We start from the raw sequence: 72089 nt of genomic DNA on the forward strand, positions 1-72089 counted from the left end.
TTAAATGCTCCAAGCTGTGGCTCCCATTCTTGCATATTAAACAAATACATCTCTGAGTTTTTGTGTTATCTGGTTAGCATTGGATCCACAGCAGAGAAATTGAAATTGGACTCCTAGCTTGAGGAGAGAAGAAAGTTTGCAAGCTAAAGTTGTGCCAGTCATCCAATGCTGTTAAACACTGTGGATCTCTGAAGAAGTGCTCTTGGCACCAATGCAAATAAATGTAAACTGAGTAAAGACTATATGAAAATATCATGATGAAATTTAAATGCCAGTAAATAATGTTTTTGATCAAAAGGAATTTATTTTAGAAGATACCATTTTAAATTACTTACTACTGTACCATTTGCAACTAGACAAAGAAAATTCATGGACATTTTTCTTCATGGGCCAGGATATGTTTTTAAGTATAAATACTACTGATATTTTAGTGCTACTGAGAATTTGCTATGACCATGTAATCATCAAAATAATACAGAAAGGAATATATAACAAGTGCATGATAGTGTAGAGTGTTATCTTTAGCAAGTTGAGAATGAGCCACAAAACCCAGAAGTTATAGAAATAATCTACATGACTACAATAAATCCTTCCAACTGTACTGGAAAGTTGCTTATTGTTGACAAACCACACATTGTGGAAGATTTTTTTTTTTTAAATCAGACTCAGGACTGGGACCTTTCCACCCACAAAGCAGTGCGCTTTCAGCTTTTGAGGATGGGCAAGCATTGGTTAAATTAAAACAGTGCTTCTAAGAGAAAATGAACACACAAATACTTCTATTCAAGCAGTTCATAGGAGTGGCTTTAAAATAAAAATAATGCTAGGAAATAACAAGGTTCTGCTTGACCTCCTACTAACCAACAGAGAAGACCTTGTTGGAGATGTGAGGGTTGGGGTCAGCCTTGGTTGCAGTGACCATGGGATTATGGAGTTCAGTACCAGATCGGGAGGAAGCAGGGCAGCAAGTAAGATTACACACCCAGGGACTCCAGGAGAGCTAATGTTAGCCTCTCTAGGGACCTTCTTGGAAAAAATCTTTCTGGACAACCAGCTGTCCATGAGCCAGCAGTGTGTCCTGGTGGCCAAGCAGGCCCATGGTTCCTGGGATGCATTAGGAAGAGCACTGACAGCAGGTCCAGGGAGGTGATCCTGCCCCTCTGCTCAGCCTTGGTGAGACCTCACCTGGAACACTGCGTCCAGTTCTGGGCTCCTCAGGACAAGAGGCATGGAGCTCCTGGAGTGAGTCCAGTGAAGTGTAAGAAAGACAATTAAGGGACTTCTTATATAAATTAAGGGCATCTCTCTTATAAGGACATGCTTAGAGAGCTGGGCCCATTCAGCCTTGAGAAGAGAAGACTGAGAGGGGATTTCATCCATACCTGTGAGTACCTGAAGGGAGGTGTCAAGAGGATGGAGCCAGGCTCTTCTCAGCGCTGACGAGCAAAAGGACAAGAGGCAACAGGCAGAAAATGAGGCACTGGAAGTTTTACCTGATCATGAGGAAGATCATTTTTCTTTACTGTGCATGTAACTGTGCACTGGATCAGGCTGCTGAGAGAGGTGGAGTCCCTTCCAACCTTACTCATTCTGTGATTCTGTGAAATGCTGGGTCAAACCCCTCACAGTACTTACTACCCTTGAGCTCAATTTGCTCTGATTTCAAACCAGACCTTCTGCTCTAGGGACTTTCCCATTGCTAAAGCAAGCCAATTCTCTAATTTTTTTCACCAGCAAAATCTTCAGGCCTTGTGTGGCCAGCTTTTGTTATGTAGCCTGCCCCCCACAAGACCAGAACTTACATTGCTCACTGCAGTAGAGGCAGGAGTGGCTGCCTGGCTGAAATTCTTAAGAGAGCTCTGGTGCCTTTAAGAGTTTTATGTATCACAGCTTCCCTTCCCCATTACATGAATAATACTCTCATTGCCATTCTTTCTGTATTTTATCTGCATATGATAACTTCTTCAAGCTGAAAGTTCCCCCAGTAATCACAATATTTCATCCATGTTCACCTGGTAAATGTCTCATTTGCACTAATGTAGAAATGAGGCAACATGTTGCCTAGTGACCAGGAGCATTCCCCTCCACCCTTTTCTCTCACAAAGTGAGGCTTTTTCTATAGCAAATAAGTGAGTGTTTTAATGTTATGGAATTAAGTTTTATTAGATGTCAGCTTCCTAATAACATTGGCAAGATCTATAAAATAGAAATCTGCACATCTGCTTGCCAAACGACTTTCTAAGACCCCTAATATTTCCATTTATGCAATACAATCCTATTTTATATGTCATTTTACAGCTCTAGGCAAAACACTTTCCAGGCAAAACACATTCCAATGCATACATTTGGCTTATAGGAATATATACAGGAGACAGACCAGTGTCTATCCAAAGGATTTGCTCTCTTTCCCTACTCTAGTCCCAAACAGTCATGGTCTGTATTTCACCTCTGTCTTAACAGCCCTTCCATGACACAGTTAATAATAAGTTCAGGAGCTACTGAGAGAAATTCTTTCATTTGTGATCTGCAGGTGGTGATAATGGTCCCTTTGGCTTTAAACACTTTGTGTCAGATTAACACAGAGAGAATGCAGGATGATGCACAGAGCAGGATATCAGCTGCAGTGCTGCCAACACCCAGCTCACAGACCTTGGGCCCAGTTCCAAGAAAATACACAGCAGGCTTAAAAAATAAGGATTTTTAAATAGAAAAAAGTAATTGTAATGGGATACTTGCTTGTTTTAGCTGCCTCCATGTTCTTTTTCATGCTTCCCCCTTCACAAGTTTCTTCCATCAGCAGACAGAAAGAGGGCAGCAGCTAAAAACATGCCATGGCATATTTTCAAATAAAAGCTGCCAGTCTCACAAAAAATTCCAGTTTCTGGAGTCTTTGAGAAAAATAAACAAAGTACTGCAAAAATCCAGTCAATTCACCTGTGGATAACTTGGAAGCAAATTCCTTTTCCATCTAGATACAACTTTTCTGTGGCATCACACGATACTGCACCATCTCAGAGGGAGACACCATTCTTTAGTTAACCTCCACCTTGTCCCCCTTGAAACACTGCACTGACATCTCTGGAGAAACCAGCCAGCAGCATCCAAAAGTTTCATCTCTTTCAGGGACCAAAAGGAGTCATCAAGGCTTCACCCTAGCAATGATAACTCAAGTTCATGAAGTAAAATCTGTGCTTTCTAGAGCAGACACAAATACTGACTTAAACATATCTGCAAGAGATATTTTCAGTCAAAATTAACAGAAGATTAAATGTGCAAAGAATGAAGCAAAAACTGTGAGACAACGCAAGAGAGATAATAGGTCACATCACATATCATGTTTTCTAATGTCAATGTCATTAAAATCCTTGAATGCTGCCACAGACCAACACTCTCTCTCATGGAAAAGAAACATCATCTCTCTTGTAAGGAAGCAGGAGAAGAGCTTGAAAAATGGTGGAAAGAATTCGACCTTTGGGTTTTGGTTACGAAATTATATTTACTCCATCCCTTTCTGAATGGGGATTTGATTTAACGTTTTAAAAGGCTCTAATTCCCCATTCCATAAATTACTTTTATTTTTTTTATATGACTGGCTTCTAATTCAGTTGAGCATATCTAAAAAGTACACAGTTAAGTAGAAACCATATAAAAATATTGTTCAGCTTACAAGAAACCTCACTGCAATTGGCAAGAGAAACAACCACAGTTCAGCTTCAGGACAGCCAAGAGGAAAGACAGAAAAGGCACAATTGAATTAAGTGAGAAATTTCACAAAGAGCAATGAAAAGCTTTGCTGGGCATTATTAGTGTATGGGAAAAAAGAAAGGACTTGCAGACAACCTGGAAGAGTTTAGTTGTACATATCCCAAGTACATAGGAAAAGCCACTGTCTGAGGTGCCTTAGGCTGTGAGAAGGAAAACTTTCCTACTCTTACATTTCATTCTTCCTATGGGAATTTGGAGTTTTTCCACCCATTAATAAATGAGCAAAATTCTTCCAGCTAGAGAGAGGATTGGGGCTGGAACTGTTGAGCTACATTTCTACCTGCTGAGTTGTCTATAGCAGTGACAGCTGGCAAAAAAATTGTATGGGTTACACATTTATGGTCTCAGATTTTGTTAAAAATTCGTGGAAAAAAAGTCCTTATAAAGCCTTGCTTGGGTGTTATTTATAAACACTGAAGGGCCAGATTTATAAAGTGAATTAGGGATTACAGTTCTTTTTGGCTGTAAGGAGCTCCTTACATTATTAAGTATAAGGGGAGGGAGGAGGAGGCATGTACCTAATTATGTATCATCAAGTTTTTGCTTCTTACTGAGAGGCCTTATTCCATCTTTCTCTCCATTTTACCTCCTGTCTCATCTAGGATGGCTGCTTTGAGGAACTCGGCTGCTTTCTATTAAAGAAGACTGAAACCAGGTCCTTGAGCTCTTATACTGAGCAAGAAACATAACTTCATTTCCTACCTGCTCTGTCTGGAGGAAACACTGGGAACTGAAATGTTGCCAGCTCAGTCAGAGAGTCAGTGAATGCAGAGAACCTGGCAGACATTCCATGTGTGGATACACAAAAGAATAATTGTCCACCCTGCACCAGAGCTCCAGGCATGACAGGGATCACACCTTTCTAATTCCAGGCCTGGAGACCACAGACCAAGAGTCATTTGGTGGAGAAACCACCAAAAAGGAGTAGGTTGTTGCTCTTGGGAAACACAAGCAAGTCCAATTCCATCTGTGCTGCTGCCTCTGCACTACATGCATTATCTGGCTAGATTCAGACTCCCACTTCACCTAAGGCAAAGCAGCATTTGCTGCCTCACATGAGTGCTGCTGTAAGAGCATCTGTAAAGTGCTCTGTGCCTGTAGAAAAGCAGAGAACAGACACCCTGAGGACCCCTCTGGGTCTACAGCATGGCTGCTTATGGGGACAAGGAATCTTTCCAGTCATTTCTTCCTCCTGATGCATTTCTAACTCAGTGAAGAAACAGAAATAAAGCACTAAGTTTCTGGCTTTAGAGTGGTGTGTATCTCCACACCAAGTTTCCCTTCAATCCAGCTTCTCTTTCCATTTGTACTCTGAACTGCACAGCACTTAACACTGGGTTTAAAGGAATCTCCACACCTCTTAACCTAATACAGACTGCCCCCCATTGCTACTTTGCCAAGCTACTAGATGCTTTATGTATTTTTAAAAACCTCACCACCTCCTGCCAGATCAAAAGTCAATCTCAGAAAGAAAGAAATTAAGGAATTACCTGAAAACAGGTAAAACAAATGAAATTTCTGTTTCTGGTTGCTCTAAATATTTTTTTTTTTCCTAGGGAATATAAATTGTATTGTTGACAACTAAGCTGCTATAAAGTTCTAGGACTTGGAAGTTAGTCCTTAAATAACATGCATAAAACTCTTGGGAGGGAGGGAAGAGCTGAACACTAAAGACCTATTGAAAAAACAGAGCAGGCTACTGGGAAAACAGTGAAGACAGAAAAAGAAAAAAAGCTCCTGAGGAAGTGATGCATTTGTTTTACTCCCCAGATATGTGGAAAACCTGCAGTGCTGCTAGGTCTATTTTCGTTGCCTCCTTTTTAAAAACAGCCAAGGTAGGTATGGAAAAGAAATACAATATTTTTCTTCAAAGCCAAGGGCCACCACAGCAAATCAAATCTTTTTGAGTCAGCAGGACAGTGTGTTTGATTAAAATACTGTCAGGTTTAAGCAGCATAACCTGGTCCAGTATGATGGGAAAATATAGGCAAGGGCCATGGGAGCCAAGCTGAGGTGGAAGCAAGGGAACTAAAGAGTGGACTGTCTTTCAGAGCAAAGGAATTATTAAGAAGCTTCCCAAAGGCAGAGCTAGACACCCATGACATGCCTTATTTAAACATGAAGGTGAGGAAAGCATCAGTTAGCTATAATATGAGGGATATTTATACACTTGCAAATGGGGATGTGCTCTGATTTACAAGGCAGAACAGCCAAAAGCCTTGCTTCATTACACCTGTGAGACCAAGAAGGGGTGTCTCTTACCTACTTTATATTTTAAAGGCAGAAGCTATCCAAATAACTTAGATGAGCATAGAAGCATCTTTTTCAGACACTTACGCAATATCTTCGGTTTTCCAAGATTTCATAGCAAAACAATTAATACATACATGTATTTCCATGAATTCTTACTCAGTTCTTCACCAAATGATTCTGAAACTTTAAACTTATTTTAACTTGGGGGAAATATTTTTTTTTCAGTGTTTACTCAATGTTGACACTTTGCACTTGCCCATGTTTCTCATTTATGGTATTGATTTGACTTTTCAATATCTCCTTTCCTTTCCTCCTGCTCCCCCAGTTTTTTGGACAACAGTCTGGTTTGCAATGGTAGATGGACGTGGCAACTTTCTTAAAGAAACAACAATGTATTAAGATCAAAGTCTTGCATGCTTTGCATATTCGAACATATTTTAAGCACAAGTCAAAAAATGGAAGCTCAGCTGTAGGACAAGCACAGTCAGTGTGCATTCCAGATATACTTCTTAACATACAGGGAACAAACTCCCTGAAGATCTTCATCATTTGATAATTATGCTAAAAGGCCCCTTATACATGCATATGTGCAAAATACAAGGAGCAGCAAACACCACTTTCTTCCTTATCTGCAACTCCTTCCTTCCTTTCTTATTCTATTTTCAGTGGTAGTCTTTTAAATTCAGACAGCAAGGTCATCTGACTAATCAGATAAGAAAACACATACAATAAAAGATGAGCAAAGAATTTATTTTTGATTTTCCTAGAAAACACAACTAAATAACCCTGAACACACCCCACACATACTTCAAGTAAACCATCAGTTATATTTTGTTTTTATAGTCAATTGAAAATAAATAAGATTAACCTGTAGCTGTTGTTATACACCACTTTTAAATATTTTTGATGTCGAATTCAAGAAAAACACAAGATATTTCAGTATTAAAATGAAATATTTAATGAAGAATAATTGCAATGTATACTTCTCAGTTTTGTTTCTTTCCTTTCTGGACCAGACAAACCCAAAATTCCTTTGACAAAGGAAATTTTCACCCAGAATTTATACTTGGCTATAATAGTTAGAATGAATACACCAACTTATTCAAAAACCTTGTTGAATAGACCAATTTATAGAATATTCCTGTTGATGAACTCCAATATTATTATCTCAAAAATAACTGTTATCTTACAGCAGCACGTCTTCACTGTCCACACATTCTCAGAGGAACATGACTGCTGGTCATGTAACCTCTTTGAAAATTGTATTGAAAGAAGTGATTGGAAGAAAGCATGAAACATGCATATTGAAGGAGTTATCTTCAAAAATGAAGCATGCCCATGAACTACAGAAGCCAACAATCTTACTATTCCACCTCACTTCTTTCATCAGGACCATTATATTACTGTATAATCCAGGGGAGCTGCTGAAAATGGACCACACTGTGCTAAGAGCCAAGCACTCTGTGCAAGTACAGGGAACTCAGAAGTCCCTGTAGTGCCATTATCTAAGCCTGGAAAATGAAACAAGACCAAAAAGGAGTAGGTAATGCCTGACTGTAAATGCCAATCAGTGGCAACGTAGAAGCAAAACTCCAAACTCCTAATTCCCAGTCTAAGATTTAATTAATGTCAACTACCATAGCTTTCAGACTGCTTTTACAATATAACCAACAAGAACTAAGAACATAGGTTATGTTTGCAGAAGTGACCTGAAGCCCCATTGTCCAGCAACCCAAATACTCAAGAGCATTTGAAATGAGCACTGAAATAAAAAATATCCAGGAGCTATGACTACTTGAAACAGGATATTGCTGGCCTTTACTGCTAAAGAGCAAACTTTTTTATAATGTGAACTTCTCATTTAAGCATCTGTTTTGGGATTAAGGGATGAAAATAAAGGAAAAGACCATCCCCAGTGAAACTACAAGTAATTCATGATTAACCAGTGCATCATAACCCAAGAGTGGAATGACAGAAAATATTTTATATTTTAATGTGTACCTTGCTTCCCTGAAGACCGCCAAATTTAGCTAAGTTTAACACAGATTTTCCTCTTAAGAAGAGGAGCTTCATGACTTTTAATTGAATGCCTTTAAAAATGCATTTGGGTGTTTTTTAAAGTTTCTGGCATTTTTAAAGCATGTGCCTTTTTTGGTTTTTCTTCATGTAACATGATAGAAATCCTAATCAAGAAAACATTATAGCAGAGGAATAATTTCATACATCAGCTCCTCTGCCAAACTCTCCCACGTAGTTTTGAACTAAATACTGCTGATGAAATACTTCTGCACAGCCTCACAGATTCAGTTTGGCTCACACCTACAACTGGAGACAAATATTGGTGGGGAGGTGGAAGAGAGAAACTACTAAGCTTCCATTTATCTACCTCAACATAGCATTCAGATCTCCTAAATCACTCAGCTTCACAGGAAAGATAAGATTCATGTTGCTAAGCAGCCCAAGTATTTTCCCATCCTCTCCTGAACATGGACAATTGAAGTGCTTACTAGGAGATCCTAAAGTGATGGAAAGGATATATTTGTAGTCACACACACCAGCTTCTGGAGACAGAAGACAGCGTGACTGCACAGCTAAGGGTGTGCTATTTGCAGCATTCCTTGGTGCTGAGAATATTTGCAATTAGAGAATTAGCAGACAGATGTATTCATATACAAGTAATACAATCCCAAAGACTGAAAATACGCAGAACTGTTAAAGTGCCTGCAAGAAGACCAGGATATAAAGGAGGAAAACTTGCCAGAAAGAAGCCTAAATTTTAGTGTTCTCTACTGGTTTAAGGGAAAAAAAAAAGTCTTAATTATTTACCAGCAAGCATTTACTTTGCCCAATGAAATCAGAGACTTTAACCCTAAAGAGACAGGGGTCAGAAAGGATGAGGTTAGTCTAATGGTTGTTTGGGGTTTTTAAACACAATACAATTGGATGCCCTGAAATCCATTCAGGAATTTGCATGAAAAGAGTAAGGTATTCTTAATTGAAAGTCATGTTATTATAACAAACCCCATAAAATGTACCCTGAGCTCATTCAGTACCTTTCAAATAAAAGTCTATGGCTGGGCTGTCACAGGTAAACAAATAAAAACTAAAAACTCCCTATATCTACACTATACCATAGAAAATTAGTCATTAAATTGCAATGGTGTTTTAGACACGTACAGTACAGAATGAAAACTGCAGGGATCTTAACTGTGTCAATATTTACTCCAAAGGCCACTTAGCAAATTGCACTTGTTTTCAAGAAAGCAAACATTGAATATTTGGAAACAGTATTGTCTTTTATTTTCCTCCTGTAGAAGCAGCATCTGGTCTTGGCAAGGAAGTATAACCACAGTGAGACACAGCCCTCTTGCAGACACTTGTTAGGGAGCAGTGTGAGTTCAGCATGGAATGCTGATATTTTACTCTACCACCAAATAGAAAAATCCCATCAAACCTTCTTTCAAATGGAATTCTGGGGAATAACCAGTGACAAAATCATTCTGTTTTAACAAAACAGTAATTCTAGCTTCCATTTGAGAGTACAAAGAATGTTTAGAAATATTTTTTAAGTAGTGAAGACAGTTATAAAAGGTCTCGGGGGACTCAAAAAGTTCCTTTGGAAATGGCCAGGAGGAGCTTGGCAAACTTCACAAAACAGAACCTTTCTTAATTTTCTCCTAGAAAATACTTTGTGCAAACTGATATCCTCAAAATCTCTTCCATCTAGTGATATTGCTGGCTAGGAAGACACTTTCCCTCACACCCTGAACTTAAACACTAGAACACTAGGGCTGGTAGGATGTCCACTGATGCTATTCTTATAAAGAAGAGCAAAAGGCATGAGCAGTTTAAGAGACTGCCCAAGCTGAAACCTTCCACCCAGTCAGTCGCTGGGGGAGAGGAGAAGAAAGCAGGGGGGAAGGGTAACCAACACCTGGGACTGTCCAGAAGGAGACAGGCAGAACTTTGCCTCTCCAGTTTACCAAATGGCAAGGCTTTCACTATATTTCTTCACAGGGTTTACACACTTCTCACTCTTTTCCTATAAGTACAATTGGGCTTTCTCTTACTATAAAGGAAGATACTGCTCTGCACATACAAGACTGCAGATGGATAGGATGGGTTGCCATGCAAAGATTAATTACATTTTCTCCACTCAGATAAAAGATGTGAAATTCAGCTTCGCAATTAATTCTCTCATTACTGAAGTAAAAAACCTCTGGAAATCCAGCACCAAGAGCACAGGCTGTCTCCCACTAACACTTCTCAGTGTGTCACGCTGCTATGTTCACATTGCCACAGTTGGCTGCAGCACACCCTAAGCACATGCACCTGTGCTCCCCTCACTATCAGAAACCACCATCTTCTGCAGGTAAAAACGTGTGGGGAAGACATCCCTTCTCAGACAGTAAGAATCTGATTTGTAACCAGCTACCACACAAAAAAAAAAAAAATAAAAAAAGACTCAGAGAGATGTAAAACTACACCAGGTCTAACTTTTTTTTTTCAAAATAATTATTTTACTCTAAGCTGCATTCAACTCTCTAGACACTCAGCAATAAATTAAGAAACAACTCCAAACCAGAGTGGATCTTCCTTACCAGTTTCCCAAAAGCTGACTGACACTTCCAGGATCAAGATCAGAAGGACAAAAAGGTCTTTATTACTGGATGTTTCATATATTAACTCTGTTTTATTTGATATGAGAGGTGCAGCTGAAAACGGGGCAGGGTCACCACTAGACAAGAATCTTCACATACAGGGCTCTCCTAATTACAGAGCATTCCCACTCTTTCTCTGCTGCCCGTCCCCACAAGCCATTATAAGTCCCACCAAATGAGTGGTGCTAAACTTGTGTAATAACTCCATCACCTCTTTTCCATACCAGAGAACAGAAAAGTCTCTCCCAAGTAAAAAATGGATGTAAAACCTTTGCTAGGCTACGACATTCCTACATCCTGCTGTTCCTCTGCCTCTCAAGCCGAGCCCACAGAGTTCTGAAGTCCTTTGTGCTTTCATCATTACACAGACCCACTCGTTCCCTTTACCTTATTTTTTTTTTTAAAAATATTTTTTTCCTTTCATCGTTATCTTGTCTTCTCTTTTCATTTTAGAAATGCTCCCTTGTCCAGGCTACTGCATTGTGGATTCTGACTAAAATCAAATATTTATGGCTCTAAATATTCTCTAACATCCAGCACCACAGGCCATATCCTTGGCTGTAGACTTTCCACTAGGCTTGTTACATTAAGGCAGCATAAGCCTCAGATCACAAATTCCCAGTCTCTTTGTAGTCAGAGCTTGGTTGAGATATCTGGAAACTATGCCTGCCACTGGGGTAAGATCTTCCTCCTCTGCTCAGATAGTGTAGGGCTGCAAACAGCTCTTAACTTCCCACTCCCTCCACAGCACTTTCTCCTCTCCAGCAGTGAGTCTGCTCTAAGATTCCAGCTGATGTCCAGGGCACAGGTTCTAATCTGAACTCCCTCATCTAAAGGGGTGTCTTCCTCTTAGGAGCCACGTTTTTACATAGTCATGATGCAAACAGCATTTGCAAACAGCAGACTTTCTGTCACACTTATTAACCTACCTCAAAATCAATATCTTCTATTATCCATCATAGAAACCTGGTAAGTCATCCTGAACAGGACTAGCCTCCCGAAAGGGTGGGCTGCACTTCATGGATATACCACAGAGCATTAAGAGAGTGGTCTTAAGAATTTCAAAGCAAATGTTAAAAAGTTTACACTTGAATATAAAAACACATCTCTCCTGATAACAGACCTATTTTTAATGGTTTAACTAGTGTCAGAACCAGTGATCTCATTCAGGAGTGCAAATCACTGATGTACACACTATGTAAATACTTTTTGAAGGAATTTTGGCAGGGATTTTCCAAGAACACTGCAGAACTTTTGATGCAACAGATCATCTCCCTCCAAGACCAGCACTAACTTTCAACTTTGTCACATCTAGGATCAGTTGAAAACTAGGTATTATTCCTACTATCAGAATTTCAGCAGTGTCATGGTTTGATCACAGCCAACAACTAAATACCACCCACCCACTTACTTGTCTTCCCCCACTCTGGTGGGATGTGGAGGAAAAAAAAGGTAAAACATGTGGGTTGAGACAAGAATTGTTTAGAAATTGCAATGAAGACAATAATAATATTAATAATAGTAATAATAGTAAGGGAGACTTATAATAATAATAAGGGAGCTGAAAGAGAGAGAAATAAAGCTAAATAAATAGAAGTGATGCACAATGCAGATGCTGACCAATCCAGGACATCTGGGACAGCTCGACCTCAAAAAGTGAGCTTTTTTGGGGCCAACTGCTCCCAGTTTATACACTGAGCACAGTGTATAATGGTGTGAAATATCTCTATGGTCAGTTTGGGTCAGCTGTCCTAGATGTGTTCCCTCCCAACTTCTTGTACACCTGCTCACTGGCAGAGCATGGGAAACTGAAAAGCCCTTGGCTTGGGCTAAGCACTATTGAGAAACAACCAAAACATCAGTGTGCCATCAGCTAAATCCCAAACACAGCACTCTACCAGTTACCAGGAAGAAAATCAACTCTATCCCAGCAGAATCCAGGACAAACAGGAAAAAACCATTCTGACTTAATCTTGTAAATAATCAATTATTTTCCATGGGAGAAAATAATTATGAAGCATAAAAATGCTGATGAAAGGCAAACTCCACATATCAGGCATGAACAATTTCTGAAGATTTGCCATTTGGAATAAAAACAGTGGCTTCAATCCCTTGGTTTATAAAAGAAATGGCTCTTTGTCCTTTCTTGTCTCCAAAACCAGGAGTAAATATTTGCTAAATGTCACTGATAATCTCACTAGAAATCCTCACCAGAATTCTCCTTGACTAGATAATAACACACCATCTGAGAATGAGAAGGCAGGATGGCCCACTAGATCCCATCCCATCCCATCCCATCCCATCCCATCCCATCCCATCCCATCCCATCCCATCCCATCCCATCCCATCCCATCCCATCCCATCCCATCCCATCCCATCCCATCCCATCCCATCCCATCCCATCCCATCCCATCCTCTGTAAGCCAGTCCTGTAAAAATTCCAGACTCGTTGCAACATGGCCAATCCTTTTACTTTGGCCTTCATAGCAAAGACCTCTCGTTTGGACTAAGCCAACATTTTAATACAGCATTTCATGAAACAGACTCGCTGGTAAGAGTCAGCATTTCAGGTGAAAACATCATTAATTGTTTACCTGTATTTCAATTTTGTTTTCTTTTAGGTGTGATTTTGAGAAATTCAGGATCTCTAGATCAAAGGAAGTGCACAGTACCTTATAATTTCAACACCTGTTTTTGGTACTGAAAATCTTTTTTCCATACCCTGTCATGGTGCACCTCCTCTTTTTCATCATCTCTTTCTTTAAAACAGAAGGGGAGGAAAAGTGTAGCAGCTCAGTTTCACAGAACCCACTTCTCTAGCATAAATTCAGAACAGCTGACAAGCAGTTGAATGACAAATTTTTGCCAAAGCAGTTTCTTAGAAGGGACAAGATCTTATTGGATTTTTTAGAAGAAAAAACAGCCTGTCCTTACCTTACAGCAGTATGGCTATTGCACATAAATTAGTGCTACTTGTTGATGGTTTGGCACCTGAAGGGGAAAGCTGTTGCTCAAGCAATTCACAGTTAAGTCTCCTATTTCAATACCACTTCACAAGGTTTCTCTTATTTATTGGGTTGCTACCACAAAGTTTATTGCCTAAATCAATTTTTATTAATACTCAAGGAAACAACACAAAATCAAATAGAAATACCTTGTGGAAAACCCCAAACTATTGATGTGAAAAACAATTTAAAATTATTAGCTAAATCACCTTAATAGACAGCCCCCCAAACTGGAAATTCATAGGTTGATAAAATTTATCTATCCACTGATGCAAAGGAGCTATATGTAGTGTACATGGATTTAAAACTTTGGTTTTTATAGGAGAAAATGTTTATTTTCTTTACTTGAAAAAGCTAGAACCAAGACCTTGTGCTATACCCAGCATCCAAGCATCCATTTCCCATTTTTAAAGCTTCTAACTTGAAATCTAAGTAGGAAAACAATTATTGTTGCACTGCGGCCTTACACACAGCAAATTCAGTATGTCTAGCTGCTGATGGTGTGTGTGTGGGGGGGAGCAATGGTTCCTCATTTTTATGGCCAGAGCCCTTTTTGGCTTCAGCTTCTCCTAAATGCAATGTTTCCAAGGAGCCAAAGATCTTGTGGGAAAACTGTTTCTGAGTGACAGGGCTTGCCAGCCCCTCCTATGCTGACTAGAGGAGATGTTCACTCCAAATTTCAAGTCCTCTCCCTCCTCAGTGGCTGCTTCCACCCCCCAGCAGCAGGACAGAGGGACACACCTCTGCTAGGTGCCACAAATCCTGTACCCAGTTTTTTTTTTATGCAGTAGCTTTGGCTGAGGACATCTGCATGTGTGAAGGAAGGGGCTGCTACAAACATGGTCCATCTCTGGTGAGGTTACGTGGGATTCGCAGGCCTGACAAACCAACTTGTAGTTGAAGAATCCTCCAAATTCCTGTGTGTGTAAGAATCCAATGTCTTTTGAAAGGCGGTGGCCATGGGGCAAAGGCTGGATGCACTTTACATTCCTTGCTTCTTTACTGTATTGATGTAGATTTTGTTTCCTGCATAGAACATAACAGGCTTGCTTGTTTGTTTTTTAAAAAAAAAATACACAATGTGCTTCTGTAAGTCAGGCCAAGTGTCAAACATTCAGAGAGCAGCATAAAAAAATGCAGGTCCTATGAGAAGCTTCCGAGCTTTCCATAGAAGCACCAGCAATAATTTATTTGCAACTGCGGTTCATCCCATTTAGCTTGTTTTCCAACAAGTAGTTCGCCTGTTGGTCTGGCATAGGCACTAAATCGAGCACTTTCTCTTATTCTCTTTGTCACTCTGTGTCACAACACACTGGTTGTTCTCATAGTTTGAAAGGTCCAGTTCTGCATTTGTGTTTTAAATAGGACAGAGAGAAGGACCACAGACAAACAGGAGTTTTGAGCCCTGTCTGCTAATCTTGGCTGTGAGAAATGGAGAATAAAGAGGCCCAAAATATTCTGGAACTGGCCACCCCATATGAGCCCTGCAGCCCCTAAAAGATTAACAAAATCAAGAGTACAATTTATAAAGGCTGAAATATTCTGCTATCACTGAAAAATAATGAAGTAAAAGACCCCTGTGCTCTGTGAACTTTCTGTTGATGCATTTCAACTCTTTCCCTGACTTGAGATCAATGGTGCTAAAATGCTGCAGTTTCTGAGACATTCAGATCCTCTTGTCATTGCTGTATTTTTGACATTGCTTTATTTTTGACATTGAGCTGAAATCACAAAACTGCACTTGGCAGCTCTGATGAGCTCCTTCTAGTTTACATGAAATGAAACAAAAGTGAAAAACTGACCTCATTTAAGTGCCTAACCTGAGAGCTGAGCTCCTCTGAACATCTGGTCCTCTATGCCTGGCCAGAACTCTTTCCAGTAAGAACTAAGTAAAATAGGTGACATTGCTTTCACTTAATTTTAAACACCTGAGCCTGTCACTTTACAACCACTGTGATAGAATCAGACAGATCATTCTCCAAAGGCAATTCAATGACTTAAAAGAGGATTTCAGTCAGTAGTTTGGATTATTTAAACATCCAAATGTTAGTGCACATGGACCCCATTTCACACCTTTGGGGTAGATGAAGAATATGGGGCTTCTCTGACAAATGAAAAATGAAGCCATAAGGACTCTCACCTTTGAAATCAAGAGTTTCCCAACGCTCAGTGTGCTGTGCCCGCCATAGGGAAATGGGGAAGACAGAGGACAAAGTCTATCCAGAGGACAACACAGCAGCTCCCACAGAGCACCTATGTGCTTTCCTGTCTAACAAGGACTGGCAGCAGCAAGCTATCAGAGAAATGCTGTCACAATAATGAGACAAGCAAACAGAGACAGAGGTCTTTTCCAGAAAGTAATCAGTTTTTAAAACAACACAACACTTTCTACTTCAGTTTACTTCTACACTTACAAGCTGACGAAGCTATAAATTTGAACAAAACTGTCTTCCATCCAACTTTGATAAATAGACTGCAGACAGTATGACAGCCTCTTTAAATTAAGGACCTGACTTTCATCAAGAGAGATTTCGCAGAAATATCCCCCTCAGCAAACTTAACCTAAACTTTCTTAATCATAAGCACGAAGCCATGCATCCATCCTTCAGGGAGTATTTGTTCTGTCCAAAACATTTTTTTTTTCTCCCTGTAGTAATTCCTGTCAAACTCATTCTCTTGCCGGTGATGATTACATTTCAGGTATTACTTGTTTTTTGGGCCATAGTCCTTAGATTGCCCTCCACAGAGGAGTAGTGTTTCCTGTAGATCCATTAGAGAATGAGTCAATACAACCTCAGCCTACTGAAATGCTTCCTTAGATACACACTTTGAGACAATAAAGGGTTATGAAATTACAATTTATAGCTTTTAACCAGCAGATTCTTGATAGGCTTGCACGTAACTCTTCAGCATGAAAATGGGAAACAATACCACACCCCAAGAATTTAAGACCGAGATAGATGCATAATCCAACCAAATTGATCAGGTGACTCTCAGACATTAGCAAATGTCACACCATTGTTATCCAGACATCAGAGTCTTGGGACCACAAGGTAGTAAACACAGCAGTTCATATGGGGGCATCTTCCACTTCCTCCCAAAGCACCCATTTATGCTCCAACATAAGATCAAATGTTTTGAGAGAGATTAAAGTTGTGAGCGAGTTATACCCACCATAAGATACCTGAGCTGCCAGGCTCTTTCTTATTCTGCTTGAAATGCTGAAAGGTTTTGAATTTTTTAAGCAGAGTTGGGCATCAGACCTCCATCTCCCCACATCCCCAACACCCAGGCTAGGTATTGGGCTGCTGTCTGGTAATCAATAACTTTTGAACCTAAACTTCTCCATCCCCTTAAATCTCTTCTTGGTCTTTTAAAACACAGGCAGAGAAATGTCTAGAAGGCACAGGCAGCTGCTCATTGTCTGTGCCCATGTGGGATGAGGACTGCTCTGGGAGCACACAGAATTTAAGATGCAAAGACTGTTTGGACACTTGGGGTATTCAGTAGGAGACTTATGGCCTGCACATTGATTCAGCCATAGAAGGGCACTTAAACAATACTGATTGTTGAAATACTTAGAGGAATCTCTTCTCAGCCTCTTTGTGCTCTGGTTTGCTAGGAATAATACAGGGAATATAATTTTCCTGCCTCTCACTGTGGCTTGCAAGGACAAAGAAACCTAGGTAGCTCAGTTCTATGTATTAGAATACCAAAGATTGATTTGAAGAGTCGATCACTCCAAACCTATTTTTCACCCAAAGCATCCGCTCTCAAAAGAAAAAATGAGCTACATACATTTTACATCAGCTTGTGCACGAAGAAAGACAGGGTTAGTGGATGGAGACACTTCACACTGAAGCATACAAATTGGCTCGCTGTGGGAGTGAGGGAGATGAAAATAACTCTCCGAGCTCAGGAATGACCCCAGGCCAGTCCAGCACAAGAAACCTCATCCAGTCTGCAAAAGTATAACCTGCATCTTCAAAATCTTCAAAAAGTGAAAAAGTCCTTTCACCAGGAGAAGCTAAAAATATATTCCCTGAATAACTCAAAGGTAAATTCATTTTGGAAGGGAAAATGGGGTGACTGAAGGGAACCCCCGGAGGGTTGCAAGTCATCAGGTGTAATAGCTGAGATTCTCTTCTAGGACCTCTCTGCATAGAGTCTGAGACCTAGGGCATGTGGGAGGACACAATCTCTCATGAGGAAACTCTAAAGGAACTCCCCTGAGTACATGGAGAGATAGTTTGTAGATCAGTGAATTTATATCAAGTGCAGTTTTCTTTCATTCCTTCTCCTGTAATTTGCAACTTGGATCTAGTTTGTAATTTAGAGGGGTTTAAGAAAATGTTTTATGTTATTTTTATTTCCAGTTTCACCTTCCCCAATCTGAGTTGAAGAGAATTTTGTTATGCCTGGCTAGCAAGCTTAAAGCCAGGTATTAGTGCAACAGCTGCATGCCTCTCCTGCACATTTCTCCCAAGTGTGAAAATGTTAGCTGTGTAGTCACTGGAGAGGAGGAGATTGATAGGAAAACCCTCTGGTATGGGGTAAGGCAATCAGAGCATATCTGAATCCCAGGGCACCATTTGCAACAGATCACAATGTTATTGAAAGATAAAGCCATCGGGCTTGCACAGTTGTGCCTTATAGAAGCAATTTGCAGCTTACATTGTGGTTTCTGTCCTGCAGTGTGAGAATTTGTTTCTATCAGGTTTGCTACAAATTTTTAGGAGTCCTAACTTGTCTCACTGTGGCATCAATCACAAACAAGTTACTAGGGAGCAGCAAGCTACTGCATGTGAAATAACCAAGGGTGCTTAGCCCTCCTCCATCCAGCTACTTTGAATGCTCCTGAACTTGCTAAAATACATTTGGTCAGTCATGCCTTAACTTGTAAGTATCCTCAAGACTTTATTGCAGCACTTCAGTCCCCAAAAAGCTCATCCAGCTTTAACGTTGAGCCTAAATGTCAAGAATTATCCCCATGCTCTTTCTGCTCCAATATTATATTTGACACATGATGTTACAATTTTCAAGCTAAGTTGTTTCCTTTCAGCATTTACAAGTAGTCTTAAAGCTTCATAGTTAAATCTCTCATGGCATGATCACATCCTAACAGAATCATCAGCTCAGAACCATCCTCTCCCAGTGGTAACTGAGTAGAATTCCTACAGCAGGGCAGCAGATTATTTAGAAGGAAACAGAATTAAAGTATTTTTTGCTTCTTTAAATACAGCTCACCAGAGGGAAATGAAAAGCAGACTGTTATGTCTGCACAGTCAAGTGTTTGAAAGAAGAGTGGTGATACCTTAGTTTATACAAGTTGTTTTGTCCTCTAAATTATTCATAAAAACTCCATTTCATCTTCATGTTCTTCTCTAACTATTTTACACAACCAGACTCTTGAATGAAGTGGTATCATGCACCAGGACTACGTAACAACTGTATAGACTGAGTGTGGGAAGCAAGTTATAAGCACATATACAAATTCATACATATGAAAATCTTTATGAATTTTAAGCATTGTGGAAGTCCCAGCAGTCGTATGAACACAGGCAAAGGGGCATAATCCATAATCCTTCGTGTACAGAGGAACTTACATGTCCTCTTTCACTTGTAAGAAGCTAGTTTTGTATTAATTACTGTGCTCTAATCAGTAGGCTCAAATATACCAGTAACCTACTGCACAAATTTTGTGTTAACACATTAGGATTATTATTGCATTTGCATGAACATTGTCACAGTTTTGATGGTTTTAATTGAGACATGCTTTCTTTGATTATATTTTAACAAGATTTATGAATAAATACCACAGCAAGAAGTCTGCAACATCTGGATGAGTCTTGCTCAGAATCATTATGACAGCATTTATTTTATCAGAGTCACTGGAAAATACTCTTATCTCTGGTTACATGACAAGCAGCAAGAATTCAATCTGTGTGTCTGGTGCGTAGGCTGATTGCTATCCCTTCAAGTGTCTGCATTGTTAACAGTTGTGGAGCTTGAACTGTTTGAAAGCCTTTCTCCTTCATAACAGAACAAAAAAGCTCCCCATCCTCCACCCCCTCCCCCTCCCATGCCCCAGATTTAACCACTTCTCTCCCTTCATGAAGATGTATGCTTCTAGGGATGCTAAATCCCAGCATGTTCTTTTAGACTGACCTTTATAGAGATGCTGTCAGTCCTAGATGAAGTAACATATAAATGTAATGGGCAAAGGTGTCACTGAAAGTAGTAATCACAGCCAAATTAAAAATAGATGGACATTAACTCAGGTACCCAGTCTTCCCTTCTTCTTTAACAGCATAAACCCATAGAGAAATAAGGAAAACAAATGGAGAAGTCTGATTTGTAATTCTTCTTAACTGTGAACAGAGGAAAATGTATTCCAAGATCACTGTATAACATGGATATACTACTCAATTGTTTACAAAAACAATCTTTCCTATAACATTGCAAATTCTATCATCAGCTTGTTAACATGTCTTGATTATCTGTTGTATGAGATAATAAACCTCTTTGCAATGAATGACCAGGAGCAAAGTTACAGGTTAAATGGTTACCAAACCTATGAACACCCAACCAACTAATGTCCAAGATAAGTGCAATGCAACTTAATATTTTTATAATATTAAAAAAAAAAACAAACAAGTGACAACACTCACCATTCTCTTCCTGTGATATTTTGAGGGATTTCATTTCTATTTGCAAATCTCAAAATAAACTCTAAAGAATGAGAAACTGCTGTGTGCTGATCGATTGAAGGTCAGTGACCGACTGTCTTGACTAGTGAATTTTGCTGGTGAGGAACAACATAAAAAAGAATGCGTTAGGACTTTCTTCTGTATACTCAGGCTCTGCAGCATCTTAGTACAATGTTTTTGGATTATTGACTCCATATCATCACACAACCAGAAGAATGAGAGATCTTCCTACAGTTATTGCTATTGAGAACATACCAAGTCTTCCCAGCAAAAAGAATTATCAGTGTTTAGGCATTCAGGACAAAAAATTAACTATCCAGTGAAGTTCTTTGTTAAGAGACCCTCAAGGTAGAAGAAGGGCGGAAGCAGACAGGAGTACTTATTGTCTTCTTGTTTCACCCAATTGTATAGGTTTATGTTATTATTATAAAAATATGCTAAGCATATTTAGTGGCAATATCTTTATTAATTATTATTCAAGGAACTCACTTAATTCTGAATGAACAGATGTTGTTCCATTAAAGTAAACCACAACATCTCTTTTGAGGGAATAAATAATGTTTACCTGAGACTGGTTTCACAAGAACCTTTATGCCTTTATTACTTTACTGGTAGAAAAATAAGCCTTATAGGAGTAGAATTTAGCAAAGAAATAGTATTGTAAAATAAAAGGGAGTGTTAATTTTCTGTTTATGTTTCTTTAGTGAAGCTGAAGACCATTTCTCAGCATTTAATTATGTAAGGTACGTGTTAGGGACATGCTTTTTTTTTGTTTTTTCTTTCCTGTGTTCATTTTTTTTCCAAGAAGAGAGGGTCTATTTGTTTAATTTTGTCCCATATGTACATATTTCATGCATGTGTTAGTAAAGAATCCTTATAGCCCATCTTGATCATTCCTCAGGAAACAGCACAGTGCAAAGCATTTGTGTACAAATCACATTTAAAACATGTAAATTGAAAGCTAACAGTCAAATGTTTGTTGTAAAAGTTTGCAGAACAAAACCAAAGACTGACACATTCATTGGCACAAGCCATTACCACATACTGCATGTAGGGACCTGGGCACAGCTGCTGTCAAGCCCACAAACTAAGCCAAATCTTGCCAAACCTTGAAAGAATCTGCATCATTTTGGTGATAGTCATCAAGTCACACATTTCTCTTTGCACTATCAGGGGAGTTGAGCACGCTGCTCAGGTACCCATGCTACCTACAATCTTGGGTCACCTCCACAGCCACAGCAGGTAGCTGGGAATGACCATGCATTGCAAACCTCACCTTTGGACAAATGGAGTTTCAAAGGGCTCACCATCTCTGAGACCAGGCTGTCATTACCTAAGTCTCAGCAAAGGCCTGCAGTCCCCACATGGCAAACAGCCAGTCTGGACTGGCAGAAGGCATCCCAGTCCATGGCAGGGGGCTGAAGCTAGGTCTGTTATGTTGCTTCCAACACAAACCATTCTATAAAGTCTATGATGCTGCAATTCCATGATTCCACAATTCCATGATTCTACTGGCAGTGAACAAGTGGTTCTCTAACTGCAACACAAGTAACATCTGAAATGCAGCCATGCACCTATTTTTTTCCCAAGCCCATGATTTATTTATTCCACATCCACCTTGGACTGCTATCTGAACTGCTGAGAGCTACAAACCACCACAGATGTGATTCTTGTTCATGTAAGTAAGGACAGTATAAACCCTCAAGGACCCCTGCTGACCAGGGATTTGGATTACTGAAGCTTGGCAGAGAACATACAAAAGAAACAAGGATGGGAACTTCAGCTATGTGTCCAAAACCTTACGCAGGGAAATCCCTGTTGGTGCTGCACCACTTCAAGGCAGCTCCTGTGAACCTGACTGAAGGCCCAGGCACAGTCTTCTGTTAATTCCATACTACTTCACTCCCCTATGTGTGTGTGTGCCATCTCTGAGACCTAAAGCCCTCTTCTTAAACAAACCCCATTGCTTCAAGGGTGCTTTGTTTCAGAGTTTCAGAAGTAGGTTTAGCCAAACAACTTGTGACTTCAGTGCAGTTTTGTTGGCTATACATACTTCTGGGATGTGGAATGCACCAGTAAGGCAGCACAGCCATGTGGTGCTGCCTAGAGAGCAATGGACCCACTAGGACACATAGACAAGGAGGGAAAACTTTGGGGGAATATACAAGGCATGGAATCAGTTCAAAACGCTGAAAAAAATTAAGGAAATTAAACATCTGTGGCCAAGTTAGCCTGGGCTGATCTAATCACTTGCTGTCACATTCCTGATTTTGTTTTTGTCCATCACAAACTATGGCCCTGCACTCTCTCTGTGCCAGCACTGGCCTCCCTCCAACCTTGCACTGAGCCCTTTCAGTTTACTAAGCTGGCAGATAGTACGTCACCACATCAGCTAGGGAGAAGGTACTGTGTGCTCAGCTCTGGTCTTCCCACCAGACAGCCTACCTTTTGATCAGCACAAGTGGCTCCACAGCCATCCCTCAGACCCTGTGAAAGCTTCCCAGGCTAAACTCCCAGCGCTCTTCTAATGCAATCATTCTCCTTTAACTTGAGATACAATTGTATTTTCTCCCGATTCCTCAGAATAAGAGGATAACAAAAGCCCCATTTGAAATCTGGTTACCCAGATTTCACATGGTTGGATCACTGGACAAATAGCTGTGCTAGAAACCTCTTCCTTGAAATCCCTCTAGAAGCAACCCAGCAGCCTAGATTTGATGGTTAATTCCATGAAAGGCCATCACCAATCACTCACAGCATCCCATAGTCCTCTCCAAATTCCTCAGATTAAAAGTTAAACCTCCTTCCTCCTTTAACCCCTCTGAAATACACCAGAAAGTAGGTCAGATTTCATAAACTGTTGACATTTTTACTGCAGATATTCTACTCTCCCTTCACACATCGAACACATCTTTCTGTCTTCTGTACAAACATTTAGTTCACTTAGAAAGAGCAACTGACCCAACTATCAATTTCCTCTTCTTGTTGATTTTTTGCTTGAAAGAGGAGGCAACAACATGCAAAAGCTCTCTTATGGGCAAATACTTCAGATACTGTTTAGATAAAATCTGCGTTAGGAGTTCTCAAGAGTCTTCCCTTGAGAGGGGCATGATCTCTCCCTGACATAGTTTATGGAGTGGAGAGGAATGTTTCTAGATGGGAATCTAACCAGAAAAATGTGAACCTGAAAGCAGGTATTCAAGTTACTGGCCTGGACCATCAAGGAAAAAATGAAATATCCCAGTGCCTCCTTCTTCAGCAACCCCATAATGAGAAACAAAATGATGACAGAAAGCTGCACAAGCCAAATGCACAAGCATTGTCATGTAAGTACACTTGACAGCAAAATGAATGCATCAAATCCAATGTTTGTGCTGATGGCTCCCTTTTATTGCTCTTTGGGTTGTATAATACAATTTTGGTGCCTTGGGACTGAGCTGCAGATGAGCAGTCGGCTGCAAAGTTGGTTGTGCTAAGCTTGCCTAAGCTTTCTCTAATTTGTCTTGATACAAGTTTAGGCCTCTGCTGAGTACACAAGCAAAACTTGATCATTCTCACATTAATTAACACCTACAACATTTGACTGTAGAATTGCTTTAGACGTGCCCGACACCTAGTCTCACAGAAATGGGAGAGCTGTTAAAGCATGGCTTGCTCCAGTTGTTTAAAATCACTGTGCAAAGTAATTGAAAGCATAATTGTGCTTCCAATTGTTAAGACACTTCATTACTTCCTCAATACTCTGTTACTTCCTTGGTATCAAGTCCCAGATGTGTTAAGCTGCCAATACTTCCTAGAGCCCACAGAGGACATTCAGTTTCAAACTAAAATATGCCTATAATAGTTATTCTCCATAATGACTGCAAATACTTAATTACAGAGTACAAAGAAATCTTAGTGTTCCTCCCTTCCAGCTTGCCTTATCCAATGGATTAATTCCTATTTCTCTACTCCCCTGCAGAACTTCTGCAGTGTTTTCCTTTTTTGGAGAAGGCATACATTGTGGAATAAAGAGAACGTCTGTAGCCAGATGTATTATGGCTGTCAAAGTAATTTGTATAAATAATATTTTGAAGGCCAGATATCATCGTGGATTGAATTTTATGGTTTGTTTTCCAACTCTAGATTTCTGGCCATGTACAAATACTGACTCCATTCTGGTACAAAAGATACAACAGTGCATCTACAGGAGATAATGTTAGCTGTATCCTAAAACATTTCTAGTCTGAAATTTTTGAGGCCCCTAATATTATGGACAGACTTCTTTACAGGTAAATAGTTATGTTGAAACACTAAAATACTGTAGTAACCATCTGTCAGTGCGACACACATACTAAACCCACTCAGCTGGCCACTTTAACAGTACTTCTTTTAAAAGCTGCACTCAAGATAGGTTCACTACTTTCAGACAACTGCAACTTTAAATTTCAGAAGGGAGTTCACAGATGATGGACAACTTGTACATCTAATAGAAAGCAAGGGTAGGGAAAAAGGGAAGAACCAAGACAACATGTGTTTTGGAGACTCTATTTCCATGAAATGGTTATGTAGAAACTGACCTACCACAAAACTCCAGTGACTAACATTGCACTTGCTCTATTACCCAGCACCAGCTGGGTCTGTTCTGAGCCAAGGCAAAAATGAAGTAATGTTTTGTGACAGAAAAAAAATCCCGTTACTAGGAAGTCAAAAGTGAAATGTGCCATTGGTTTCATGCAAAGTGAGACTGCCAAGTGATTTGGTGAAACATTTTTTAAGATGTTCTAGAAGATCCTCCATGCAATAGCAATTTCTCTGATTAAAGGCAGTGTTTAAGACATATTCAATAGTCTCATCCTGACCCTGCGCAATAGCTCTGAAAAGACCACATCAAAAGTTTGCAGTTGTCAAGGAAATAGTTGCTTGCATGGGTTTCATTTTTACACTTAACCCCTAGGGTAGGAGCTGCATCCATTCTGGATCAGATCTCTTGTTGAAATCCAGTGTACTACAGAAATGAAGTTTTCCTCTACAGCTATCACTGAAATCATTCATCAAACCCTGCAAATTGTCAGAATGAGTAGAAGAAGCTCCTGCGGCAAAATATGTTTAGGACCCTTGTCAGGTGTGTTTCCCTATGCATCCAGACAGGCAATCATTAAAAATAAAAGGCTAGAAAACACACACTTCTATTGTGAAAGTACTTCTACGGTGGACAAAAATATATATTTCAAGGGAATGGAGAATGCCATGAGAGTACCCCCCTGAAGTAATTTCAAAGGTGTGTAAATGTGGAAAGACCTGCCTTCCAGACAGATCACTTTGAGTAACACAGTGAGCTGTATGATAATTCCAGCCCTATCCACAGGAGATCCACATAGAAATCACATCCTTATATCTTCATAATCAACACAAGGTATGCAACACAGGTGTAATTAATTTTTCTTCTGGCTTTTGCTCTGTTCACATCCAACACGGACTGTACATATTAAAAAATGTGTGTTATGCATCTTACTAGGGACAATTCCCAATGTGCAGTGTTTTGACGGAGACCCTTACAGGAGGGTTGAACGTCACATAGTTCGTCTCATAGGAATGCTTTGCTTGTAAGAAAGGTGGTACAAGGAAAACTTAAAAGATTGGTTTTAAACTATTGCAGAACAATCCATGAATACTTCAGACAATCTTCAACAGGCTGTCATGTGTCCTCAGAGAAGAGGTCATCATGAAGATACAGCTCTTTATATGTCAAAGTTACTATTTTGCATTTTGTCGTACTTATTAATATAACCTAATGACTCCTTCTGAAAGAAGATGAGAAGACAAAAAAGTAGGAGTAGATGAGATAGACACAAGGCAGACTGGGAGAGACAGGACAGTCTATCACAGTTTCCATCCCATATGTTCACTTACCAAACTCAGCTGGTGGAGCTAAGAAGTGACAATAAAGAAGATGAATGGCTACGCACTTCTCAGCAAAACTCAAATGTCCAAACCCTTCAAGTTTTATTTCCCAAACAGAGTGAACACATGCTCTGTGGAATTAGGCTGAAATGCTACAAAAGTGTGAGAAAGCTACAGGCAGATCTTTCACTGGCAATATTGGACAGTGACTATTCCAGCAAAGTCTGGGGTTTCTACTAAACCTTTAGACGTTAAGATGTCTCATGACTCTGCAAATTCAATCACCAGTGAACTGTGACATTAAATCCAAAAAGTGCAACAAAGCTTAGCAAGAGCCTGTTAATAAAATTTAAGGCAATATAAAAACATTCCTTATTAATGAGTAAAGTTTTGATAGTAAATAATTTATCTACCTCAAAGTACCATATGAATGCAAAATAACTGCATTTGTTCTGATAAGAATGTATAAGCCAATATTTCACTTGGTCATCCTAATAGCAACAGCTCTCCCTAACCAGGCAGATGGAAGAGATTTCACTGAACATCTTCCTATCCAGAGCTCTTTGCATAGAAAGCAGGTTCTGTCTTCTCAATAGCTATCAGGTGACCTATTTGAATCTTTTCTTCCCCTTCCTTAAATCCACAAGACCTTTATTTCATTACACACAGGAACAATTAAAGATTACTAGAGTTCCAAAACAAGTACAATAGCCAGCCTTAGAAATGCCAGTCAATTTTGAAAGACTAATCTTTGAAAGGCTGCATTCTCCAAGTGTTAAAGACAAAGAGTAAAGACCGTGGCTAAGCTTGCAAGATGAAAGAAGAGCAATAATGAGAAAAAGGAGGTTAACATCTCTGGAACACTCTACACCAGACCTCTTTATTTCCAGTCAAGTTTTTCAATCAATCAGCTACGCTCCCAGGAAAATATAATGTCTTTCCTTACACATTAAGCTACAAAAGAAAAATGCAGGCATTAAATAGTATATACTTCCAGCAAGCACCTTCTGCACTATGCTGATATCTGGCCTGCTGCCCTGCCTATTAACATCTCAATTTCTCAGTGCTGTAGAACAAATGGGGAAGAACAAAGCATGAAAACTCGCTTTAACATCTTGATTTCCACTCTTCTTTGGGGACATGGAAGTAAGCAGACATTAATTTCTTGGTTCAATATTTTTAGAAATTTGCTGCAGGAGAAAAGACTTGGGTGTGGGAAGAAAGAATATTTAAGTTAGAGAAAAAAATAGGAGAAAAAAGTTCTAAAGGTTTCCTGCTAGAAGGACTGTGCAGTAAAAGACACTCTAAAGAATAACAGCACCCTCACTGATAAAAGTCACTGAACAAGGGACAGCAGGGATCTCTAACAGCTTTTTCCAGGGAAATACTCATGCCAACAAAACTTGGTTGATCACCTCAGCTGACAAAGCCTGTATATACCCTGGAATAGAAGGGATAGAGGTGAGGATCATGGCCCCAAAAATTTTCACAGGGTTTTTCAGACTCAGGGCAAAAAGGATTAAAAAAAAAAAATCAATTATCTTCCTTTATTACATTTACCTCCACTAACACATTTTAGAATTACCAAATACGATCTCTGAGCAAACAGTAGGTGGGATATGACGTATGTCTTTGGGGCAGATCTTGTCCATTTTAAGTTAGAAATATTTTTCCTCATACCTGTGTGAGCAAAAAGTGTTGAGAATACTGGTATTTTTTCCACAGAACGTCTTAAACAGGTCTGACATGCTTGGCAAGAAGAAGGAATAGTTCATCCTCTCTTAGAAAGTAGACTGGTCTAGGTGACCTTTTGATAATGCTGTCAGCCTGCCATTCCAAATACCCTTGGGGTCAGAAATCACAACCTGGGTCAAGGATATGCTGACAAACAGCTTCAGGTTGAAACAAAATTTCAGCCTCCAACCTCAATCAGCACTGGAGCCAAGACCCATAAAAACCAGACTTTTTATGATGTGGCTGTACCTGCAGTAGGAAAAAGGACATTGAAGCCTTGCCAGCTGACTCATCTCATGGACAAGGACTTGCTGGTCATCAGACACGGATTGCAAAAGAAGACTCAGTGGTTAAAGGCTAAGCTACTTCCTAATCTAGTCAGGCACTGTTCCTCTCTCTGCATCGTATTGGTTATAACGTTTCCTTATAGTAGGTTTCCACAGCCCTCATCAAAATGGGGCTCTTCTCTAAATGCTCTTTCTTTGTGTCTTGTTTGCAAATTCACTGATGCTGAATCATTTCCTTCTAAGGAGCTCATGAATAAAATATAAGGATTATAAGTCCAGGATTCTTTGATGTGTTTTCAAGCATTAGGAGCTCAATCAGTTCTATGCAGTTATCCCTTTGAAGTTTCAACTGGGCATTTTCTTCCTCAAAAAAGAAAAGCTTCTGTCCCTTTGAAGGATGACTATATTAAAGATATACTATTTATTTTGGTTTTATTCTTGATAATTATTTAAAAGTCAGAGGACAGCACAAGGACCAGAAAAGGAAATAGTAACCATGAAAAAGGGTTACCTTTGGGGTAAACATGGATTTATGAACCTACAAGGACCTTTTGACTTATCCCATTTCCATACCTATCAACATCCATGCAATTACTTCAACATCAACCTGGAATAACACAACACAGACCTCAAGTTAGATTATTCACAGAAATGTAAAACAACAATCATTCCAAGGAAGGCTCTACCTCTTAACTTGGTGCAAGTTAAATGACCGAGGAACAGTGAGTAATTTCAGAAAGACACACTAAAGGACAAAACCACTAAATTTTGCCTTGTCCCTGCTTGCATAGAAATATTGCCCTTTGTATGTACTAGTGTTCCTAATTTGTTATGCTGCTTCTTAGTTTTGTCAGGTTCCAGGAATGAGAGGTGATCGTTCAGAGCCTGAGCAGCCCCCACAGCTTAAACACCCGTTTCCTTGAAGAAGTGCATTAGCGCCTTGCAGTGACATTCATCATAAGGTACTGTGGAACTCAGAGAATACTTTACCCAAAGCACTCCCGTGCAGTCATCCTAAGCCCAGAAATAAAATCAATTTGCTTTAATTCTCTTTCTACAAACATCATTGTCTTGACAGTTTTTCTTAAGGAATGCTTCCTTCAGAAGATAGAATTTCCTCACATGGAAACTTGGTCTTTTATACTCTGCACTAATTACTTTTTCTTCAAACCTTGACCTAAAGGAGTGACTTGTGCGATTTCTGTAGTTATGGTCTTTTGCAACAATGACACGATTCAAGTGTGTGCAACCTAACATTATAATAGCCTTCAGTAAGCTGCACTTAACATTCAACTCCACACAGCTACAGAGTTAGTCAAATAACAAGACTAACCTGTGTTAGATTCTGTGAGGCTCCAGTAGCAGTATCACTGGTAGACAAACCAGATATTTTTTCTGCCTGCAACATCTGAACAGTCATTGTTTTGCTCATAGGTGGATTCATGGAAGCAACAAGAGAAACTGAACTTGAGCACACACATATCTCCTGAACACAATAATTTGGTTTATGGAAGCGACCAGATACTCACACAGAGACATCTACCCTGATTCCAACATATGTTTCTGCTTTCAATCCCCCTCGTGTGGGAATTTAGGGTATTTCTTTCTAATAATCTCAATAAAGATGGGTTTGTAAAGATGCAGTAAAGTAAAATGCTAGGCCCTCCTAATCACACATGCATAACACCAGTGATTAAGCACCAGATGGAAAGTCAGCCTCTCTCTGCCCCAATCCCGCCTGCACCGTAGAGCATCCGACTGAAACAGTCCAGAAGATGACCCCAACAACACTCTCCGGATCCAGCAGGAAAATTATCTGACACTGTCACCACCTTCTGCTGGGTATCTGCACCTGCATTTTCTGTTGCAGAGACTCAGGTGCTCAGACCAAAAGCCAACACTGTACATTACTGAACTTCAATACTTCTTCAGCCAAATGAAAATGAAAAATAAAGCAAGCCTTTGAGTACACCAAAGAAACTCAGGCTTATTTAATATTAGGATATTAAAAATCAGGCTTTTTACTCTCCCTGGCAAGAGACAATTTTATTGCAGCTTAAAAAAGGCAGTCACACTATTTTTAAGACGCTGTCTGTAGGTGCGAAAACCATGAGGGAGATCATCAGTTCTGCAGTGAACTAATAGATTTAAATAAATAGTTTGATTAGAAATGAGGATGTATTCTTGACCTAATTTTGCTTTCTTAGTGGCTATGGATGCCAAATTACACTGTGCAAATAGCACACAACGTATTCTCTTACATGTGACTGAATCAAAGTTTAGAAATTACTTTTTATGGAAGATGCTTAACAGTTCTCATTTTTTGTACTTTTTATCAGTAGTTAAAAATGAACGAAGATTACTTAAACTGCATTATATTAGACAAAGAATAAATAAAACTGAGGACTCCTAAAAGATTATTTTGATAAATTTTAACCATTTAAATAGTCTAGATATGCTGGTAATATGCATTTTACAACAATTTTCTTAACTTCTTGGATAGGAATACGTAAGTACAAAAATTCTCTTTAGGCATAAACACACTTAAAGTGGTTATTATAGCTTTTAAAAAAATTGCAGTTATTTTACATGCACTTAGCTGAAAATAGTATCCAAAACATTGTCAGACTCCTGTTGCTGTGGCAACACATTGTTCATGGCTTGCCAGTCTGAGGCAACAAGAAGTCTCAAATATTGAATTAAATACACTTAAGTCCAGCACTTAGATTTGGCCACCATGTCCCAGCTGAAAGATAGTTTATTTAAATTCTACTTAGAGGTGTCTTCTCATTGAGAGCCAAACTATTACTTAACATTCTGACAGCAAAAGTCTTTCCAGATGTTAAGAAGGAGGATTGTTTAATGCTCTGTGGAGCAGTACTAGACAATAAAAAAGAGGGTTTTGCTTTCACTTGCCACTGCTGGATGGGGTAGATGCAGCAAGAGGTATCACTCCTTAGAGCTGAAGCCACTCTGCTTGTGGAAGATCAATCAGGACCTTCATTCCCTTTTCAGCTGCACCAAATCATTCCACTGACCTTTGTTTAGCTCCCAGCAAGTGATATTTGGACACTCCTTTTGCTTTGCAGCAGAACATTCCACACCTCCATGCCTGTGCTGCCCCAGGGGATGCTCTCCTTTCTCCCAGGGTAGAGCTGCTGTGCCACAGAGTGCAAGAGCAGCAAGAGGTGTCTCCTGTAAAGCAGGGAAGCTTGAGGTACCTGGTACCAGCACTGCATAAGCAATGCCAGAGATGGGGAAGAAGCAGAACACTGCTCAAAGCTCCATCATATGGCACCTTAAAATCAATCCTGAAAAACAATCCATTAAGCACAGAATGTACACAGCATTTCTGAGCAATGAAGGAATACAGCCTGACCATCACCACTGCCCTCACTCTCCTCAGTAAACTTTACTATTTGGCTGTTTGTCATCCATCTGTCAACAATTTCACACAGAAAACACTAGGTAAAATTACAATTAATTAATTCACACATTTTCAGGAAATTCTCCTGGGGAGCACATGCTTTCCATACCTGTACTCTTCTACATAATTCTCTTCTGAGTGGCTGGATGACAAAATTGTATGCAGCAAGTTACCTGTACCCAGGAGACACGAGAAAGCTGAGTTTTGTTTTGCTCTGACACTGTCCTTAATGGAAGCATGCTTATGACCTCTGATTATTGTGTTCTGTGGTCCTAGTGAAAATGTTAAGTTTAATGTGCTTGCATTTTAATTTCCGCTATAACAATAAGCAACTGTTCTACTTTGAACTTGAACTTCCTCGAATACAAAAATGTAGACCTGCCAGCTAATCAGACATCATTTTCTTGTGTCTAAACAGAAGGGAAATACTCCCTCTACGAATCACCTGCAGTGACTTTGATTTATCTTTCATTAGCTGTAAAATGACTACCTAATACCTAGCTACCAGCATAGATGGCAAATGAGGCTCCCAGGAAAGCATTTATTTAGTTCACACATGACTTCACAAGGCAGAAAGTTACTATGGTTGGAAGAATGTCAAAGAAACACACCATTAAAGCCAAATTTTCAATATAATTCATTCACCAGAGGGAAGTAAAAACACCCCTCTGAATTTCACATCCTCTTATTCCTTCAAAACCATCTGCATATACCAATGGTAGGGAATAAAAGGGAAGTCCACTGACAATAGGGAAGCCATGATATTCCTGCAGGTCCTGAGGGGGCTTTTAACAAGTGCAACAAAACAAATTTTGCTGATCACAACCTGATCCTAAGCCATGCTTACTGACCCACTGCATTCAGTGGGCCTGGCCCAAGATCCCATTAGGTGTCCCTAAAATGGGTTGCCAGTCCCTTCATTGTACATTTCTGCCTTTTGCTAATTAGGCAATAGGATGCAGAGAGATCCCAGCATAAAAAAAACCCAAAAAAACAAAACAAAAAACCCAAACCAAACCCAAACAAACAAACAAAACAAAAACCCCAAAGAATGATTAATGTTTTCAATATATTGTGTGCTACCTAATTTCCTGTACCTTGCTGGTAGTGGCAATGATTTCCTCTGACTGGTTAAAAAGAATAACATGAAGATTTTGTTGAGTGTGAGATTACTGCTCAATCTCTATTACAGAAAGCCCAAAACTATGAGGGGGGATGCTTTTACAGGCTGGATCAAAATCTTCCAGAAAGTGATCCATTTAGATGGGCATGCCCATGTGATAAAGGAGAGCAGGAATAAATCCAAAGAAGCACAGAAACACTTCAAATAAAACCAACCAAACAAGAAAGCTTCAAGTAAATGCTAGTGTGATTTTTTTTTTCTTAGGTTGACTTGTGGAAAAGAATAGAGAAGCCTTGGACCTTTGACATTCTCAGCAGTTGATTCTTTGTCCTGCTTTTCTGCCTATATTCAGGTATTCAAGCACAGGCTTTTCTTTTTCTGGCAAGAAACAGGACTAAATCACATCAGTAATGGTTTTCACCTTTAGTTCTCTTCCCTCCTTCCTATAACAGCCTGCAAACCACTGAAATTTAGTCAAGAAAATAAGTACCTGCAGCTTCTCTAAAACCTACCTTAAGCATTGAAAGCTCTAGCTGGAGAGTAGTTCTTTTTTTATTATTTTAAATAGATTAGAGCCAATTCTTTTGTGGAAGACCTATTGTATCAATCTAAATTAGTCCCACGTTTGTCCTTGAAATACTGATACTTTCCCCTCATGTTTAGAAACCTCTTTTTTATGCTTCCTTCAAGCTCTCTGCAGACATTACAGCATGGTCTGCTCCTCCTGGACTTGAGCTGGCTCCTCGCCAGCTCATCAGCTCAACACAAGTTATATGTCCTCCACCAATTCCTTCTCCCTCTAACAATTTTTCGATACACTTTTCAGTATGGGAGGAAGGGCCCTGCACTGTCTCAGTTCACTTGGTGGATCAGAGGTTTGAACAACTGATTCTGTGTATTGTGTGTGGAGATGTTTGAAGGAAGGAAGATTCAAACCACCGAACCCTTTGAGGAGGGAGAGAGGGAAAGGCGCTTTATGAAAGAGGAAGCTTTACATCTTGAGGAACCTGATATCATCTCGAGTTCTTTTTACAAAGGGGTTTCCACAACAGTCTGGTTTCGTGGATAGTGGGGAACTTCAAAAGCACAAAACCTCACCATGCTGTTACAGTGGCGGTGCTTAGCATTAGAGGCAGCAATAGTCCCACCCTGAGCTAAGGCACAGGGATTTCTCCAAGCCTGGGAACTGCAGCTTATTTTGCAGTTTGGAAACATGCAGATAACATGTCATACCACACACCCGAAGGATTAAATTCTCTTGGGCCATAAATAGCAACCTCACTTCTTTTCCTTGCTTTGCCTCTTAGCAATCCAATACCATGTAAGCCCTCTCAGGGCGGTATCAATGATGTTTCTCCATTCAGCTGCAATTCCCACTCTGCCTTCCCCTGGAGAGCCAGCCTTGTCGCTGCTGTGTTTGCTGGCATCCATTCACTCCCCTCTTCTAACAGCACTTCCTGACTCCACTTCAGCTCTAGGAAAAATGCAAAAGAATTCTGTGTTCAAATGCTATCCAAATATTTATATTTTGCTTATATAGTTTAGTTAATGTGAAATCACTACTAGCTTTTCTTTTCTGTTCATATAATAAAGTCATCCAGAATAGATTTTCTATAAAAGCTTAGCTCTCATTTCCATGCCTCTGAAAAACTGCCTTTTTAAAATGGTGTTGTTTACAGCAATCATTGGAAACTGCACACTTTTCAGAATCCAATCTTCAGTTCCACAGAATGTTTCAATATTACTATAGCTCATGTGCCTATGGAGTAATATCACTTTTCTCCAGTGAACATACTATCAGCTATTTAGCTCTAGCAGTATTATCTAGCAGTCCAACTTTTAAGAGCCTGAAAATATCAAAACCAAGGATTCCGTATCACTCCTTCAGTATTGGAATAACATAATTAAAAGGCAACACATCAATAAGAATATAGTTTGGGGTCACATTTGGAGGTTTTCTTCTTTTTCCACCCCTTCTCCTTTCCTTGAGAAATTTTCAGGTATCACATAGGAACAATATTACTGACAAGGCATAAAAAATTTCCATCTGTGCAGTGGGATTTAGATAAGGTAAAGTGATTTATTGATTTATAATAATTTACTGATGTATTCCCTCAAATTCCAGTTTTGATGGCCAGGTATCTGACAGCCTTGTACCTACAAAGATTGTTTCTAGAAGTCCGTATTTTTGTCATTTTTTTTTCAGAGATTAAAGACTCTTTTTTAAGTTGCCTTTCAAGACCGATAGAGGCACACTGGAGCAAGTCCAGTAAAGGGCCAATGAAAATTATTCAAATATGCTGAGAACATTTGGATTGCTTAGGATGAAGATGAGAAAGATTAGAGGAGATATAATTAGATGTACATGAACCTGACTGAAGCAAGGAGAAGGATGGTAAATAAGGAAGAGCCAGACTCATCCCAATGGAACACAGTGACACCACAAGATGCAACGGGCACAAATAGAAATAGAAGAAATCCCTTTTAAAAATAAGAAAATACTATTTTATTGCCAGGGTGATAAAACAGCCTGCGCAAAGAGGTTTTGGAGTCTCCAGTCCAGGAGATATCCAAAAACCCAACTGGGCAAAGCTAGGAAGTACTTTCCAGCCTCAGGTATTTCACAGCTGTGACTCATGAGCAATCACACACTACCTACTTCAATATTTTTTCCTTACTTTTTGCCCAGGAAATAAATCAACAACAGGATCAATCACTATTCTTTATGAAATCAAAGACACTCCCCTCAGCAAGAGGAACAACATTTTATCCACAGGCAAAAGTACCCAAAAACTAATTTCTCACAGTCAAAACCTGAAATGTGTCTATTCTTAGAATACAAAGAGGAAAAGACAGACTATTCCATGAAAAGCTGCAAAAGAAGAGAGAAAACAAAAAAGATTTTACACCATCCAAGGCAACAAAACTGACTTTGCAGACTAGCTGTATGTCTGCAGAGCTGTAGCTATTTGGCATTAAATCCATTCTTACCCACCATTTCCCCAACTTACATTTTACATTTTTCTTCTAATTTCAAATGCAAGAATGCCTTCAGAAAAATCTTCTTTACAGAAGTCCATAGCACTCACTCCCAAGGGACCCTGTTGCCTATGGAATATTGAATGCCAGCAGCCTGTCAGACCTCACCCACAACTTTCTTGTTATCCAAAATACCTTCAGAACAGTTTCCTTTGCAGGAAGAGGTAAAGCAGTGCAAGCCTCAATGACAGCAGCTTTTCCCATTTTTGCCTTACTGCTGAGAGATTCAAAACATATCTTTAAAAAAGAAACATGATCACGCTTGTGAAAAGAATGAGTCTATTTCATGTAAACTAAAAAAATACATGAAACATCATACCTCTTGTTCCAAGCTTTGGAATAGTAAACAACAGAAAACAGAGATTTCAGACATAGTGGACATTTCCTGCTCATCTCCCTTAACTCTCACTGCAATTTAAGTTCATTTTGGAGCTGTATAATGAGTCTTATTTCCTTAAAAACGGTGTGATCCCACAGAGAACCAACTTTTCCCTAGCAATTTCTCTCATTCAGCATTTGCACTGGGTCACTATTTTGACTGCCTGGCTCTTACTATATGCAATGCAAAATTACTGAGAAGTTAGATGGTCCTTCAGGCTCTATTATTTTTAGATCCTATTATTTTTACTTTATACTTCTTGGATTTTTATATCCTCAGATAGTACTGACACAGAAATAATATTTCTGTGAAAGTGAGGACCAGTTTCTTAACTCTCCACCCACAGCTAATATTTCTTTTGCTTCTGCATTTGTGACCCTTCCAGGATCAGATTCTTAAAACTAACTGTTGTTAATTGCTTGATTCCTAGAAAACTGGAGATATTCATAATGGCATCAACTCTTTTGCAAAGCTTATGACAATAATTGCTCCATTAATTGGTGGAACACTATAAAAGAATTGCCATTTATCTTTTGATTCACATTGGAATAAGGTCACAAAGGCTTATATCTGCAATCTAAATCTTGTTCTCTCTTGCAAACACCAGACCATGCATCTTGTCAGTTCACACATTGACTAATATAATTCCACACTGGCAGGTCTCCCAGACAGCATGGTAAGAAAATGTCAGCTGGTCCACTGTAATTCTGCTGAGTTAATCATCAGTTCAAAATGTCACCATCCTATTTCCTTCCTCCTTGTCTTGATTTCCTTCTCATAAAGTTTCAAATGAACTTTAAAAACCCTGAGACTGACCCTCCATTGCACCAGGGTATAAGAAATAGGTTGGAAATGAGTAATCCAAAAGTGGAGTGAGGTGCACTAAAGTTTCATGCCAATATAAAATAACCAGCAAAAGTCTTCAGTGTTGTTTAGGTTCTCATGGCACACCCAGTGCTTTGCTCCCTCCCATCTGAGCTCTCAGCCCTGTAAACAGGATACACACATAGGCAAGGAACTCTGCATATGCTTGGGTAGCAGGGTAGCACTTCACAGGGTTTCAATTACGTCAGGCAATGCTACACAATTACAGGTGATATTTTTTTTTTTTTATCAGTTTAAATAACTCCAGCAGTTTGACATCAAATCATCTGGGTCATTTCTAGAGTGAAAAATATTAAATATAAATGAGCACATGCAAAAGATTTTGAAACAACAAACCCTCAGGGAAAGAAAAAAAAAAGACAGACTGCACCATCATAGCAGGTTACTCGCCTTGGTGTGTAATTGTGTTCTTTTTTAAAAAAGACTGTTTGCTTTTTTTTTTTTTTTTGTTATTCCCAACTTACAGATGAAGAGTGATACTTGCTAACACTTAAGTGTCCTTAAGATTACAGAGTGATGGGGCAAAACATCTGTTTTTCAGGTGAGACAATATATGGACAGGATTGCTTTTTACTAAGAGCTCAAGTCCTTCCTGCTTTTCACACTCTTTGAAATCATAGGCCTACCACTCATCTTTTAGTCCATCCATAGTTGGTCTTCACACATGGATGCACAAAAGTGTAAGGCTCTTGTTTCAGCATTCTTATAAGTTAAGATACCTACATAGAATAGATCTGATACCACTGAGAACCTTCCCACATGCTTTGGTAGGAGTAGCTACATTGAATAAGGGGAAAGATCCATTCTCTCTCTAGATCAGACAATTTTTTTCCCGAGTTTTGCAGACAACCAAGTTGCTGAATTGCATTCAGATTCAGAGTAGCAAAGGTACTACCTTTTTCTCTTTTTATTATTATTATTTATTTTATAGTCCTTTAAGAGGCATCTCTTTCATTAAATTGCCCCTGGAAGTCACGTAAAAGTTTATTACCTACAAAAAAGTGAAAAGCTGCTGCCCTGTTTTCAATCTGACACTTTGTAGCTTCAGTGGTTGTCTGCAGGCTGTACTTTCTCTTCTGCCATGAAAATAAGCACAGGATCCTTAATCCCCTCCTGTATCCCGCTCAAGGTTACACAGACCCCTCCTGCCATACCCTTCTCTGCCTTCTCTCCTGACTATTATGCACCAACATGGAAGCCTGTCCATACTTTCCTTCTAGATCCTTTTTGAGGTAAGGGGACCAGACTGCACAGCCAAAAATCTAAATGCACCATGGATTTAAAGAGCACATGATAAACATAGGACCATAGAGTGGTTTGGGTTGGAAATAGCCTTAGAGATCATTCTGTTTCTTCCTAATGTCCAACCTAAACCTACTCTCATTCAGATTAAAACCATTGCCGCTTGTCCCATCACTACATGCCTTTGTGAAAAGTACCTCTCCAGCTTTCTTGTAGGCCTCCTTTAGGTACTGGAAGGGACTTTGAGTCCTCCCAAGAGTCTCTTCTTTTCCAGGCTGAAAAATTCCAAATCTTTCAGCCTGTCCGCAGAGGAAATGTGCTCCAGCTCCCTATATCTGTGGCCCTCCTTTGGACCAGCTCCAACAGGTCTACATTATTCCCCACTCTCTCATCTGATAATTAATTACTAACAGCTGAGATCCCTTTTTGGTGCAACTATAGATTATTATTACAATCCCAAACGTACTTCCTGTGGAGTAGCAACCAGCCCAGAATCTATCATTATATATGTAAGTTCAAGTTACTCCCCTCTCCCAACACCCAAATACCTATTTATCAACATTAGGCTAGCAATGACTTGTAGTAATTTGCAATAACAAAAAGCCTAAATTTGAATAAAGCTATTTTAAAAGTGCTGTAGTGGTTTTGGAAAGGAAAATGATGATACTTTCTTTTAAAGACTACTCCTGCCATTAGAGGTACAATCACTTTCACTACTCTAATCTCTTAAGTGTTAGAATTACCTATATCCTCAAGATATACATCTCCAGAGATACTGCACTAATACAATTTTTCCTTGCTACACTTTTACACACTTTTTCTTGTTATTTTCAGAAAACATGGTTGAAAAATTTGGGTGGAGAGGATGCACGTGTGAAGAAAAGGAGTCTTGCCAAATTTTTCTTTAAATTTTCAAACTGGGATTAAAAAAACTAATTCAATTGCATTTTAGTAAAAAAAAAAAATCCACATTGAGGATTTTCTATGACTTGTCCCATTTCCTATCCTCCCTCCCTTTATGCAATGATTTGGAGGTAAGATCCATGAACTGCGCAGGAGCTGCACAGGTACAGAGCTCTCTCTCCCTCAACAGGAAGGCTGGCTGATGCATTCCAGGAGTGATTGCAGATCTGTGCTTGGGTTTGGCACCTGGCAGACACGTGTTTGGAGCCCTCAGTGTGAAAGGACAGTTTTCCCAGCAGCTGTGCTCAAGGGCTCACTGTATAAAACACTCTTCTCTGGGCAACAGACACATGGCACTTTGCTTAGTAAGCAATCCTGACAACATTCATGGGGACAGAGCAAAGTGGAAACAAACAATCAATATCCATTCTCAGTTAAATGGTTGTAATCCCAACTATTCCCTGGAGAAATCCCCATCTCAGTACCAATTCCATAAACGTTTTTGCCTTTCCAACCCCCCTCCCACCCCTAATTTATGCAGTGCTCACTCAGACCATTTATTGTCCACAACAAGTTCCCAGAAAGGTGAATTCTCTAGGCAGTATTTATTTAACAGGGAGATGGGAAGGCCTGTAAGGGTGGATTCTCACACTTTTTGCTCCAGAGGCAGAGGAGCTCCCAAGACAGAGCTAGAGCTGCAGCCTGGTTCATGACAACCAGCCAAGAAGATCCGATGAATTATAGATTCTCCCACCTGCTTCTAGATAAATACCTGGAAAAATTCCAAGGTGCACATCTTGATATGACCACCCACACCAGAGCCCTTGCTGACATGCCTGATCTGCTACTAATCTATGCCTGCTGCCTTGGCCAGCCCAGCTGTGAGGATGGATCTGTTCAGCCATACTTTCCCAAAGGCTAACTAGCCCTGACCTGCAGAACAAACCAGCTCATGTGCCAGGACACAACCCTCTTGTGTCTGGTACCAGGGCTTCAGATGGTGGCCACACCCCAAAATGTGTGTGCTGTTTCAGGTCAGTGAGTGCTATACTGTCCCAGAACAGGACAGGGGGTAGAACAAGCCAACAGGTGTTGCACATTTCCTAAGGACTCCAAGAAACATGTATGCACAAAAAGGAAAGAATCGGAGCTGTTCAGGACAGAAAAAAAAAAAAAAAAAAGCCAAAAACTAACTCAAAAGAGTTGCAGAAAGATTTTATTATACTGAGTAAATGCCAGGTAAAGATAAGGTTGAAGAAATGTAAAGTGAGGCACATAACAAAAAGCAATCCTAATTTCATATTCACAAAAACATTCTGAACAAACCATTATCTCTCAGAAAAGTGAATTCAGAATTAAAAGAGAGAGTTCTATTAAAACACTCAATGAGCAGCAGTTAAAGTGTCAGACAAAATAGAGAACAAAACAGAAAATATCTGTATAAATCCAAAGCAACCCTGACTTTGAATACTGCTTGAAGGTTTGGCCTCTTCCCAAATCTTAAACAATATGCTGTAGAACTAGAAAGGAAAAGGAAAACTAGAAGTATGATATACCTTTAAAACAAGGAACAATTGGATTGCCTACAGCTTTTCAACCTAAAACACAAGAGGAATGATATAATACAGATTTAAAATAAAAAATCCTATTAAAAATGAATTTGAAATACATATGATTTTTTTTTATTATATGAGAAAGCCTAAAAAGCATCAAGCCACATCAACAGGTTGTAGGTTCAAAACAAAGGAAAAGCTACAATTCCCCATGCAATGCACAGTCAAGATGTAAAGGTTATTACTACAGGATTATGTGAACATCAAAATTTCACTCAAGTTCAAAGAGCAGTTGAACATTTTTATAGAAGGCCAGTGAACTAACAGCCATTAGATGAGAATTTCACCTTGGCTCCAAAGCAGTCTCTTAGTTTTAGGCTGACAGAAACCACATCCCAGGGAAGCAACACCACTCACCCTGCACTTGCTGCCACCCCGGGGCACACATTCCTGCCAGACCTGTTGTTTAATTTGGTTAGGTCACTTTTATGCTCCCAGGGAAACTACCTTACTCAATGAAGTCAGCAAAGTTCTGCAGCTTTCATTAAAAAAAAAAAAACAGAGTGAAGAGAACTCTCTCACTTGAGAAAAACCTCAGCTCTTTGTGCCACTGAAGCCAACAGGATGAAGAGCATCTTGTTTTTTAGCCATTTCTGGATGGGCCACAAAGGTGCTTTTAGTCATATACTCATATTTCTGCTCCAGTTACAAATAACTTATATCAGATAAGAACTAGTTAATTGATAACCATTAATATTCATCATTCAATAAACATTGCTATTGAGTTGACAAGTTACTTCTCCTCATTTCTTTCAATAGTCTGTCTTCTAGAGTTCCATAATTACAAATGACTTAGTCCTAATTATAACAGCTATTATTTGTTATTAACTGGCAGTCATTTTACAAATCATGTATTAAAGCAGCTGTAAAATTACTTGTGCATATTTTATTATTCAATTTAAGATAATAACCTGTGACATTCTGTGCCTTTGCAAATGCCATCTGGAAGAGCAAGTAAATTCTCACTACATCTGACATCAAAAAATTTATAATTTTTCCAACATTTTACCTTCACTTTTAACCATCTGCAGCAAAGAAAAATATTTTCTCACCACAGACTTGAATGTGGATACGGGTTTTGAACTGGGAGTTCGAAATGCTGCACATAAGGGCACATAATGCCTATTACTGTAAGGCTGCCTGAAGCAAACCAAGTACGTCAAGCACTCGCTGCTAGTGAGCTTTGTCTGATTTGACATGTCCACACTGTGCAATGGAAACAATTGCAGAGACCTCAGCCACTGTCTCATCCATTTCAGCTCACACCAGAGCCAGGTATTTGACTGCCACTGCCAATTCACCCCCTCTTTTCTATCCTGTTGTCAGAGGCTTGGACTACACGAGAATAAAAGGCATTTATTCTAACTCTCTCCTGATCTGTCTTTCAGTATTAAGAGAGAGTACAACAACAGCTCCACAATTTAACAGCAGATAAGACAGAACTATATGACACACATCAGCTGGCTGTGCCTACATGCAGGGTACACGTGGCCTTGGGTACCTTGTCTGCAGGGCACACCTTCAGCAGTGTCCCGTGTTCCTGAATGCCTGGGATTCTTTTGGAAGGAAAACCCTCACAGGAATTCCTTCACGCTTCATCTTGGTTTTCAGAATACTGGCTGATATTTGTTTAATAGTCAAAGGATGCACTGGGGAAGAGAACAGTTCTTGCACCTGCAGCCAGTGCCTTGTGAAAAAGCTGCTACACCCACAGTTTGGAGCCAGCTGGGTATAAGCAGACCTGTCCTCTGGGAGCTCACTGCTAACAGAGGTTTGCTGCTCATGCACGCTCAAATGCCAAGTGTTATTTAGGCTTTGAACAGGAATGGAAATAAAATAGAAAAAGGAACAGCCAAAAGCGATTTCAGGCATGTCTCCCTGTTACCATCAGGGTTGCTGCTCCTGTGTGACAGAGCCAGGCTCCTCACCTCTCTCAGCACACCCCTCCAACACAGATGCCTGCCTGGGAAAAGGGACTTTGTCCCCAAAGCTTAGGTGCCAGCTCCCTCAGGTGTCTCCAGGCAGGCCCCAGACGTGCTCTCCTCACCCACCCAGAGCCTCTGTCACCTCCTGTAACTGTGCAAATGACCTGCAGGGCAATGGCTCCACACCCGTAAATCAGTGGAAAAGTCACATGTTCAACAACATATACAAGGTATTAGTGTTAAATCCAGCAGGACAGGAGAAATTGCAGAGAGAAATCTTCAAAGATCTGATTGAAGAAACACCTGGGTTAGGATAACTTTGAGAAAAGTGGGGAAACCCAAAGGGGAACATAGCATCTATATTTCCAGTTGCCTGTGTCTTTCTGAATAATAATGTTATTTATAAGCACAAATCTCCTTGGTTTTCTTGTGGAATAAGCAATAATGAAGGAAAAAGTGTGGGGATTGGATGTCTTTAGCTCTTTACCCGCCGAGATTTTATAATCCTATGCTAAAGTTATAAACTCAGGAGAAAAAAAAAATTAAAAAGTGGGTTTTGTGGTTCTTGTCTTCTGGTCTTTTGGATTTTTTTCTTAGAACATGATGGAAATGACTAAAGTTTACAGTGTACAAAGTGCCAAATCATCCTTCAGGGCATATAATAAGGGACAGCAAGCCTTGCTATAGGACCTGTGTGGTTACATGTCTTCCAGAAGCCCCAGACTGCACAAATAAACCCCAGACTGCACAGTCCTGTATCAACTGCTGGGTAATACAGAACTCACATCAAGTCTGCCAGTACTTTGTCCCTCCAAAATTTCAGTTGTATCTAAAGCTTTAATTCCAGCATCCCTAGCAGCTAAGTTCCTCCTGATCCAAACAGCACATTCTTCAATTCTTTTAATTCTCAATTAGAGAATTGGACCTGTAATTCCTCCTCCAAGCCAGAGCAGGCTTACTACACAAACAAAGAGGCCAAAACCCTCTTTCAGAGAGCAGCAATTCCTGTCATCCCAAAGGCTGCAGGGTCTTTCTTCAAGGCAGAGAGAGAAAGAATAAAACCAGCAGGACAGCTCCCAGAAGTCCAGTATACAAGACTGACCTAAAGGACCACATGCATGCCTGTGATGTCTGAGGCATTTGTATGGGTAGCTCCTTTTAAACCAAATTACAACTTATTGTAAATTAAAGGTTACACAGTACATCCCTGAGTTACGAAATTACAGATTTTTATTACTAGTGTTCACACTATTTCATTACCAAGCTTCATCGTGGATATTAAGAAGTAATTTTCAAGTGAAACCCACTAATTTTAAATAAATTTGGCTTTCAGAGAAGTGAAAAAAGGTCCCTTTTGTTCGAACTTCTGTTAAAATGCATTGAGAAGGGATCACTAAGTGCTCAGTAAACCTTATAAGCATGTTGCTTGAGAAGTAGAGATATACATGAACATAAAGCATGATTTCAGGCGACCTATTTCAAACCAGTTTATCTAAAATTGCATTAACCATTTAGGCACCCCTCATGAGTTACATATAAGAGAAACAAAGTATAAACTATTACTGAATTATGATCAAAATACAAGTCTGATTTAACGCATAATTTATTTTCTGCAAGTCTGCTTTGCAGTGAGCTTCCCCTGACATGCCAATAACCAGTACAGCTTTGTACTGGGGATACAAAGACCTTGCTCTAGGTTTCTCACTGACGACCCTACTCCAAGATGAAAGCAGGTATTGTACCTGCAGGTCAGAGCTGGTCAGGAATCAGCAGACACTTCATTTGGGAATTCATTGCTAGCAGCAAGCCACAACCTCAAAACCCAAATATTTAGCTTCAGCAACATCTTGAGCACCAGGAGCAAGCACAGTTGCCCAACGGATGCAGTGAATGGCCATGGTAGAGCTGCTGTTCTTTGCCGAAGCCAGAGCAGAGTGCCAAGAAGCTGTGCTGGACCCTGCTGCTGCTCCGAGGAGGGGACTAATGTCAGGCTGTCTCAGGAACAACAGGAGCACAGAGTCTTCAGAGATGGAAGTCTGATAAGGCTTTTATACTTTGTTAATTTTTGAACAGTGGAAAAGCTCAAAGACTGAATGGAAAGTGGAAGCAAATGCGGCTACAGCTCGGCTAGCTGGCCCACAGTTCTGGGTGCTGCACAGAAAGACTGTGATGGTCAAAACTTCCATCAACAAATGTGTTTTGATCACCTACAGCACCCACTTGAAGGTTGCTATAGCAATAATTTCTTATCCCCTTTTCTCCTTCACAGTTTTAGCAGCAGAGAACAAATAGTGTGCTGCCAGAGTCACAGCTAATTCTGCAAAATTGTGCAGGAATCAAAAAGCCATTTACCTGAGCTCTTCTTTTTCCCCTATCAATGTTGAATTGCAAATCAAACATTCACTAACTGTCCTTTCTTAGTCTTGGAAAACAAAAAAGCTATTGATTTTCAGCACTTTTTTTGTGTACTGAATTCTTGCTCCCATTAAAACATTTCCAGAAAAGCAAAAGGTTTCCTACCCTACTGTGTTTGCATCCAGTGTTAGCTTGCATGGAAGCATTAATGAAGAATAAGAAAAGACCAATAAGTGTTGTGTGACAGGACTTGCAAAGTGTCAGCTCAAGTGGTTTCTGTTTCTTCTGCCTTATCCCAGAAGATGGAGCCAAATGACAAAGTGTCTGTGGCCCTGACAAGCTGCATGTAGGCACTACTGAACAAAACCTTTTCCAGTGAAGGTAATGTTAGTCTCACTCAAGGGCTCCCTTTGCCAAGGTTGGCTGGGAAGGCAGTCAGGCTTCTTGCAGATTTTTTTTTTTTTTTTTTTTTTTTTGCATGCACAACTGTTCTATAGCTCTTTGAAATGAAGGGAGGCCAACCAGAGCAAGGTCGGAAGCTTACGATTTCAGAAAGCTAAATGAAAAGCAAAAATTCCCTCACCAAACTTCTTCAAAGACAAAAAAGAAAGCTTTACTTGTGACTGGCAGCACCACAGACCTATTTGGCAGCCTCAAAAAATAGGTTTAAGAGTCAAACATATTACTGACCCTCAGCTTGTATATTATTTACAGTAACAAAAAGCTTACCAGGAAAGCTGGAAGGAAGAGCTTTACGTAAATATGTTGGAAACGAGAAGCATGCCCTGTCCTCACATCTTGTGATTCCCTGTTAGGAATAATTAAGAAAGCCATACTGCAAGAGCAGCCCAGCTGCACTGGAATTTAAGGTTAATATAAATCATTCAGAAGTCATTCAGAATGCTTCTTTCACTTGGTACAACATGAGGCAACCTTGTTCCTGAGGATAAGCAGAAAGGGACAGCTGAGGCCGGGCTGGGAGGCCAAGGGGTGGTGTTTCATCACAAAACATTTTATGAATGCCTGCCACAGATCACTGAAGAGCAGAAGTGTCCTGTTTGGCTGGGAAGTCATAAGACCTGAGGCCCAGCTTTCCCAAAGGATGGCTTGCTATCAAATTCCCTGATCCCAGCCTAGGCCTTAATGGCCAGTTCAACCTTGAATAAATTTTGGCTTTTATGGTATAATGTTGATCTCATTATAATGACACTGGGTCAAGTTCTCTCTCATGCAGAAACAATTCCTCTCAACTCCAATGATAAGAACATCAAGTTGTTCAGAACAGGATAAGTGGCCAGGACCTCCTGGGGAACCACAGAGAAAGAACATCTAAGACTCTGTGACTGGCCAGTGGCAGACAAAATAGGATTGTAGACTGTGAGTGACACATGGTGGGAAAAAGACAACCCTAATTTAACATCCAAATATTGATTTTCCAGCAGACTCCATTTTGCTGCAGCTGTGAAACATGAAAAAAAGGCTCCAGCTACATGGCAGGATAAGGCATAGTCAGGTAAACAATACCTATAAATTCTATAGTTAACATAAATATTGTAATTATCATGTTGGTTTTAAATTTGTAAATCAGTTCTGATCCAGCTGCATCAGTTCTGATTTCTCATTTGACTTGGATCTTATGACAGAGTCTGAAGAACAGGACAATCTAAAAAAATAATTTGTGTGGGTTAGGAAAGAGAACCCCTTGATTCAATTGCATATTCATGTTCTCATTTTGGGTTTATGCTACACAGAAAGTAGAAAAACTTAAAAAAAAAAAAGGTGAGCATCACGTACGGTTTGGGAACAAATGCAAAGTATCAAATGAACTGAGCCTTGCATAGGCATAAGGATGTTGACAAACCCAGAAGAATGGCAGAGGGAACCCCTTAAATCCAAGGAGTTATTTTAAAAGCCCAAATGCATGGGTAGGGACACTGAGGAGAGAGGAAACTGAACCAAGGCCAAGAATGCCTGTCAATCCTTTCCATCTGCTGTATATTGGAAGAGATGCAGGAGTAAAATATCCTGTAGGAAGCAATTGCAACTGAACTCATAGAATACACAGAGAAATACGTCCATTGCTTAGGGAGTTTGCAGAGGTGCTCTGGGACCAGGTTCAGCTTTCAAACTGCATTTTACTTGGGCAGATGGGATTTTTGGACATCTTAAATCTCAGTTATAATAAAACTGTGCTTGATTTCAGGCATGACAAAACACAGGGGAGGAAATGACAGAGGAATTCAAAATGTAGGGTCTGGTTTGCTCTAGACCCTCTACCATGCTGATGGATGGGTTTGTTCTTCAGCTTCATGGCCTCTATACTTCAGACACTCAAATCCCACCAGTGGGACCAGATTTTCAAATCTATAATCCTCCCCCCTTTTAGAAGCTTAAAGATGGAGAATGCCTTTCAAACAGGATTACTATCTGTATAACATCTTTTTGCCAAAACAAGAGCTAAGTTATTAAAATCTCTTGGCCTTTTCTATGAGGCAATACAGGTCAAGGACTTAAAATTATATGAGAAGAAGATTGCAAGTTTCAAAGAAAACCCAAACCCCACAACTTAGATTGAAAATCAATGATCACAAAATTTCAATTTTGCTACTCCAATAGTTAGTTAACTTACAGGGTTAAAATCACGTCTGAGTTTCTAAATTGCACTCTCTACACTCTAAATTTCAATTTCCAACTACTGGATTTTGTTATATCCTAGGGTCAAGCTCAAAGCTGTCAATTATCAATGTTTTTGTTCCCCTCAGAGGTAATTATAGCCTATGAGAAAGTTGCTCATTTATCTTTGCTTTGATGAGACAAATGAGAGAGAGCTCCTGGAGTCTCTCTGTATAATGCATATTTTTACAGCTCATTTAACCGTGTGCTTTTCTTCAAACACGCTCCACCCGCACAACACTTCTAGAAGCATGAAGGTTGGAATGGGACTCTGTAGAGGTGTTCCAGATGGTCCAAGTGTGGAACCAGTGGTGTCTCACATACAGGTACTGTCACAAAGTCTAGGAGACTGTTAACAAAATAAAAATCAAATTTACTTTTACCCAGAAGATCTCTTTAGCTCCATTGGCAGAATATGGTATGAGTATCTACACGAGAACTGGGAGAACAGTATGATTTTATGTACAGCTACTTTAAAGCAAAATTGTCCTGTCAGGCAGTATCCTAGTTCAGCTTTTTCAAATTATCTGAGGGAGATTTTGAAGGAGAAATGCTTGACATTCAGGATCTAACAATTTGAGATCAGTAGCAAGAGCACAGAACCCCTTCACAGCCTCTCCTGCACAGTTTTGGGTTGCATGCACCTTTCTCCTCAAGAAAAGAAGGTAATAAAAGCATATTAAACCTGCTCTTGGTAAATATCACCTCCTCTGAATGGAAGTGATGCCTTATGAATTTCTAAATGAAGACTCACACAGCACACATTATCTGGCCACTGAAGTCTGCCCACTGTTGGTGCTGCTGCTAACTAATAGTGTATGAGGAAAGTGAGGCTTAAGAGAACTTTACAAAGAAGATGTTCATTATAAGAACCCTTTGAGTTGAGATGCACATCTGGAACAGCTAGAGCATGTCTGAAGTCTTGGAAGGATCAGGAGCTGCATTTGACATGTTCCACCACTCCCTGCTTCAGTTTTGCAGGCCAGATTATCTGGATATAAGCTAGGAAGGAATTTCAGCTTCAGTTCTTATCTAAAGCTTTCGATACACTTTTAATGGCAAGATAAAAATGCCTAGCACTCAAAGTGATTCTCTTCTGTCAGATCTGGGAATTAGGGATAAATTATGATGCAACACCGTAAATAACTCTTTCCATTTAATGATGCTGAGCATGCTAGGCTATGTCAATCATCCCTTGGAAATGAAGAGGAGATGTGATTTGAAATGGCAAGCTGTGTGTGTCTAATCAATAATCTCATTTTGTGTCAAGCAAACCAAATTTGATTATCACAGAGCAGCTACAGTCCTCCTCAGTGCAGTTGCAATTCAGTTGCCATTCAAACTCCCAGTCTCAAATTCTGCAGGTGAAATTGGTGGAAGTTTATTTATCTTCCAAATGTGGAGGTATCTAGAAGGTCTGTGAGATAACAGTCCCATGACTACTGTAAACCACAGGAGTTCCAACCTCTAGAGGGAAAAGAAAAGGGTGAAAACGCCTGTGTTTCCTTCTGTTAAAAACCTCCCAGCTTTCTACCATTCCTTTGGACATCACTTCTCCAAGACCCTTAAGTGTGTCCTTGCACCTTCTTGCACTTTTAAAATACAAGTGGCTCCAGACCTTGGGTAGACACTTCTCTCCACCTTTAAAACCAGCAGCATTGTTCAACCCTTCTAACTTTTCTTTCCCTGAGCTCTACATAGCACACTCCATCCCATGGATTATTATTTTTCTCTGAACTATCCACAAAGGATCATATTCTGACCTTGCATCATAACTAAGGGATATTAGGAGGATCCACAGGAGTAAGCTCTAAATCAAAGGATGTCATGAGAACCAACATGAGATCCAAGTACATCCCTACAGAGGATCTGCAAAGCTTCATGACATCAGTCAGACCACTCATCCCTTTCCTTGATTTTCTCCCCTCATTCACAATAACATAAGTTGCAAGCTTTGTTCTGCTTTGTTCAATCTCCATGTATGATAATTTTAACTGAAGGCCTTTATTAGGCAGACATTTATCAGTTGTGTGCACACCATTGTGAACTGTCCATAGACAAGGAGAGCACAGACTCAGGATTGCATCAGAACAAAACCAAGTTTTGCTGCAAGCTACCATTTCAATAAGTTATTTACTCTAAGGGTGGCATGTGACCCTGGAACAGGTTGTCCATAGAAGCTGTGGCTGTCCCATCCCTGGAAATGTTCAAGGCCAGGTTGGGTGAGGTTTTGATCAGCCTGGTCTAGCGGAAGGTGTCCCTGCCCACGGCAGGAGTTTGCAACTAGATGGTCTCAGTCTCTTCCAACCCAAACCAGTCTATCTGTTTATGATTTGTATTGAATCAATATCAAAAATAATGCTACAAATTCCACAAAACAGTATGCCCATACCTTAGCTCCAGCCTGGGTTCAGTAAACACATGATCTTTTTTGAAGCAACACTAGAATTCTTTATCTCCTCTTCTGTAGTGGCAACATGGTGAGAGATTTGTGAAAATCAAGGGATAAAATAGGCTCATTTACATTTCAGAGACTCTGACTGGAAATGTTTCCTGTCTGCTTAACAAAAACACTGTTTATAACCCTGAGATTAAGTTTTCTTTTGCCCTATATAAAGCATTTAAAAAGCTCTGACCTTTATTTACTAAATTATTCTTCTAATTAACACTGAATGCTTTTGCCATAGATAAAGAAATGTTTATTGGATCAGACTAAGATTTTAAGATATGATGACTAACAGTACTTTGGGATACAATAAATCAGTGCCTTTTCAGTCATAGGTAGGGGAAAAAATGCTCCATGCTGTGCTTTTGTGAGCATCAGTTTAGCAGCAGTCCTGTAAAGCATCTGCCTTGGATCATCATACCATGGAGCTGGCAGCCATATTTCACATGTTAACCACACACAGAGTATAAGGTTTTCTCCAGGAGCTGCAGTCTGAGTTGGTTACCCACAGACAAGCTCCAAACCACCCAACACGCAGCAGAGCCTCTCTGTCCCTTCCCTTTGCAAAACCAATAGTGAATGTGGCTGAAACAGGAACCTTTGGCACCTTGTTGGGCATGCAGCCAGCCAGCTACAAGGACACTGCAAGCTCCCCTTCTTCAGAGCCCTCACATGCAAGTCTTCAAATGGCAGATCTGTTCATGGTGGGTCGACAGGCACCACATCCCTTGATCCTTAGCTCAGCAAGCGGAGACATCTCGTGGTCTCAGCACCCCTCCCAGCATAGCCAGAAGGCAGAGACAATTTGTGGAAGCAGCACAGCAGTGGTAGGGCCATAGTTATCCTTCTCCTGTCACTCGAGGCATATTTCGTTCCTGCTGCCATATGATTTTTGAAGTTCTCCTGTGCCCCGGGAAATACATCAGGAGGTTTTTTCCTTCATCCAAATGGGCATTTTCTCTTATTACTTTCTGAAGTAAAGCTTGAGCTTATTTCAGCTCCTTAAGGGACCTGCTGCCCTCAGGAAAGCAGGCAGTTCACTCATTTTCTAGCTGTGGGAGGTGATGGCTGCTTTTGTAATGAGTGGTATACAAAAGGGGGAACATGTGTTTGTTACTTCATTCCACAGCTTTTGCCATAACCCCACTGAATTCTAAGTGTGTCTCCTTTATCCCTTGTGTTCTTTTCCTTCCCTAACAACCTAGTTCTACCAATCATAGGTAAAACCCAGAAGACCTGAGCAGAATTACATTGTTGTGATTCCAGTTTGGTGACACTGCCCTGAGCAACACGCTCTGGTTTCAGATAAGTAAGAGCTTAGGAAGTTAAACCTGTGTTGTACACAATTCAAAAATCATCAGCCCTAGCCATGCTTTTCACAACAAAACATAGGTACTGACTTTAAAAAGACTTTGCATGTTGCACTTCCCAAGTAGCAGTCTTCAGAACATCACTCTTGCTTCACTTGCTAGGTATGGAAAAGAAGGCAAGACCAGAGTGCTGTGAAGCAGACAAGAGTTTTCTTACTGACATCAATATGTATCCAGCCTTTAAGTACCTTATTGTTTCTCTATTCTTTCTTGTCTAGGAACTGCAAGCACCAATGCCATTTTAATTTGGACTGGAATACTTTCTGTCTTTTCAAGGACTGCTAACATCAGCTACTTTTCCTAAGCAATGCCCCCCACTGACAAGCATGTTTGGTAATTAAAATTTTTCCTAATGTGCCTGGAAATTTTGCCTGATTAAACCTTTTCTCAGAGTCAGACTGAGTTTTCTAAGGAATAAAAAGGAACAGAAGTTGCATTTTTCTCATGCTGAGTTCATTACAAAAGTCTTCATTTAGCAAAGTGCCTTCCAGCTTGGAGTATATGAGTAAGCCCACGAAGACTAACAGGATTATTCTAAGATGTTAAGGCATGTTCTTATGTATCTTGCTGAAGCTTAAACGAGGCATGATGTGATTGAAAAGGATCCGGGGGAAGTCCATTTTGATCAGATGGAGTGGAAAGTGCAGCCAGACTCAAACCATGAAATTCAGCTTGTATGGTATGATCACACGAGGTAGGTGTGCCACGCTCAGAGGATGCCACTCTGCAAAGTACATGCTTGCCAGCATGTAGGGTCACATGCCCTGGGAGGGCATGGACCTTTTTTTTTGGAACAGGGTGAAGTGCCTTCCAGAGAAAAGCTGGCTTAGGTGATTCTTAAGTACCATGCAATGTAAAAAGTCTGGGGAAGCTTTTACACATCAGCTGACCCAACTCTTACTCAGTTCCCTTACTTTGTTTTTTGCATTGGCAAGGTACCTTTCCAGTTGGGCTGTGCAAAACCTCTGGAAAAGGTCCCCACAATAACCCAAACTTCAGGTCTGTAGCATGCTCCCCTCAAACCAGAAAATTCAGAAAAACCTGCTGTTATTAAAAGAAAATAAAAAATAAGGAAGCCAGGAGTAACATAAACACAAGCTCAGGCCCTGCAGCACCACTCCCCAAGCTCTGATCCTGTCAGCACCCTCCTGCTGTGCCTCAGCAAAAGCAGTTGAAGACATAGCTATGGAGTCTCTGATGAATGCCCTGGGGCTAAAGAAGTTTTTCTAACGATTCATCATCACATTTAAGTCAAGTGAAGTGTGTGAGAAATGCTGTTCTTCAAGCTGGGATTCTCTGTAGATCCTGTCATCAGTATAAGGTCTGACATCACTTCCCAAACTGGAAGAATGATTTGGATTCTGGTTTTCCAGAAAAAAAGCCCAACAGAGAATGAGAAACTTTCCAATCCTTTGCATTTTTTTCTATCATGTTTTTCATATCCTATGCTCAGCTCTGTCAAAAAGGTGTTGGCAACCCAGATATCCAACAGGACACTTATCTAACCCTTAATACCCTTCTAAATTTAAGAATTCTATTCTCTTTAATGCCAATTCTAGTAGTTTCAAGTGGGAACTAATACATGTTCTGAGACATTTTCCTAAAGAGTATTTCAGGTATAAGATTTATATAGCATTGTATTCAGTATGCTTAGAAACAGATAATCCTATTCATCTGGCTTTGCCTTATCAACTAAAATAGGTTTTCATGTACCAGGCGTCTTCAGTAATTGAATAGTGAAATTGCAAAGTGCATACATTATGAATGTTTCTAGGAATAGACCTATCACTTCATAAAACAGAGGGAGTAAGATTCCAAGGTGCTGGCACCTTTTAACAACAATGAGAAAACATATCACGGAATCCAAATATTCCACTGAATAAGAGAAGCAGCAAGCTAAGCTACTTAGAATATGGAAATATCCCAAAGCACAGCTCAAGAAAGAAGCCAAATATTTTGTAGAAAACGACATAGTTACACCTAAACGAAGCATACAGAACACCCAGAGGTATGAATGAAAAATTCTCATCAAGACATTCTACCTCCTTCACAATATTTTCAGTTGGGTTATGCTGGCTAAATCCCACACCCACGAAACTTAACTTTTGCACAGAGCAATTTCTCCCCCCTGCAAGGCAAAATTTCTCAGAAGTGGGCATCAGGCTTGTTGCTATGCCAATGAAAAGAAGCTGGTGCATCTTGATAACACCTTATTGAACTCTTAGAGCAACTGAAGTGACTGATTTCTCTTAGAGCCCAAGGAAAGTGCATCTTTTACATGATGATCTTTTTAAAAACAAACAGTAATTCACCCTGCATTTCATATCCACCAAACTACGTCACCAAATGTTTTGCTCTTCCACACAAGGACCTGCAATGCACCTAAAAGTTAGGTTCTACCTCCATATTATGTATTTTCAACTTTATTCTAGGATATTCAATTATTTGGAAAAATAAAACACTTTACCCCAAAGCTGGGTTTAGTGCACTCAGTACACACTACATTTTATGCTATAATTCTAGAATCCACATTTGAACAGGTAAGAAAGTTTAGAACCACAAGCCAAGTCGCCTATGGGTAGATCCCATTAATACATTTCAGCACTGTTAAATACTGTTATAATAATTTGGCGTTTGTTGAAGGCAAATGGCAAACAAAACACAAGCCAAACAAGTTGTTCTGTGAGCAATGAAACCAGTGAATGTGGGTCTCCTGCACCTATAAGATGGGTGTTGCAGGACATTAACTCCTGCACATCCCTATACCTACCTCTTTTTCTCTTGGATAAAGCCATCTGGCAGAAGCTATTGTATGGTGTGGCTAATCTAGACCAAAACTCAGGCAGATAACACTGCTCAGTACATGGAAGAAAGCAACAGAGCTGGCTATTGTCCAACAAGATTTAAGGGCTAAATTTAGTTAATTTAATGCCCTCAGCAAGGGCATTCATTTGCATAGCTCATCTCTTCCATCTACCAGTTTTCAGGAATCCTGTAAGAACACAATGGCCTTAAATACCCATTTTTCTGGGAGATTTTAAAATTATTGAAAGAATTGTCTAGCTATATAATTGCCTGAGCTTCCCCCCTAGGAAACAGTTAAAAAAAAAAACAAAAAACCAAACAAACAGGACTAAAGAATTAGATACCAGCTATTTGAGAGCCTGGCAATCACCATCTTCTACAAGTTAACTCATCCTCCATCATCTATTAATAGACACATATGTGCACATGCACACACATTTGCTTCTAGTGGAATTTTTGATACCTTTTCATTGCTGATATAATATGAAACCTTCCATTTGTTTATGGCTTAAAAGTTGCTTCTAAAGTGAAAAAGTACTTGACTTTCCATAACAGAAAAATATGCTTGAGGTGCCTAATACAAAAAATAATTCATGCACTTAGAAAATAACAACTGTGTCAGTTTTCTCTTATAGAAGAGAAGAAAGATTTTGAACAAAGTCAACCAGTTAAACAAAAAGGTTTGTTGATTCCAGGATTACTTTTTTCATTTTTGTGATTGGATTGAAGTTGGGGGGGGAAATTCCTGAGAGAATGGGGAGGGGAGAAAAAAACAAGATATAAAACAGAAACAGGAAAGAAGAAAGGTAGGTGCATTACCAGAGCACGTAAGACATGGAATGATCAAGTGGGACTAAAATTATAAGGGACAGCCAGCTTCCCTTAAGAGTCCAGACTTGGACAACAGCTCTGAAGCTGATTAGGAAAGAGCTGAAGGACATCAGAGGAGATAGCTCCATGCTCCTGATTTTCTGTAGCAACTGCTAAGTGATGTGTCCTTCCCACAGGGTACCAAGAGCCTCTAGAGGGGTGTCTTCCATTGATAGGAAGGAATGGATGATCTCTATTGTAGGTTACCTTCACTATCGCAAAGCCAAATTTCATGTGTTTTTAGAAAAAAACCAACCAATTCCTTTGTTTGGCCCTTCACATCCCATGCCACATTTACTTTCTCAAAACTGAAATGCATTGTCAAGTGTTGCCACTTCTCAGGAAAGGAGATTGTTCTTTAAAGTTTTCAGCAGTGCATAGGTTGAAGTCATGAACATAGAACCAGAACTGTGTTGCCTGAGAGTCAGCCCCTCAGGAGTCAAAATTCTACTAAAGATTTCTATTAGACTGAAGGATGTCTTTAAAAATTGCTTTTTAACTTCAAGTAGTGGTTGAAACATGGGCCACGGGCAAGCATGGAAAGATGACTGGGAATATGATAGGGTTTTCCAAAGCATCCTGCCCACTTCTGTGCTTTCATTTATCCCTTCAGCTATTTTCTGCATGCTTTATTAACAAATCATTTCATTCAGACTCCTTACTGGATGAGGTGGATCTTACAATTATAACTCCTTACTCTTGGGGTCAAATAGAATTTATCTGAATGGCAAACTTTGGTTTGATTATGGGTTTTTTTGGAACTGGTTGAATGTAAAGGTTCAAACAAGATGAATAGAACAGGGCTTGACATGCCAATATATGACAGCTGATTCCTGGTTAAAAAAACCAAAACCTATTCGGTCCTTGATTGTGCCCATTGGCATAGAACAGAGACAGCAATGAATTTCCAAAACACACCTTGTGTCTTTAAAGCCATGAAATTCTCTATACTGCTGCATACTCCTAGTTCTATGGGCATGCAGGTTTGTTGATTATTTTCCCTGACCAGCTTGTGAAACAGTAATCCCTGAAACACTCCAACACTGTACCTACACGGTTCCAACTGCAGAAGACAGCCAGGGACAGACTGTACTGTACCTTACCACAGACCAGTTTATTTATAGCACAACTGGCAGAGCACAGCTATTGCAAGAATACAAATGAAGCATATGCAAATCATCTCCTCCTCCCAAACTCAAATTCCTCTCTGCAGTCACAGAGGTGTGTGCAATACAACAGAATCAGTCAGATGGGACAACCCACTTGAGTTCACAGGCAGCAGCTCCCATCAGAGCATTAAGATGATAACGTGTGTGGTATTCTGAATGGCAGACAAGTTATACAAGAGCAGCAACTACCCTACTTAAAATATTTTTCAATAGACACAGGACTTGCTATACATGGCCCTAGGACTCTCTTGTAGCTTAAAAGAAGGGTTTAGCTCATGTTTAAGCCTACATACTTCAATTTTGTCCCAAAGGCAAAGGAGTTGGTCACAATCATGAGAGTTTAATTAACAGTGGAGATGTGATGCCAAGATTTTGTATAGCATTCATAAAAGCACTCAGTTCTAGTGAATTTTCCTTCTCTTGCTAGAGCTGATAAACCCATAACAATGGACCATAAAAATGAGTGAGTCTGCTTCCCCAGCTAGTCTGGCATTTACATACAGCTGCAAAGATAGATAGTGAGAAGGTTTAGACCCAGCTGGCAGAAATGTCAGGTCTTTCAACTCTGTATCTCTATTACATCAAATACAAACAGCATTAGCTCCTAGCTGTGCCAGTCCTTGGAAAAAATGCAAGTGTTTGGGTGAAGAAAGATAGGGTAAATCTAAGCCTGGACATGGCTGGAAAAATTGCAAGGAAGCAGGAGAAAAGGAGGAGCCAGAAATAACTTTAAAAGGCTTGCTTTCACCATGCATCACAAGCTATCAAGAGAGAAATCTTGTTTTACATGTGTCTGATCTCAAGATCACTAGAAGCTGCTTTCTGAGCTCTTTATTGATGAGTCTTTCTCCTAAGTAAAGAGAATCAAGATATCACACCCACACCTCAAATAGAGATGGGCAAGAAAATCTCCCTACTTATTATCTAAGATTAATTTTAAAACAAATACTACTGTGATGTTTCTTCCCTCACAGCCCCTGGAACCAACACCTTCCTATAGTAATTGTCCCCCAAGCCAGCTCAGTGTTAGACATTTTATAATAACCAAACATTCATTTTTGCCTTCGCATTTGAAAACAGGATAGGTAACTTTTAACAGGCCATTTGGTTTCAAAACACCTTCAATATTTAACAGTACAGGCTGAATTTTTCTTCTTTTGATTTGCTTGTTGTGACTTCTTACTCAATACAGAAACCAAGGGAAGGTACCAGTCCCAGGGACAAGTCATCCAAGGGACAATTCTTCCTTTGGGGGAGCACTTTGCCCTGCATGATCAGAGCAGTTTTGCTACCTAAAGAAGTTAATGCTGATTCTTTGTGAACCCACTGTCAGGATAGCAACTTGCTGTAAACAAAGCTTCAGTGACAATTTGTTAATACCTGTGAAACTGCCTCCTGAAGTTGTCAAGAAAGCTCATGAGCTTCAATGCTCAAGAAAAATGAACAGCTCATTTCAGAGCACTCTCAAAATTAAGAGCTAAAACCATAAGCTATCCCCAAATCCAAGAGCTTAAAATTTAGCTAAGACAGAAGAAAGTAGAGAAGAGTATTCACATAGAGATTCTGTTTGACAGGTCACAGAGTGTGATGGTGTCATGAGGATAGTACAGACAGATGGCATCTAGCCTCAAATAAGAATTGCTTCATTTTCTGACACCCCGGATAGAGCTCTAAACAAAACAAATACAATTTTTTTTCCTAGTTCCAAACTGATCTGTGCAAGGAAAAGCCACAGTCCATTTGACTGCAAGTATGTATGAGCACACACCTTGCCAGCTAGCACTGAACATGGGAAAACTGGAAATCCTGATTTCAGAGATGATTTTTACTTCCTTCAGCACAAGTTGATCAATCTTACCTCCTCACCACAGGACCACAGATTCAAGAAATTTGAGTACACAGCAGGCTACTGAGAGCCCTAGCAAACCAGAGCCACTCCTAGGTTCTGCCAGGCACAGGGAATTCAAATGCTGCAGGAACTCCTGTAACTCACTTCCACAGTTACAAAATTGAATGCTGTGAGGTTTTGGGTGGGAATTTTCCTCACAAGCTCTACATCTCCTCTCGAAGAGGGTGGTGCTGTGACAAAGCAACCAGGAGGACTGGCATTTATTGGATTCAGTTCAAAGACCACAAGAGTTCCAAGACTCAGATTTCTCCTACAAATGGTCTTTCCATATTGTAGAAAGGCACACTCCTCAAACAGTGCATGAAAAGCTGCTGCTGAAGGTATTCTCTAAATTAGCTGCAAGCACAGCTTCTCAGAGAAGCTGAGGTACCAGAACAGAGGGAAACTGTACTTGGAGGACAACTGGGTGTTTGTCCAAATTTCTCTTCCTCAATGAGACTGTTGGCAAGCAATCACTACTACTCCATCACTTCCTTTCAATATTATGTTTTTTAAAAAAAAGCCTAATCAATTTTTCTATGTTCCTTCAGCTAAACTGAGACTAAGAGACAGACAATAAAACATACATTGTCACATACTGCAAAGCAAACAAATGAAAAAAATTACTCTCTGGAAAGCCATATTTATCTATAAAGTTACTTAAAGGGCTTCAAGGCGTTTTTATCAAAACAATGTTATCAACATAAGTTCCTTCTCACCCCAAACTTTGCACACAGAATTCCAAGTGTCAGAGAAAAGTCATGTCTGCCAAAACCCAAGCAACAGATGTCATTCACACAATGCTCTAGGACTGATGTCTGTTTTCAGTGCCTGCAAAATAGGATGGTCACCTTTTCCTAGGGTAGGCATTTGAGAAAATAATTGTCACCAGCAATGCCCTCATCTACATTCTTCAATATGTCCATATGGTACCTCTCACATATTCCTGAAATAGAGCACCCAGGAGAAACTTAAGTGTGAAATTCCACTTGGGGTTAATTAAAATTGACTCTCAGTCTGATAAGTTTTATGAATTTTCAGGTTATCTGTAGGATGCTCCATTGAGAATCCAGAACAGTTTATCCTAGGTAAACAACCAGCTTTATTCAAATAGGTGTTATTTACTGGACCCCTGTGCACAGGGGCTGACAGCTGTATTTTAAGTTATGGAAGTTTCACTAATATTAACCTTCTCTTCAGGAGACAATTGCTAGCTCAGTATGGCAGCCAAGATTAAAGAAACAACAAAACCCCCTCAGAGATGTCCAAAAGAATAGTTTCTTGATAAATGCAATGAAACAGGACCAAACTAGAAACCCTCAAAGCAAACCTCTCTCTTCTTTGCTTACTGAATAAATGTTCCAATCTACTGATCCATAAATATACCAAAACTTTTCTTAAAAAGAGAAAAAATAATCCTTTATATTTGCATGCCTCCAGTTGATCCCCACCCCAGGGGATTAAACATATTTCTCTCAGTTACATCTGCATGGTTTCACAATGAAAAGGAATTTAATAAATTCACAATTCAGTATTCCAGGCCAACATACAAGCAATCACGTAAGCAAGTGGTGTAAAACTGGAATTATACCCAACAAGCCAGTTATTGATAGACCAGCCAGCTACTTGAAAAGGTCATTTGAGAGGCCAAGTATTCTTGTCCCACCTTCCTGTATTTTCAACTCTGCTGAAAAATGCAGTCTCTCCTTACATCTCTACTTATAAATGCCTTTCCTTGTATTATGTGGAACTTAAAGGGCCTCATGTACTTAATATCATTCATAACAAGGCCTTTTCACAACATGTGTGCATATACATGTGAATATATCCCCACTTAAATGGCAATATTTAAATTAGCAACTTTCTCCTCAGGCAGTGAGGTACATGGTGACTGCAGTGCTTGCAATGGTGACTGTGGTAAGTTCTGGAGCTGGAGGGAGATTCCTGGACTCAGGGGAACTCAAGTGAAAGTGAAGAGACCTGGCAGGACAGAGCAGCTTTCACCAGAGGGACTGACAAGATCATGGCTGTACCAAAGCAACTGGGGGAGATTTAAATGGGTCCAGGAAATATAAGCAACCAGGACAGTTTTCATGGCTTGGACAAAGCTTGGACTCAATGATTTTAGAGGTCTTTTCTAAATTTAATAATTCTATAGTTCTATAAACCAAAATACCCACAGGACATTCATCTCTGCCGAATACACACTTAACCTTCCAACCAAAGAATTTTCAGCCTATGGAGTAAGACTTACATATAAATGATCTGAGGTCATCTGTCTCATTAGGACACTAAGGTCCATCTTGGGAAGCAGTAGAAGAACCTCTCCTAACACTTGGAAATACACCTATACCAACTGATTTTGAGGCTTCATTCAGTTACCTCAAAAGCCAAACCTAAAGTTCTGCTGTTTGTAGATGTCAACATTTTAGACCATTGACTTTTCATTCCCTCCATTTCTTAGTGAGTATTAAATGCTTCTCAATCAGATTTGTTTACTTCCAACGTCATCTAGACTAACAAAATTAGCTACCACTGCCTTAACTTGATATTCAAGCACAAAGCTATTTTAATAAATGTCAATGAGCAAATTAAATATTTGAATTTTGATGTTGGTCTCCAGAAGCAGAAGAGATTTAATGCTTATCTAAGGAAAAACATGATTAACATTCAGGTCAGGCCCAAGCAACAAAACCTGCTGAGTGTTCAGCACTGACACATTCCTAGTTACTTTTGGAAGTGCTAGTCATAAGATCTGTTTGCATATAAACATATGTGGCAAAACTGACAAGCCAATTGTGCATAATTTTAATATTTGCCGATTACTACAACATGGTTATTGCTGAACTGGTGATGTGGATGCTGCTGCTATGGGATGTGGTTTGACATTTATATAACACAGGAAGCATTTGCCCTACCAAACAGGTCAAGGCACGTGTGACGTTTCTTTGTAGTAGTAGAGTTTAGTATTTCACTTGGCTGCAGCCAAATTCTGTTCAGGACACTGACAAAACCCAAGGCTGGACCTTAGCCTGCCTTCAGTCCCCATATGTGTTCTGCATGACTTCTAGTAACTTGGGTATTTCTCCTGTATATGCCAGGCACCAATATGTCCTACCCACGAGCTATTTTTGGCAGGTCTGCTCGTGGAGTTCCTAATTTACCTGGACCATTTGACATCTGGAATGACAGGCACAGACTAGCACAGAACCAGTGGCTGTCCTGCATTGTGGAGCAGTCCTCAGCCTGGTCCAAAGAAAAGCAGGTTGCTGACACAGGCAGCCAGATTAGCTGCACTGGCTGGCTGCTCTTACCACGTACAACAATATGACATAAATCTGGCAGGAGGGACTGCCATCCCATCACTTCAGCCAACATGGCAGGAAGAAGAGATTCAGCAGGACCTTGGCAGAGGCAGGCTTGACTTCCTCAGTCCTGCCCAGAAGGCCAACATTTCTCTGAAGGGGGCTCAGAAAACAGGCATGAATGGATAAACAGGGAACAGCAGGAAATGGAAGAAAAGAATGTTTGGGGTGAAGTTTAGCACATCATGTTGTACATAGAACTCACTAAATGTATATCCTTTCTGCTGCATTCTATTATCTCTCCCACTTTAATCAGCAAGCACTTCAGAGTCAAGACAAAGAGATGTAGATTTGATCAGACCCTTGATTATCTTTGATAGAAGAGGGCAAACAAACACACTGCACTGAGACAAGGCAGAACAAGGAGGTAATTGATATTGTAAACAAACAAATAGATGTGGCACTGCAAATACCAAATTCCATTTCTGAGGAAGCTAACAAGCAAAACAGAAAGTGCTTTTACCTGGAAACCTGCATGACCAAGACACATAAAAGTCAGTCATTTGCAGCAAATAAATTGCAGTCAGAATACAAAAACCTAATGAAAAAAGCTGAATGCGAGATGAGGTGCTGCCATGCTGGCTATCACTGTGCAGGTTCAAGGACTCCACACAACACTACTCCTCTCTTGTTGCATCCTGTGTGAACAACCTGGGGCCTTACTGTTACTTACTGCTGCTCCCAAGTAATCTCTGGGGTAACACTGTGGGAAGTGGCTGTGATGATGAGAAGCCACTGGCCAATGCTGCAGCCACAGAGAAGCCCTTAAGAAGATTAATACCGAAAGAAAAAATAACAATCAACTCAAACCCTGGTCAATGTCTCTACTTGAAAGAGGAATGAAAAATCCTCCCAGCAAAAGTGTTGTTTTGATTTCAATTAGTGCTTATTAACGCAATCACCCTCAATTTCAGTCACTGTCATTCACCAGTCAAACAGAGCAGACACAAATACAAAGGAGAACAGAATGCTATGGTACAGCAAACATTTGTTTTCATTCATTGGATAATCCTAGCAATGTGTCATCGTATGCAGCACACCAGAAAATGCAAAATTTCCCATTAGAGCTAATTTTGTGGGCTCTGGGGTCAACCTGAGCTCTCTGTTAAGAGACTGTAAATTCAATTACTTCAGTGAAGTCATCTCAGATTTATGAAGGTACATTTGGCCTTTTGACACCCTGAACCTAATGCCAATTGAGATAATTCTGTGTGGAATAAAAAAATAAAAAAAAGACAAGCTATGTTATGATCATTTTTACAGCAATTTATTTGAAAAGAAGCTCTGACAAGAAATCTTCAGAGAAAACTATTATTAAGACAGTATTAAAGTGGCTAAGAAATGAAAAAGAAAGTAAAGAGCTAAAGGATGCTCAATTAAGAGGCATTCCAATATAGGCTTTGTTATGAGCTGTCACTGACAGAGACTATGGAATCTAATTGGTAGGGAAGGTATTGTGAAAAAATGAGGAATGGCAGAGCCAGGACACAGGCAAGCAGTGTTACTGTTAATCTTAATTCACCATGCAGAGTTTTAATTGAGGTACAAAGCATAAGTAATAGTGCCTTGCCTCCAACCCTCCAGAGAGAGAGAGGACTGCCCCAAAACTTCACCCTCAGAAATAAGGGGAAACAAACTGAGGTAAAAACATCAGAAAACAAGAAAACAGGCTGGAGAAAACATAGGCCATCTCTCACGTCATATGTCTGAACAGCCTCAAATCCATCCTATCTGATCAGTGTCACTAAGAAACTAACACTGCTTTTCCTGCAGAAACAGAACACATCAAACAAATGCAGGTTGTTCCCAGTGTGGTCTTCATGTGTGTTACCAACTCCTGACACTGCATTACATGAGTCCCAGAGATACTGTACTTCATTAAATGTAGCTCATTAAATCCCACGCCAGAAATTTGCAGCTGCCAGGCTGAGATGCCAGGAATCAGGTGTTTAAGGGTCCAGAGCAGGGAACTTTGGAGTTCCCAGACTGTAGGAACCCCCAGGACATTCTCATTCTTGCAGCAGCTCTCTGCAAACCATTGTGGATCTTCTAGCCCCAGCAACCACCAGGGCTACTTTGGTAGGTTGGTTACCCCATCTGAGACTGGCAAAAACAACACCCCCCCCCCACATCACTTTGCATTTAATTGGAAGTGTTAATTTTGATCCTAGAACAAAGCTATAACAAGAGATTAGAAAGCCATGTGAAGGATGCAGTCATGGGGAGTCTAAAAGCAGCACCCTCCTGGACACTAACAAGTTTAAAAAATGAACATGTAAAAGTTTCCTGATTTTCACTAACCAAAATGTAGTGTAAAGCTCACACCCACACATTTAATTTACTTGTGCATATTTGCATTTAAAACTCCTGAAAACTCATGTGTCTTTTCAAATTAATGCAACTTTATAATAATAGGCCAAACATGTCAGTTGCCGGGAAATCTCACAATGTCCTGTCTATTTTTACTTCTTTTAGTATCCTCACTAATTTCAAACACCATCATTCATAACAGCATGTTATTCAAATTTTAGCAAGAACAACCCCCTCAGAGGCCAGCATTTGGTAGGATTCTGTCATACCAAATTCAGTTTAATTGAACAGCAATAATGTTCCCTTCCAGGACCAATGATATGACAAGGAGATACTTGAAATGGAGCTCAGGGTCCTGACTGTTATGAAACTATGATCTATCTACAGTTGATTTATTTTATAAAATCATTATGGTAGCCTTGCATCTGAATAGTTTTGTTGTTTTGACTTTTTTTTTTTTTTTTTTTTTTGCCAGAGGAAAGCATCCCTGGGCAGCATGTTTAATACAATTGAGTTTGTTGATTTGTGATTTTTTTATTCTCTGTCTTTTTGTTCTAAGCTTTTCTGCCTACTGATGCATTACCTCCTCATGGGCAATGCCCACCATGTGCATAAAGCTGGGATTCAAGTTACTTGATAAATGTTGGTTTGATCCTAGGATATTTGGCTGAAACACCTGCCACAAAAGCAATTTGCATCTTTTTCCTGATGCCAAAAAAAGATCTGTTACTGTGGAAGCTGAAGTATAGCCAGCTCCACCCACATACACCTCACCTTAAGAGCAGAATGAAGGAGATTAAAGCAATGTCCGTTCTGACATTGTCTGTGCATCTTCTGAGAAGGAAAAAAACCTCTGGATCTACCTTTCCTCTCCTGGATGAGGCCAGTAACTGACCCACAGTAGGTTTGGCAAGGTACTCACACATGTCAAGACAAGTCGCACGATTGGTATCAATCCCTTCTGACTTCATCAGCCTGCAAAATAATTCTAAGTAATCCCAGGGAAGTGGTGAAAATTTACTACTTTGGGATATCAGAATGAGGAGTACTATGGATGAGAGGCCAGATTTTAAACATATCTAAGGAGTCATAGGTGCTAAAAGATGTCAAATATGAAAATCAAAGACAAAGATTAGGTGAACTAATTCACATTGGTGCAGACCTTCTGACTTTTGGAGTGGAACACCTCCCGAAGACCACACTGCAGACTTCTTAGACTTGGTAAGGTTCAGAACAAAAAGTTTGACCCCTTTGAATCAGTGCTGTATCAGGAATGCAGACACAAGTATTTTAGGGTCAGATTTAGGCTGTGCAGGCACTGAGCTGCTAGGAATTTTGAACAAAAGGAATTTCCAAGTTCCCAAAGACATTATTTACCAGAGACTTTAAATGCCACATGTTCTGAAACCCAAACCAGTACTTTCTCCAAGATACCAGACAAATCTTTGGAGCTTGACTTTCACCAATATGTCTACACACAACCTACACTATATATCCCCCACCATGGAAGCAAAACTTCCAGGAGGTGGCTGGCATTTTCCCTGAGCACTACTTATATCACACATTATTCATCTGAAGAACTCAGGAGAGTTTTTGCTCTCCCCTGTGAAATTATCTGTGAATTAAATATAAAGATGAAAATATGGAACACACTAATATTGTGCTGCGTACAACAGAATAGGCTTTGAGGGGTAAAATGCACCAGCACACCATTCATGTGTACTGCTGGCTCAGGTTTTTGTTTCATGCTTTCTACCTTCCATCCAGCACCTTCACGAGGAAAATTCTTGACATTCGTCACTTTGGCTAGGTCAACATTTACCAATTGACAAAGTCAATGGATTTGTTTTCTTCCACCTGAAATGCTGCTAAAAGCTTTCTCAGTTCAGTCATTAAAAAAGAAAAACATTCATATCCACAAAGAATTGCACTGCCACTACATATGGGAGAGTTCCTGGACAATAAGGGGATTTAAAAATGTACTTAAATTTCTGAGTTTAATTCACATGTGTTGTACATGCATGAATTTCCACGCACACCATTATAACTGTAGATTCCTTCTCTCAGCAGATTTTGTGTTAAGACATTTGATTCTCAGATACTGACTGAGAGTTAGACAGGGTTTAGCACCTGACAAAATATTACTGCTAGATACTGTCACATTGTTGAGGCATTTGGTCAAAGACCTTCAAATGCTAAGTCTTCGGCAAAGTACTGATAAGGAGAAGTCTACCAAATACTTCTATTATGGGCTATTTTTTCCCTTTGGGGCAGCAGAAATATTATGGCCCTGGACTGCAGCTTTAGTTCACAGGGCTTTTCTTACAGTGGTATAAGTGTGACTGCAAGGAAGTATTTGTGAATATTCCGCATAACCCAACATTGTCCATTCTCTTGGTACATTAGTCACTGCCTGAGACCTGCTTTTCAAAGTTCCAAATTCCCCTCAAAATCTTGCAAGGACTCCTTGATGCAGAGGTTCCTTTAAAGGTGGCTTGGGACTTGTTGGACCATTGCGCCAGCCTGGGGCTTGCTACATAAATGTGGAGAGTGTGCAGACACTTCCATAGCAGCTGTCAGAAAGGCTGAATGCCAGGGTGGGACCCAGCTCTCCAAACTGCACAGTGCATCCAAACAAAAGCACAGTAGTTGTACTGCCCCACTGACATCCTACCATACTCCAGCAGACCAAAACACTGAATTGACATTGAAAATGGGAAGCATTGATATATGGAGCGCCAGAAGGTGCTCCAGATAGAGAGAAGGCTCCAAAGATGCTTCCTTCCACTGAATTTCTCAAGTATCATTGATGATCTGCTACACCTTCTGCTGGGTGACATAACTCACTTCAAAACATCAACACTCAAAGCACTAGAAGATGAAAAACACTCTTTATAGTAGGATAGCATAATAGACATAGAGGTGTTTTCAGTCCTGTTGGAATTTGTTCCCATGGACAGGTAGGAATAGTAACCCAAGCAGTACACAAAGGGAGGAAAAAAATCTTCTCTGTTGGAACATTTCAAGAAAACAAAAATACTTTAATAAACAGTAAACTTTGGTTTAATGATTTCACTTAGACAAAGCTATTTCTTCTTAACCAGCTACACTAATGTTCATGTCTCTGATGAAGAAAAACAAGGGAGAACTACAGCATACTTGGGGATTTTTTATGTCTTGGGGCCTTTGAATACTTACTGCCACTGAAATGCAAAATGCTGGTGGTGAAAAATAAGATGCTTTAAATTCAGTGTTTTAAACCAGTATAAAAATGTGTACTCTGAGGTTGTGCTGATTAAGCTGCTTTCTACAAAACTTTACAAAAGCCATCAGTTGCCACTTCATACATCTATTACAGATGGCAGCACTGTTTGATTTGTTCTCAGTTTGCATTGCCTTCTGTTTTCTTGAAGAAGCTGTAGCTGAACAGAAGGCAACACGCTTTTTGCCTTGTTTTGGCTACTGTAGGACCCATCCAAGAGGCTGGGATCACTTTGACAAAAAGGCCCAAGGTCCTGGCTTTACAACAGACTGAATTTTTAGGGACCCTAGTGCCACTGCATGCTGGAAAGTCCCAGAAGTCCCCAGTATCCAGCCTGCCCAGTTTGTTGGTAAATCCCCATAAAGGCAAACCAAGTAAGTCTCCAGTTTTCTGCTGAATCTGCAAGATGAACAGGTGGGCAAACTGGAGGTGCCAGGGAACAGCCTCAGAAAGAACAGTATTGCTGTGATTATAGTGATCTGTGTCACTGTGGATTTCCAGCATTAACACACCCAGCTGGATGAATGTGACTGGAGAACACAGGGACTGAGAGTGACCAGATGGGAAACTTGGAGTCTGTGAGGGAAACATGTCTGGAAGAAAAGGCTCAGTACAAAGCTTGACCAGAAGCAATACAAAACTCCTAATAAATTCTATTCAGCATGGATAGGACTTCTTGTTAATATAGCCCAAAATCTGCCTCAAAGATGGGGTACTCCATGTGTGTGTGTGGGGTTCCTGATGAACATCCTGGTTATCAATTCCAGAGCATCACGTGTGCAGCTTGACTGTACACCAACATGCCTGCTTGAGAACATACACCTCTGCATGATGTTGGTCAAGTTCCCCCTGTTCCCACCAAAGGCCTCAAAATTTATATCCCAGGCTGACCCAGGCCTGGAATGGGATCCACATTTCTATGTCCCTGTAAATTCCCCAAGCCCTGAACAAATGACTGTTTGACACTGAAGTCCCCTTTGCTAGTCCTACCAGAATATTCTCCATCCCCCCATTTCCTTCTCTCCAAACTGGGAAATACACCCTGAAAGCACCATCGTCACAAAAATTATATGTCTATCAGAAAGCTGATTTTGCTGAGCAGAAATACTCCAAGCAATATGCCTTAGTCTTTCCAGCTATTAGATTTACCTTATCCTGTCTTCTCATTGATTTCATACCACTGATTTCTTAGCGTTTCTGACTGCCAGTATTTCCTTCTTCCAGATGTCCTATAAATATAACCCAAACTAAATAACCCTAGAATTTTCATATTTTCCTCTCCAGAAACTGTTTATCCTGTTCAAACACATCTGATTACATTCTTAGTAGGACAATAATATTATTGCCTCTTATTAAAATCTGATGACATAAACAGTAGAAAATAATTACAATTGCATAACGTATCTATGAAAGAATTGTGATAAACTTATCTGTGATGACTTCCAAATAGAGAAAACAATTTATGAAGGTGGAAAACGTCTCTGTCCACAGGTTGCTATTAAGAGTGCTGCAGCTTGTACCAAGTTGCCTTTGTAAATGAGGTAGACTACTGCACAGAGTTGATCTTCACCCACAGTTTTGGGGTTTTTTTTAAAGTTGTGCTCCATCTGGAGCAATGAATTTCTCTTGCCTCAAACATTAAGCCTTCTTTAATCCTACAGACTAAATAACAGGTGGTAGATTATTTTTCAGAATTAGCAGCCAACTGCTAGAGCAATTCTCAGCCCAATTACTTTGGTTGGTGGCTTGAATTTTGTGGCTTAGCAACACTGTACATTGCTTACCAGTAGAAACCTACTTCAATGGACCTGTGTACCCATTTCCACAGCTCCTCCAGAGTGAAGACAACTTCATAGCACTCATGCTAAAGGGAAATACACTTTTAGACATTAAAACCCAAAATGCAGTAAGGTATCCATTGCAAAATATAAGAAAAATTTTTCAAAGGCATTCTGAGTTTTCCTATCATTTTTTTCCCACTGGGAATAAGAAAAAAAAAACCACAAACAACCAAAAACAAAACCAAAAAGCACACACACAAAAAAAAAAAACAAAACAAAACAAAAATGAACAAACAGAAAAGCAAAACAACAAAAAACCCCCTAAAACCAAAAAACCAACACACTTTACTGAAATGGAACATATTTAGATGAGCATTCAACAGAGATAGATAGGAGATTATTTTACCTGTCCAAGAGAAAAATATAGAATACAAAAATACTCCCCATGTCAAATTGATATTCATACTAAAATTGAAAAAACACAAAAGCACACTCCAAAACTAAATGCACAGCGTTAGCTCAAGTCAATCATACTTGAATTTGTTCTAAATATGATCAGTAATCAAAATAAAAGTCACCAAAGTAACACATGCTTTTAAAATTCATTTCAAGCTACAAGACAAACTTTTCAGTCAGCACATGTTGGCCTGAAAATGCCTTAAATCTGGCTTTTTTTGGTTTTGATTTTTTTTTTTTTTTACATTTTGCAGCTGACTTCCTGCAAACATGCCCAAAGTTTGTGTTTCCATAAGCCAGCATTTTCTGATTAAAAACATTTGAGACAATCCTGACAAGCTCTAATGCTAAGCACTCCTGAAAAATTCCACTGCTGGGCAGTTTAAACCATTACCCCTCATTTGTACGGTTGCATCCTTTTCGAAGCAGGTTTCCATGGGAATGGCCATTAGGAGCGCTGCCATGGGAACAGGCAAGCATCAGGCTGTCATTAGGCACTCCGCATCCCAGACAGCAGCAAGGCCATGAGCATCTCTCCTGCCCTGTATCTCCTTGTTAGGTGACCTGTTAGAGGCAGCTCCTTGTTTGTCCCGAGGGAGAGCAGGCGGCCCAGGCTCCAATTCACCTCACCTACCAAACACTGATCTCATGATGGGGCTATTCAGCCTTCTCCACATCCGTTCCAGAGGAAGGGCTGCTGCCTGGTTTGAACAAAATGCCAGAGCACTCTGCAGCTCACAGCAGAGAATGCTGATTCCTGTGAGGACAGAACTATCTACAGAAGGCCCACATGCTCTCTTGCAGAATCGTTGCCCGCAAGGTTGATTAGGGAGCAAGTAATTGATTGACAATGGCTCATCTGAGAGTAATGTGAAAATAGCAGGAAGAGACAAGATTATTTAAGACCAAAGATTTTCAGACTATGGTCCATTTCCATGAGACCCTCCCTTCAATTTCACTTGAATCCATTACCCTACCACTGAAAATACAATCGCTTGCTTTTTAAAGTTCACTGCCACACTTAAAGACTCCTTTCAAGTATATTTAGGTACAAAAATAATTAAGACATTACTATATGCTGCCTGCGTTAACTGAAAAATCAAGGACTATATACTTGCTTTAGTTAGCAGCTGTTCAATATTTACTTGGGAACTTAACATGATAGAACTTGTTTAGCTTGCTGCCGAAGATATTTTTGCCATGCGTACTTTCCACACTGGTTTGAAATAAGGGGAGGATGTGGTGCATTACACAAAGGTATATACATTCATACATCATGCATAATTTCTGATGTGATTCTAGAGAAGAACAAGAATGGAGGTGACACAAACATTTTTGCTCTGCTCAAACACATGATCAACTCCTAGCCTTATCACAGCTGTTTGCCAAACCCATTAACCCTCTCCTCTCCGTCCAGCCTAAGTGGTCTGAAGTGTCTGCAATAACAGGCCTGTCTCCAGCTCTGGTTCCAGCTCAGACCCACTCAACAACTTGTTGCTGCTCTGCCCTCTTGGCTTGCTTTGCTGGCAGACCCCAGAGCACTCCTCTGTCTGTGCCGCGCCACATGTTCCCACTCTGTCACACAGGTTCTTCAGCTCCTTGCCACACTTTCCTACCAGTTTAAGTGGCTTACTGAGCTGTTTTGTCACCTGTATGCTAATTTTTCAGGTGTCTCTATGCTTTCCACCCTGTGTTCCTGTATACAGGGATCTATATTATTCATGACAAAAGCTCTCCAGACTAAAGTTGAGCTAAAGTTTTCATTGTACATTCAGCTCCAGAGATACCTGCTTTTTCCATTTAGTTCAATTTCTCCTACTACCTCAGTTTTTTCAGTCTTTCTTCTTACAGCATTTCATGTCCCTGTTGCCACTTGTTCATAACCACCACTCAGGGTTAGAGTCATAAGGACCTTCAATGTTTTTAAAAATTATTTTAGCAAATCTGCTCAATATTTATCAGAGCTCTGTTTGTTCCAGTGACTACATAGTGACCTTGTTTCTCCTCTTCTTCATTCCACAGATCCATCTGAAATGGTTTCAACAAGGATGCAGGAGATTAGACCTATTCCCTACAGCTTGAAGCAAGAAGGGAGATGGAGTGATTTATTCCCCATACCTATTCTCATCAAGGCCTTACCACAGGGACTACCAATGAGCTACCAATTAGTACTGCATTTTCAGAGCTCAATAGCAGTAATGTCAACAATGAGACAGAGCCATAAATCTCTAGTTTGGTAGATCAGAAAAGGTGTGTAGGGTTGACCTTGGCTGGATGTCAGGTGCTCTCCAGAGCTACTCTTATCATTCCCCCTCTTCAGCTAGAAAGCTAAGAGAAAAATATAATGAAATCTCCTGGGTCAAGATAAGGACAGGGAGAGATCATTTACCAATTAACAGCATGGGTAAAACAAACTCAGCTAGGGGGAAAAAAATTTAAATTGATTACCAATTTAAATCAGAACAGGACAATAAGAACAAATCTAAAAACCAGCTTCCCTCCAGC

This window comes from Cinclus cinclus, chromosome 5, assembly GCF_963662255.1.
Source record: "Cinclus cinclus chromosome 5, bCinCin1.1, whole genome shotgun sequence".
NCBI lineage: Eukaryota > Metazoa > Chordata > Aves > Passeriformes > Cinclidae > Cinclus > Cinclus cinclus.